Source organism: Ammospiza caudacuta, chromosome 2, assembly GCF_027887145.1.
Source record: "Ammospiza caudacuta isolate bAmmCau1 chromosome 2, bAmmCau1.pri, whole genome shotgun sequence".
NCBI classification, from domain to species: domain Eukaryota; kingdom Metazoa; phylum Chordata; class Aves; order Passeriformes; family Passerellidae; genus Ammospiza; species Ammospiza caudacuta.
Window position 1 is genome coordinate 59,243,550 of NC_080594.1, and position 68,023 is coordinate 59,311,572.

The 68,023-nt window shown below is 43.3% G+C and overlaps 1 protein-coding gene across 2 annotated transcripts; it reads left to right on the plus strand.

Annotated features, from left to right (window-relative positions):
• The first annotated feature begins 937 nt into the window (after window positions 1–937).
• RUBCNL (rubicon like autophagy enhancer) lies at window positions 938–24,195 on the plus strand. 2 transcript variants are annotated; one of them, XM_058825714.1, is made up of 16 exons: window positions 938–1,001; window positions 1,697–1,805; window positions 3,910–4,018; window positions 6,066–6,731; window positions 11,091–11,176; window positions 14,242–14,452; window positions 15,359–15,463; window positions 17,539–17,581; window positions 17,939–18,071; window positions 18,493–18,641; window positions 19,401–19,465; window positions 20,575–20,813; window positions 21,593–21,654; window positions 22,569–22,722; window positions 22,843–22,933; window positions 23,394–24,195. In XM_058825714.1, the coding sequence occupies exons 2-16, from the start codon at window positions 1,734–1,736 to the stop codon at window positions 23,489–23,491; spliced, it is 2,283 nt and encodes a 760-aa protein (XP_058681697.1). In that variant the 5' UTR covers window positions 938–1,001; window positions 1,697–1,733; the 3' UTR covers window positions 23,492–24,195. The 2 variants fall into 2 exon arrangements, with proteins under 2 accessions (XP_058681697.1, XP_058681696.1); XM_058825713.1 differs by lacking the exon at window positions 938–1,001 and adding an exon at window positions 1,115–1,143.
• Window positions 24,196–68,023: the final 43,828 nt, after the last annotated feature.

Consider the following 68,023-nt stretch of genomic DNA (forward strand, 5'->3'; position numbering starts at 1 on the left):
GGCAATTGTGCAGCGTGGCCAGCAGCTCCTCCTAAGTTTCCACAGCCCATTTCCACTGTCCCGTTTACTGGCTCAGGCATCATTTGTGCTTAAAAAGGAGACAATTACTGCAGAACATCTGAAAGCCACATTTTCAGCTGCAGCTCTGTTTTACATTCTATTTACTGCTTCTACTTATTTCTGCACGGTACCATCTGGACTCTCTCTCCTTCCCACTTCCTCATGATTTGCGATTTCCTAAGTTCCTGCACATATTTTTTGCTCTTTATGAACAATCAGCAATTTTTTAGCTTCACAAATACAGCTCAGCATTCCTTCACTTTATTTTTAGCTCAGACTGGCTACTAGGAACTACAGCCTGCTAGTTTTGAGCCTGCTAGGGCAGCTGGCTCCGTAGATCAGCCTGGCAGATGGCTCAATTCTTTTCCAAAAGCTCAGTGAGAATGGACCTGGCACTTCTAATCAGCCAGTTAGCAAGTCCTCGGGTACAGCTGATCCTTGAGTTGCTCTCCATATGTTTCCTGGAAGCTTCACTGTACTCCACCCCAGCTCACACCGACCGAGAGAACACCCTCCATTCATTCCCACTTGACTCCTCTTGGGTTTGTTTGGTTGTGCGATACTAAGGTGATCACCTAGCCCAACTTCCTGAGTAACTGAGCGCTGACCAAGTTAAAGCATATTGATAAGGTCGTTGTCCAAATGCTTCTCAAACACGGACAGCCTTGGGGTACTGACCACCTCCAGGATCGCCGTTCCTCTCCGCAAAGAAACAGTCCCCGTGTCCCGTGTAAACTTAAGGAGCAGCTTTGAGCCATTCCCACGCGTCCTGTCGCTGAGCGAGAAGAGCTCAGCCCCTCCCTCTCCTCAGGAAGATGTACAGAGCAACGAGGTCGCCGGCCCTCAGCCTCATTTTCTCCAACCCAGACAAGCGCAAAGCCACGGCGCTACTCCTCCGCAGCCGCTTTTTTCGCTGTTAAAGATTTGTTCGGCGTTCTTCGGTTTGGGCCCCGCCTCTGGAGGGAGGGTAGTCGGGCCGGGAGGGAGGGAGAGGGAGGGACGTGGAGCGGGCAGGAGGCGGCCTCAGCATCGTCGGCGCGGCGGCGGCCGGGCGGGCGTGAGGCGCTGGAGCCGCGGTCGCAGGTGGGAGCGGGGAGCGCGGCCGGGGGCTGCGGGGAGAGCTGTCCGTGCCTGCTGGGGCGGCGGGAGGTGCCGGGGTGTCCCTCCGGGTTCAGCTTGCCGAGCCGTGATGGCAGCAGAGCCCTGCCCTGAGCAGGGACATCGCCGGCGTTTGCCATCGCCGCTGCCCCCCTGCCCCTGGCCGGCGCCCGGCGTGGGGGTGCAGCCTCTGCTGCAGAGCCGGAGCACGGAGCTCGCTGTGCCCACTCCGCTCCCTCTCTTCCTCCTTTTACTGTGAAAGACCACAGATCAATAATCTTCCTCTTATGCATGTGGAAGGCTTTTCTGTTGTGTTACTTAAAAAGCAAACAGGCAAACAAACGTTCCCCCGTCCCTGAGTTAGGCGCTTTTTTAAAGCACATTTCCATTGTTGCTGAGCTCTGCTTTTCGGTGAGCTTCTCTAAGCGTGCCAAGTCGGGAGGGAAAATAGTTCAGAATATTAACTGTGGAGTCTGCAAAACAGATGGAGAAGCGCGGATAACGTAGTGGTGACTGTAATTCTGTCTATTGCTTCCAGGTACTTAACTACACCGAAAAATGAAAGCTTTCTCATCATGTCTCTCCATGCAGTAGCGCTCGCCAGCTTCAGCAGAACAGAAGTCTTCAAACACCCCTGCTCTGAGAAGGTGAGGCAAGGGAGACCTCGGAATGTTGGCTCAGTGTGCTCTTAGCTCAGGGGGGTTTTGGATCAAAAACCAGCTTTTAGTTTCAGTGGATGTAGTAAGTTATTTTTAAATGCTGGTAGAGTCAACTTGGGAACCACAGTCCCAATACTGAGGTGGGGGAGGAAAAGACAGGCTTCTTTTATAGTAGGAAGATGTCAAATTGTATCTCTTTTTTTTTTTTTTTTTTTTTTTTGTTTGTTTTGTTTTGTTTTGGCAGTGTGTTGTGCTTTCCATGTGCTTCTGTTGTTGTATTTCCTTATCACTGCTCTTTAATCGCTTTTTTTTTTTTTTTTTTTTTTTTTTTTGCTGTTATTGGAGGGGACAGTTATGTGGCTTTTTTTTCCCCTGTGATTTAGTTGAAATCGTAGCATCTGGAGAGTAAATGGAAATTGTACCTGAATTCTCACACCGTTCGGATAAGAGCTGAGAGATGGGAGCATTGTTTAAAAACAAAGATAAAAGTCTTAAAACTCAGCACCCTTAACAGCTATGCTTACTGATAAAGCACTTGTATTTATCTTGCTGGGCAGTTGGGATGTTTGCATCGTAAGAGGTAGAATCTGTTAATTGCTGAGAGTTTGTTAATTGTATTAAAAACAGTTTTGACCATATGATGTTTATGTGTATAAAGCCTGCCTACATGCCAGTTTCTCTAAAGAAGTACGGGGCGGGGGGGAAATAGAAAACACTAGCAGATACTGAAAAGAGTATTTTTCTAAGCACTGGCATAATCAAATGCTAAATATTTTCAATTGAACATACTATTTTTGGTTTGAAACATTATTCTTCAGTTAAAAGGGAAATTCTCTGTGGGTTTTAATTTCTTCTGCTTTCCGTGAGTCTGAAGGAAGGGTATCTGGACAAAGCTGTACTCTGAGTCACCTCACTGCTCCACGTAGGAAGTGTAGATGTCAACAGCCTGGGGTGGCTGAGGACAGCACACCTTAACTCCCTTCTCTTTTTATGGGAACACAGAGTTCAGGGGAGGGTGAGAGGAGTCCTGGTTGTGCTTCAGTGTGCAGACATTCTCACTGATCTGGGGGAAGGCACAACACCTTGGTTAAGTGCGTTTTAATGATGTGCATGTGGGAGCAAGGCATCCCTTTCATTTCCCTGGTTTCTGTGATGTGCTCTGCAGGTCCATCACATACTTGAGGCAGCAGGGAGGTGGGGGACAAATTTCAGATCTTCACAAGGAATTTATGAGCTTAGGGAGGATACCTGTTGCTTTTCTGTCCTGAGTGTATCAGAGTCTCTTGTTGAAATTGGCACTGAATTGTTTCCCTGGTTCAGCTTACGGTGGTTTGACAGTATGGTAAATCCAGCTTTGAGGGTAGAAATACTGAATTGGAAGCATTGTGACTGCAAAAAGTGAAGTGCTGATCTGGTATAAACCTGCTTAGGCAGTTCAGATGCATTGAAAATTTTGGTCAGCTTATACTGGTAGGCTCCTATGCCAGGTCGAGTACTATCTATCTGTGTCACGTCTTGCATTACGCTGGGTCAGTCACATTGCTGACATGAACCACATGTACTGTGTTCTATCAATTTAGGTGACATGACCACACTTGCTCCCAGTTGTTAGAGCTGGGAGATAAAGCAGCACATGGGCCAGATATTTGTAGAGTTGGATCCTCAAAGATTTAGCTTATAATTTGTATACATCTAAAACGGCCAATACTTCCAGATACAGATTGCTGGTTCCTTGAATTCTTTTCCACTCCATTGCCGTTGTTTTGGTAGATACACAGGCATCCTATTCAGCATTTTGTTTCATTTGTGCCTTATGCACATGCTTAATCCTCCTGCTGTGGAGAGTTTCTTTTGGTCACCTGCCTTCTGGAGTGAAATGAGAGATGCAGAGCTGAGATGTGAGTGCTCTTCAGACAGTGTGTGCTTCTAGGGAGATTTCCAGGCAGCCAGAAATGTAGGCAGTGGTTAGGTGACTGTCAGCAGGCTTCAGAAAAGTGTTCTTCCTGCTGGGATGACTGTGACACTGAGGGTATCATTAGCAGAGTGCTGTTATCTTATAACCAAATTGTCTGCCTCTCTGTTCTCGTTATAGTTAAACCACGAAAGCCTAAAGGTGGCGTTCACTGACTCGGCATGTTCTTCAAATCCCTCTGTGAGGATTAGCTGCCTGGCTCCAACACCTCAAATCTCTGTTCTCTCAGGTAATGCCAGTTTGTCCCAAATTGCCTCCCTCAGGAGTTTTGCTGGTGCTTGTAGTGCTAGCAAAAGCTATTGGTGTTTGTGTATACTAAACAAGTTTAGTTTGTTTGAAGAGGTTCCTTGCTTATTGGCTTTGAGGGTGGTACAACATCAAAATACATTATGCAATTTGCAAGTATGGGTGGTTTTTGCCTTTTAATGGTAGTTTGGCTGTTTTAGTTAATGCTGACATTTGCATGTGAAGGTGGATCAGGTTGCCCAGAAAAGCTGTGGATGCCCTCTCGATTTAAGTGTTCAAGGTGAGGTTGGATGGGACCCCGAGCAATTTGGCCTACTGGAAGGTGTCCCCACCTACAGCAGGGGGTTGATCTTTGAGGCCTCTTTCAGCTCATAAAATTTTACAATTTTTTTGTTGTAACACTACATGTTTTGCACAGAGAAGATGATGTTTGCAGCCCAAATTTAGGTATTCCTGTGCAATTGAAATGTCAGTAGTTTCTAAAGTGCCTTTCTTTCCCTGAAAAGTTTGAAATGTATTTGTTTGAAAGTCAGCTAGTTTTAATTTTCCCATTTCTGTCCTTATATTGCCATGGCTGGCTACATTGGCAAGATGTTTGTTTGCAAGTGCAGCCAGTAAAATGTGCAGTTTTGTTCTATTTCTGCAAGAGCTTTGTCCTAGTAAGTGGCAGGTGACTGATCCCTATTACTGACATACTCTAGCTGATTTTGATCTGGCTTTACTAGGTTAGTTTTGCTAGCAGCTCTTGCAGTTTTGGTTATATATGATGATTTTTTTTTTCCAGTTTTTTCTTGATGAGCACTGGTCTTTATATGGACTTGCTGTTCCAAAATACATTGGATTTTTTTGTTTTGGTTTTGATCCCTTCTTTAGTAAACTTATCATGTTGTTTGCGTGCATGTAGGCTTCCAGGTGAGAGACTTATGGAGAAGTTTACTGTTTTCCAATGAGATATGTCCAAGGAGAGCAATCTCTGGGCAAAGTCTGGAGTCTGCAAGACTTTTTCCTTTTCTCACCAGCAGTGTTTAACAATCCTTATGGTCCTAACTAGGAGTTCTTTGTGCTAGAAATGATTCTTCTTGATTGTATCTATTCTTAGAATTTTACAACTGACTTATCTTCCCCAAAGGAGATTGTTATTAACTTCATTGTGTTGCTGTAGTCAATGGTTTCTTCTTGAACATAGACTTTGTGTCTAATCTCTCAATTACTTGGATTATGGCAGTTCCTCTGAGGCTTTTTTTTGTTTATTTTTGGGTTTTTTGTTTGTTTTGTTCAAGGTACAGGACTTCAGTTTATTCTTCAAAAGCTACTGGTTGTGGTGCACGCTTCTGGGTCCTGCTAATGTTGCTATGTCTGCCATAATAGCATTTTTTCCATTTTCTGTTGAACTGAGATATGCAGTAGATCATATAGGACCTTGGCAGTGCTTTTCATTCTTTCAGAGGCATTCTAATGATATTGGTGTGACAGGGCTAAGTTTGTTATGGTTTTGGCGAAGTGTTGCCACGCCATGAGTAATGGGACTGAAGTTTACTTTAGCCATTTCCAGTCTGCCTGAACTGAAACACACAAGCACACTGACCTTGTATTACTGAGTGTAGTTTTTGTTACTCTTTCTGCTCTATTGATCTTCCATGTGACTTTCTATAATGTAATCTTCCCTTCTATTGGCAATAGGATTAGTACCTGTACTAGTAATAGTTTTGTTATCCTGTTTTGTAGAACAGTGATGTTTTTGAGCACAGTGACAATCAGTCACCAATAAAGTCGTAGCTGATTGTGTTTGGATAGCAGCAGAGTACTTTACTGTTGGTTTATTACCTAGCCTTTATCAATGAGAGAATTGCTTCCTGAGTGCAGAAAGCAAAAGGTTTTTTGCAGGAAGAGGCAGCAGCGAGTGGTGAGTGAATTCAGCTGTCCTGTCTTCTCACCTGTGTAAAAAATACTATGCATTTTATTCATATTGTGTATTAATCTTTTCTTAGTATTGTTTCCTAACCTCTTGTTTTATTCTAATTTCTGAACAGATGAATCTTCAAGGCCAGCCGTGATCGGACATGCTGGAAGTTTTGGATCATACCCAGGCAGTGCTGAAGCTATCAAAGACATTCTCATGTCTGTTTTAAATGCATCTGGTTTGAAGCCCTCTTTGGTGTTGAAGCAGAGCACAATGCAGGGAGCTGAGCATCCTGACAGTGATGTGGAGCAGTGGGAAGAAAGCAGCACCGGGGACAGCCATGATGACAGCGACAGCGATTCTGCACATCACAGCACTGCCTGTACACAAACAGATATCCGGTTTACCAGGCCCCGGGTGTGTTGGAACAACTCAGACTGTGATTCCCCCAAACCTTTACTGGATACTTTCCCTTGTCCCCATTATGCTGATGGAGATCCTGCTGCTTCCTCCTTGAATGGTTTCACTCTTTCAAGCGTGTCCCCTCTGAAGCGTGACTGCTTTACCCAGGTGACATTAACAGGAGGCACCGTCACATCCGCTGTTGTGCATTCTGGAAAAGAATCTTGTGTCTCCCCTGAAAGAGACTTGGCTTTCACAAGGTTGCTCTCAGATTCAGCTGTTGGTAAAGCAGATCTAGTGAAATACCCTCGTGCCGTGGAGCCTGTGCCTCTCAGCAGCCACGAGAGCGATTCTCCCAGTGGCCTTTCCCAGTCCGAACCAGTCAATCCAACAGGTAACTTTACGGCTGCATTTTTGGTGTAAGATCTTTGCCAAGAGGTGTAATTGAAGTGGGCCTTATTTATGGGGATTGCAAATAAGACAGATGCTGTCACTCAAAATAGAAGACAGAGGAGAAAGAGCTTAAAAACCAAGGAGAACCTGAGGGGTGGTTGGTAAAATGAGAGATGCTTACGCTTTTGCAGTAGGCGTCTCTCAGGATGCAGAAATGCTTTTGTAATATGCAGCTTAGGTAAAACGTAGAAGTTGCTGAGCTGTGAGAAATGTAGAACATCCACTGGATGAGCTTTCTACCAACTTTGTCTTGTCTTCACTGTTACCCTTTTCCCAACAGCAGATAGCATGGATTGGGTAGTGATTCATTGGTGTGTGTGGTATTGTGTTGTGTTTGGCAGCAGCTGGAGGAGAGGAAGTCCTTGGATTCTGGGGTTTTGGAGGTAGGGCATTGTCATCCAGTTTATTATGACTAAATTGACTTGTTCTGGAGTGGGACTGTTCTTCCTATTCTCCTTTGCAAGTGCCCTGAGGTTTTGGAGACACAAACCCCCATCTGATGTAAAACAGGTTCTTTATACCTTTCACCAGTTTCCAGCTTTATGGAAAATCCCTTGTGTTGTCTGTGAAGAGGACTGGCTGAGGGCTGCTAGCAGAGGGTGCCCTTTGAGCAGGGTGCCTTCTGTCCCTGCAGTGTCAGGGGGTTCTGGGCAGTGTAGGTGAGGAGCTGTTCAGTGGGAAAGTTCAGCACGTGTCCCTGAGATGGCTGGGGGAGCAGCTGGCCTGGCCTTGGGCTGTGGGGCCTCCATGAGGTGTGCCAGCCTTCCTGGGCTGCAGGCTGGGGTCCCTGCCCTTTGGCTGAGGCAGCAGAACACTCCCCTCCTGTTTAACACCTAATATTGACAGGAGCAGCCTTTGGTACAGTGAGATGAAGCATTTTGGGTTTGTTTATAAAGGATGTTAGTGGTATTTAAGGACTCAGCTTAGGGCCACAAAGATGTTCAGGTGGACAGAGCACCTCTCCTATGAAAACAGAGCTTGGGTTGTTCAGCTTGGAGAAGGCTCCAGGGAGACCTTGTAGCAGCTCTCCAGTACTTAGAGGGAGTCTTAAAAAAATTAGGAAAAGTGACCAGATATTTGGAAGAAATCTTTTACTATGAGGGTGCTGAGGCACTGGCACAGGTTGCTCAGGGAAGTTGTGGATGCCCCATCCCTTTCAGTGTTCAAGGCCAGGTTGGATGGGGTCCTGACCAACCTGGTCTAGTGAGTGATCTTTGAGCAACTTGGTGTAGTAGATGTCCCTGCCCATGGCAAGGGGTTTGGAACAAGGTGATGTTCAACTGGTGTTCCAATCCAAACCCCTCTATGATTCCATGATAGATTATGAGCCTCATAAAAATATTGCAGCTCAGGTCAGATTTTTCTGCTGGAATAAAGGCAAAGAGCAGGGAGTGTTCATCCTGCCTTTGTATTATAAAAGAATAATACAGTGTCTAGGTTTTGTTGGTTTGTTTCGATTTGGGTTTTTTCTTCTCCCTTTGGTCAGTAGTAGTCCTAACGGTGACACTCCACTGACCTCCACTTCCAGTTTCTGATCCTTTCTAGCTATTCACCCAGAACTCCTCCAAGGTCTAAGCTGGCAGCAGGGTCTCAAACAGGCACATGCCACGGCAGGACTGTGTGCTCTTAGTAACACCTCTGTCATCTGGGACAGGCTGCTGTCATCAGCTAGTATGTGACGATTGTGGCTGTTTCCTTCTGCTGGGTGTTGCGTTGGCTCCATGCCTTCGAGAAGTGCCCAGCAGGGAGAAGGAAACCGCACCCGGCAGTTGGGGCTGGCTGAGGCCAGTGACACGTGTTTGGAGAGCTGGCTCTGGAAAACACAGCCCAGGCTCTCAGGGTCAGCGAGGCACGTGTAGGAGAACAAATACATCGTGTGTGACTCGGCCTTCTGGCACGAGCGGATGTGTCACAAGCTTGTGTTGAGGTACTAGTGCTGCTGGCTCTCCAAAACAAAGGGAGCAAGGAATGTGGCAGACAGGTGATTGAAGAGCATCCTTGATTTTACTGAAAGATATTCCTCATAGGAGGCAGGATCCTGATAGACACTTCGTGATGTGGTATGTTCTGCCTGCCTTACACTCAGGCCTTTTCTGTACAAAGTGAAAACTTCTGCATTTCTTCATTCCTTGTTGCTTTTAGTCATTGACTCGCTACTAGGTAGCTTGGGTAATGAGATCTCATTCTCTCTTGCACTGTCTGGTACTATGAGGATGTGAAAAGTGAATAGCAAAATGAAAAACAAGAAATATAGTGCCTAATTTGAGTGCAGGAATTACAAAATAGGATTTCCTGACTTGCTGTCTTAGAGATGATGGTTTCTCACAGGAGAATTGCTGAGGGATGCACAAGATACAAGAAAACTATGTAATGTCACTTAAATTAGGAAAATTTCTTCTTCAGTGGAATATAATTTTTGTTTAGTGGGATTTTCTGCTGGTCCCCTGAAATTCCTACTAGGCTGTGTTCATATGTTTGAGGCTACCAGAGAATGGCCCTTATTCAACCTTTTGAAAAGGCTCTGTCACTGTTAGTGAAGAGTTTGTGACTGAGTTTAGTGTTTTCTGGGGGCTTTATTGTGGCCGGCGTGTCACTGAGTTCATAAGCTTGTTCTTGCTTTTAACCTCTATGTACATCAAAGTCACTTCCTTCTCTGGCTCTTAGGGCTCTTTCCCCAGCCCCAGCAGCCTCAGGCAACAGTGCTCAGGAGCAGAAGGGCAACCAGATAACTTTTCTGCATCAGACCCAGAGTTGCATCCCCTTGCTTGAAGTGCTGGGCTCCTTCCCTGTGCTTTTTTTACACTTTTTTTACTTAATGGTGCAAGTGGGATGCAAGAGGTAAGCAAAGGAGAGAGCTCCCATTAGATTTCAAAATTATATTTAAGATGAATTGGGTCCTATGTTTTAAAGAGAAAGGAATAATTTTCCCATTTCCTTATTTCTGCTTATTATTTTTAGTTTAGAGAGTAGTATTTGTTATCTTAACTGACGAGAATGTAGTCTATTATCAAGCTATAGAGCTTACCTAGTAAGATGAATCATCAGGTAGGTATGAAAATAACTTAATTAGGCCATTAAATGTGTTTTGAAAAGTCACATTGTCAGCCTTTCTGTTTTTCCTTCATGGTGTACACAATGGAGGTATTAATAATTCTGTACAAAAACTCTCCATCTGTGTCGCTCTGCTCAAGTGCAGTGTTGACTTTACTGCCTGATGTCATCGATGCTCAGGGCAGCATAATGTGGTTTCTCTAGGTAGAGCAACATAAATAATCCAAACCAGGCCTGAGAGTCAGTGTCCCTCAGTTGGAGAAAAGTTTTACATAAATTATGATCATATTTTGTGGGAACTTTTTAGCCTGTGGCTTTTAAACCAATTTAGGAGGGGCGTTTTTTAAAAAATAAAAAGCCATTGATTAAGTGTGCTATTTGCAAAGTGTGTAAATGGTGTCTGTGTGGTGGCCCTTTTCTAGCACATACGGTCTGTTTTATCCTGTGAACATCATGAGGGTGAAACAGAAACTCTGTGAGTTCAAGGTCCAGGAAGAGGTAATAAGCCCCAGTAAAAACCTGACGTGTTCTCTGCTGTACAGTGAAAAGTTCTTATTGGGGAAAAAGAGATAAAATTTATTTCACATACTCATCAGAGACTACCAGGAGAAAAAAACCTGCAGTTCTGGGGAGAAATACTGTGGCTAATGCCACAGTTGGACATAGTACCATTCAGTATGGGTTGCATTTGGAAGCAGGAGGGACATTTCCTCGGGGTATGGAAACATAATGGCAAAATGTTTTCCAAACTTAGTGTTTGCAAACACAATGCCAGCAGTGGTATGGGGAATTTTTTAAGGTGCATCTCTCTGCATGCGCAGACAGCAGTGGGATTTGTGTTTCTTCCAGGAGCTGGGAAGGAAGGAGCAGAGTGCAGTGTTAGCTGGCTGTGTCACCTACTGCAGAGCATCGCTGCAAATCCAGCCTCAGGTTCTGTTTGTGGTTGTCCCCAGCAGCTCAGGCTGTAGCTTGGAGAGAGCTGGTGTGGGAGTGCAGTGCTGCTGTCACAGCACAGCATTTAAACTGTGTTTCTCTGGTAGTTGATGTTCATGCTTCATGTTGCCAGAATAGGTCAAATGCCAGCGTGTTTCTCACATTTTTCTCTGCCTTAGTAGCTTCTACCATAGCCTCCAGCCCCAGTGGTGTTCAGTTTTGGGGAAAAACCCTTGCTTTGCTTTCTGGAAGTCCCAGCATGCATCGTGGGAGCTGCAGAGAAAGTAACTAATAAAAGTTCTTGTTATACCCTCAGGTTCTACTTCTCCTTTGAATATAAGTGCTGTACCCTTGAATCGTTCACTGCAGGACGTGTGCATGCTTCCAGAGGATGTGGAAAAGGTGAGGACATCAAGTACTATCATCATCATGGTTTTTACGTTTTATTGTGGCAAAACCAAATGATGAGAGGTGTTTCTCAATAAAAGAACTTCCTGATAGATGTACTAATCTTTACAAATACTCTATTTTCCCTCTTCTTGCCCTCTATGGGTGAATCTACAAACATAAAATGCCTATTTCATAATTTGCCTTCTACTCTTGACCCAATTATTAAATATTTTAATTATTTTTAAGTAATGGAAATATATACTGGAACAATGTATGTTTCTGCTTTTCATTCCATCATTTGCCCACACATTCCTTGAAAGCAAACTTTAACATTAGTAACTTTAAAGTTATATTAGAATATGTTACATAGAAGTTCTTGCAGCTGCATGCACGCGTATGTATAAGATTTACCTCATGCTTTTGCTATCAAAAGATGGGGAGAGGATGGGGGTTTTTTTGTGTGTGCTGATGATAAGCATGTTAGATTTTTTTGTGAAAGAATTACAGTATGGATACCAATAACTCTTAAGAGCTGCAGTAATTCAAGCAGTTTCTCATAAGGGCCTCAAACAGTCTTAGGTGTGTTGCCAGATAGGCAGTCCACTCAGGCCTGTAAATAGAGCTAAAGATGAGGAGTTAAAGCTGTCACACATAAGTCTGTGTGCTAAATGTTAATCTTTCCCAACAGTGGAAAAAGAGGGGTTAATGGATTGTAATGAGTAGGATTTAACATAAAAGAGCTTTAAAAATGTGCCTAGAAAAGGGGATTTTTTTGCTGGACTGTGTGCATGTGGTCCCATGTCCTGGGCCCCAGAGGTAATCACCATCTTTGTGCACAGCACTGGTTTTACCAGAGGAGCAAGTTCTGCCTTTGGTTTGAAGCTCTCAACATCCATATGGTACATTTCAAACAACAAAATCCACTCAATCACACACCAAAACTCAATGAACTTGAACTAGCTTTTTGTGTTGCTTTTTATGAAAGGTGTTTCAAAAAGGAGACAATGTTTCTCCATCTTTATTGTGGGACCTAAAACAAAAGTAATTAGTTTTCAGACACCAGGAGACCAGTGAGCTGGTATCTGGATTAGAAACCACAATCTGAGTGTTGAGTGAATAAAGATCTTATCAGCTACTGCTACTGTGCAGAGATTGGGGGCTGATGTGATTACAAGTTAAAAGATAGCAAAAGCTTAATTATGAGCAAGGCTGCCTTTAAAATAAACCCAAAGAACAAAAACCCACTAAATTTCAAATACTTTCAGCTTGTGAAATAATCTCTTTCAACTTTAGGACTGAAAGTTAAGGTACATGTGGTGTCAGTAGGTCCTGCAGTTGCAGTTGTGTGCCAGGAAGGAAATGGGTCAGATAATCTTAAAGGGACTTTCCACTGATGTTAGTGGGAGAGGACAGAAATGAGAAGGTTGGTGTGTCACAGCTGAGTTGGGTCTGCTTTGCAGGGCGAGGGAGCTATCAGTAGAACAGAGCTGAAAGCTGATAGTCATGCTGAGTACAGGTGTGTTCTGCTTCATGTTTTTCAATGCAGCTCTCTCAGATAAACTCATAATTGCTTTTATCAGCAGGGCATGCTGATAGGCTGTGTTCTGCCACTAACTTGAGACGACTCCTATCTTCAAAGTAGGAGATAACTCCCAAAAGGAAAAAAGGCTTTTAAATTATTTCTTTGCTAATGGAAGGATAGCAAACTCCTGGGCTCCTGAAGTTCACTGAAAGTTGTCTCTGGGGAAACTGGGCACCAAGCAAGTCATATTAATTAGCGGTAGGAAAAAGATAAGTCTCTCCAAACACCCACAGAGACTTGGGTGCATTCTGATGCTGAGATTAATGTTGTCTACATGTATTTGTCTGTGAGCAGTAAGAAAGCTGTGCTGTCTGTTGTGCTTATTAAGATTTAGCTATTCCTAAACACTGATGTCTTTCTTCATAATTTCCATGCAAGTTGAGGGGATATCATGAATACTGATATTGAGTGGTACAATTTTCTGAGCATAAGCCACTTTTTTAAAGCTTTAATCATCCTGCACTCAAGGATTTCTAGCCTTGGATACTGCCACAGCTTTTTAGATGTAAGTTTGTTTGCACATGGCAGTTGAGAATATCCTGGGTGTCTCTGGGTTACCACCCTGGTGCCTGAGTACAACTACCTCTCCATGATGTATCCACTTTTGAGCTGAGGCTGGTGTGGGACTTGTGCCCAGACCATCAGCAGTAGCTCAGGTGGGGTGGTGGGATGCTCTGTTAGACTCAGAAAGCAAGGGATACAGCAGTGATTTAGGAAAGCAGCCCCAGGTGTGTGTGTATGTCTCAGTGGTCCCTTTTCCTAGAGGATGGGTGACCAGGGCAGGCAAGATGGCAAGAGACATCACAAGGAAGTGTTGTCTGATTTGGAAATGCTACAGTGAAGCTTTGAAACAGCTGCCTTTTATTTAAGGCAGTGGGAAGCCCAGGGGAACCAGGTTCTCACTTACTCTTATCACAGACTTTCTATGTAGGGTTGAATTTGCCATGTAAGCTATCTCACTGCATATTTCCCACCTCACTGCCCTAACTCCTAACACATGAAAACATTTTACCAACTCCTGTACTTCCCACCACCTGAAGATCTACACTCCATTCAAAACTTCTCACTTCTGGCCCTCTCCAGCTAGCCTGTGTGCAAAATTGCTCATACACATTGACTTGAAATTAAATCATATTAAATAGGTTACTTGCATACTAAATAATGCAGTGTAACTAGAAGACTGCATCTCTGAAATACATACATATACACCAGTTAGTCATGCAACCAGGTTCATTTTTATCTAATACATGGGTAAGATAAAGTAGATTGGATGTTATAATCAAGGGTGAAACAATTATCTAGGCAGTTGCCTTTTGCATATTGTTCCTGAATTGCCCTTGGGGTGGTGTTTTTGAGTTTAAATAAAAGGGCAGACAGGTTTACATTTTTATTTATAGAGTTGAAAAAGTGTGGGAGGAAAATGATACATTTTACTTCATCTTAACTAAATATCAGCTGTGCTGTGTACTAATGAGTGTTCCAATGTCGTGTCCAGGAGAATGCACACTTCTTTGTTGCAGACATGATTATAGCATCACTAGAAAAAATGAAATGTAATATCCTCAGCCAACAACAAGCAGAGTCCTGGGGTGTGGAGGAAACAAGTGGATCAGATGGCAGCTATCACACTGACTCAGAATTATCTTCTTACCCTGGAGTGAAGAAGTCTGATTCTTCTGTTACCTCTTCAGACAGTGGTTATGAAGGCAAGTTACTTAATTTAGAATGTAACCTTGTTTTAAAGCCTTTGCTGTTTGTTTCTGTGCAAGAAAATACTGAACAAATTGGGGCATTGCTTGGAAGCAAATCCTCTGTCACCTTCTTTGAGTCTCTGGAGAGCTGGGTCCATTGAGGATCATTATGCCACAAGTGTTTTCCTGTGGGTCACATATTTCCTTTGGCCACCACATAGGTCGTTCACACCTATGTTTTATGAATTATGATCATATTTTACATTAAAATTAAAACGTAGGGTTAAATGCCACAAGCCAAGCATGACTCTCCATAGAGCATGCCTGTAGCTGGCTGTTTTTCTCTCTGCCTAAATTTTTTTTTTGGTAGTATTTGCCATTTGTGTCTTTCCTTCTGTGTTTGCTTCTGCAGTATGCAGATGAAGAATGCAACCAATGTGCAATTGGTTTGAATGAGACTCCCCAGAGTATTCATTCACATATAGTTTAAGGCAATATAATAAATACTCCAGGCATTATTATGCTTGTGTCAGCACATGCATTTTTAAGTGGATTTTAGTCTCTTGAGTAGTACAGATCTTAGTGATGAATCATGAGTCTGAAGTGACATAAAGTCTAAATTACATAAATTCTGTGGAAGAATGAGTGGTGTTCTTGGACATGAAAAGGGGAGAGACCACTGGCAATATAAAAGGTTTGGGTTTATCTCTGCAAGATTCTGGCTGAGAAACTGAGGGACATACTTGTATGACAGACTCCCAAGAACTGGCCTGCTCTCTGTATGTATAAAAACAATTAAAGTTGCTCTATAAATGCAGTCTATGTGCTAAAGTTTTGGCAAGTGATGAAAAATGTAAACATAATTGCAGCTACTTATAAATGCTGGAAAAGTTTAACTGATCTTATCCTTGTCTTGGGCAGGCTGTGCTTTGCTGCCTCTCAGCTCCCCAGTGCACCTACCATCACATCATGAGGTTACCAGATTTCATTGCCACAGTGACTCAGAGGATGAATATGTAATTATTGGTAAGACTTTAAAATTGTAACTGCAGAAACAGATATATTGCTCAGTTGAATCTATTCCATTGTTTGGGAATTCTCTTGATTTAGTAGATGTTATTGTAGGAGAAATAATATGAGAAAATGGAAACAGTTATGTATGTGTAGGTCCTTATTAGAACACATGCAGAAATATCAGACTGCTGCAGGATTTCATTTCTAGGAAAGAATATCTTTGCTGGTTTGAGAGTATGGTGAGCTGACCCTGGCTGGACACCAAGTGATCACCAAACCACTCTGTCACTTCCTTTCTCCACTGGAAAGGGAGGGAAATCAGAACAAAAGGCTTTGGGGTTGGATAAGGACAGGGAGACATCACTCACCAAAAACTGTCACAGACAAAACAGTCAAGGTAGGGAAATTAATTTATTGCCAATCAAATCAGAGTAGGATAGTGAGAAATTAAATTTTAAAGCACCTTCCACCACACCTCTACTTTCTTCCTGGGCTAAACTTCTCTTATGATTTCTCTACCTCTTGAGGCTTCCCACACATCCTGTCAGGAACCTGCTGCAGCATGGGCTTCTTTCCTCTAGGTCACAGCTTCCTTCAGCATCTTCCAGCCCCAGCCTGGGCTCTTCCACAGGCTGCAGGGGGATCTCTGCTCCCCCATTAACCCCCATGGGCTGCACGGGCACAGCCTCATCACCATGGCCTCCATGAGGAGCTGCCAGGGAATTGCTGGAGCTCAGAGCTCTGGCTCCTGGAGCACCTTCTGCCCCTCCTTCTCCACTGACCTTGGTGTCTGCAGCGGTGTTGCTCACACATACTCTCACACCTCTCTCCAGCTGCAGCTGTGCAGGGCTTTTTCCCTCCCATTTTGGCTCTGTTATCCCACAGGCACTACCACTATGACTATGGGCTCAGCCTTGGCCTGTGGTGTGTCCACTCTGGAGCTGTCTGGCATTGGCTCTCAGATCTGGGAGAAGCTTCTGGCAGCTTCTCACAGAAGCCACTGCCATAGCCCCTCCTGCTACCAAAATCTTGCCATGCAAACCCAACAGATGGACTAAAATTATGTCTAAGAATTAAACCAAAGGAACATGCATGAAGAAGGTGTGAAACTGGCACAACCTCAGTCAGCTATAGCATAGTTTGAGAGAATTTAGGACATGATGATAATTTCCTAATGAAACTGATTGACTCAGTTTTAGGCAGCCTCTCCCTCTGCTTCAGGACTAGAGTACAATATCTCTGTTCTCTTACATGGGCTTTGCTTCTCTTTAGGACACCCTGAGTTTCATTTGGTTTGCTTCTGATTTTTACACATACAGAAATAGAAACCCTGAAAAGTGGCCTGTGCAACTTTTAACCTTTGTTTTATCTTTTCCTGATAACAAATGGATTTTTATTGTTCTCTTTGGCCTTGGAGATTTATTTTTTCCTCTCATCTTTCCTTGATCTACTAATGAAGGACAAGCTCCCAAAAGAACTACATTCCTAGTAGCAAGAGTTACTTTGAGATGTATAAATGGGGAAACATTTGTCTTGAGAGCAATAAGCATGGTCAAGACTAACACTACCAATGTGAACACCTTGTTGGCACAAGCATATTGTGTCTATGTAGACATAATGAAGTGTGTCCTTTAGTTGCATTAATCTCACCTCTTACTAACATGTTTATAGCATTAACTGGAATGTTTATGACTGGGGTCTCTAAACATCTGTTAGTGTCCAAAATAGCTAATGCGTCCTCTCTTGGCTCTGTGCTGTTGAGTTACTTCTGTCTGGACCTTGAATAGCAGGCATTTATTCTCTCCTTACCGTTTCAGCTCTTGAAGGCAGGCTGATGGTGATGATAGGATGCAAAGGTATTAGGGAATATTCTTCATCTTGTCAGGGATATGCAGAGGAGATAAGACTCCTTATGCCTGTTTTGCAACCAGGGCTGAGGTTATTTCCCACATCCAGGAAGGGTGTTGGAAGAATGAATATATTTGAAACTGACACTGTGGTAGCACAGAAAGTATTTTAAAAATAGTGCTAAGTAAGAGATGCTTTGTTTCTTAAATGGTTTGATAAAATTTTCTCCTTTACTGCAGAACTTGAAGACCTTGAAAATCTGTCTGTTGCCCCTGATAAAAGGTGTGTATCTTTACTACAATAGCCCTGTGGCTGTACCTTTTCTGCTGGAGCAGCTTTCTGGTGGTTCTTCTGGCTGGGGCAGGGAAAGTTGTGGGAGTGGTAAATTGGGCCCTCTCAAGGAAGGGGAAGGAATGTTGCTTGACAGCAAATGTCTCTGGTGCTTGGCTTAGCAGTATTTCTCTGGTCCCCTAGTCTTGCTGGAGGGTGGTGTCTGTGCCTCTTCGAGGGCCTGGGTGTATCAAAGAAAAAGAGTAGGAATGAAGGAATGGGAGAAAACTTTTCCTGGGTGCAGAGGAGGCAGTGGAGATACTGATCACATGCTGCCAATTTTCACTGACAGTATTCCTTACCTTTCAGATCATCTTTTGAACCAGGCTGCAATTCTGCTGAAGCAACAGCCCAGGAGTTGTGCAGAGCTTTCAGAAAATACTGGTTGCAGACAGACTCTGCAGTTCAGCTGTCTGGTTGCCTGAGCTCATCTACGCAGAGAGTGAGTCTGATCTGAAAACAACGAGCTCTTTATTCAGTTCCCCAAATAATCATGGTCTCGCTGCAGCTGCTTTGCTGCTAGGGAAAGGAGGAAGCTACATTAAAAAAAAAAAAAAAAAAAAGAAAACAAATAAAACAAATACACATGAGTGCTTACAGTTTATTAGCTCACTTTATCTAAATTTTTAGAAAATGTCTTCTCTCTCCAGCAAAATTCAGCACACGTAAAACATGTGGTTGTGAACAATCAGGATGTGCTTTCTTCTGGGACTGATATGAGGGAATTTGAGTGGGGACTACATGCAGGTGAAAACTGAACTTTAAAATACTGGAGTATAAAGGGAGATAAACATCTCCTATAGCATTTAACATGTGTCCAGTTGATGGGCTAGTTATCTTAATGAGCTTGTCTTTCCCAATAGTCTGGGCTGAAAGAAGAGATTCCAAGAGAACTTGAGTCCAGTGTGAATCTGGCTGAAGAAATAAAGATCATATCCAAGTTGAGAGGATCTTCTGGCGGCTGGTCCCCACCAAGATCACAGATTATATTTAATATTCATCCTTCAGTCAAGTAAGTGACTTCATCCTTCCAATTTTGAGGAATCTGGGCATTGTCATTTAGTATAGCATGGGGAAGGCTGATGGAAGGAGCTTGGGTGATTAACAGATCTAGTGCATGTGCAGATGATCTGTGAACAGGTCTAGAGCTGGTGCATGGCACAGCCTTCTGCAGTGTCTGTCACCAGCCTCACTGGAAAACAGATGGCCTCTTTTTCCCTCTCTTGGCACGTCCTGATTAACACAGCATGTACAGTTTTCCATGTGATAATGCACGTACTCTTTGGTGTTACAGTGGCAGTGTACTTGGCTCCTGAGAATTTCATTTTGTGACACTACCTGGAGAATATTCTTGGCCTTTCCCTGCTGTCCTGCTAGTATTTTATGGATAGCTGGTTTTCAGAAAGTGGGGGGAGGCAGCAGGTCATGTGTGAGGAAATGGCTGTCACACCCTGCATCAAATGCTGTGACATGCAGACAGTAAGCAAACTGGCTGTTCCCTGTATTGCTGCAGGTACAGTTGCTTTTTCAGTTGGAAATGTGAATTCCCCCTCTCCAAATCCTATGATACTGATGCCACATTAAGAAATGGAAAATAATTTAGTTCTTTCAACAAGTGTTAGGGAATCTCTCCATGTGAAGGGTTAGGAGGCAGCTCCTGAGGTGGACGTTCTCCCTGGTGCCAGTGTTAGCTCTTTTGCACTTTGGAATAATGTTAATTAAAACTGTCTTTTGGGTGCTGAATGGTCTAACTCTTTGCCTCTGTGTACAGGAGAGATGCAGTGGTGGCTGCTCAAAACTTCACGTGTGTTGGCTGTGGAACCCCGATAGAAAGCAGTAAGTATTACCAAAACTGGCAAGAAACCCCTAATAAGTACAGTACTTGTACTGTTATCAGTACTCTAACCAGATTATAATCCTCACCAACACAGATGTACTACAATTTTAAAATTATCTGAGCTAGAAGGAAAGTCTCATTGTTGGATGTGCCTGCAATAGTAAAGCAGACAGTGGGATCTTTCCGGTGTCTGGAATTTTTCATACAATACAGAATACAATACTTGATAGATATCCTTCTCATAAACCACAAAAATTCATAACAGTCATAAAACAGAAAAGAAAAAAACTATACAAAAAAAATCAAGCTTCCTGGCTGGAAAGTTCTGGTTTTGCATAGTCCAGTTGTTTCTTTTAATAATTCTTTCCCTGTGCCAATTTAGACATTGCCAAAAGTCTCTTTCTGGGGACTGTAGACAAGCTTATGGAATCTGTGATTTTTTTCTTTTGGAGTGTCTTTTAAAACTTTTTGTTTCTTTAGATCTTGATGACAAAAACTTTCTTGTTTTTTTGTTTAATTCCTGATACTTTGTGAGAACTGCTTGAAAGCACAATGATTTACAGAACTGACAAACAGACCTTACCTAAGAAATCTTTGAAGAGGCTCTTAAGTCTCGCTCTGGGTCAGCTCACAGGAACAGCATTTGTGGGGTCCTGTAAAGTATCAACAATCTATGATGGCATATTAAGTTGAGCAAATAGGAGATGCTGTAATAGCTGGGAAAAACCCCACAAGTCTCTTGATGTGAAAAAGCATTGTACCAACATAACTCCAAAATCGGTGGAAGTATTTTTGTTGTGTATTTTACATAGTGTTTCTTTTGTGGTTAAATTCAACAGGGTTTTTCTAAGATGTTATGTTGATAATTATAATCAGTTGAACAAACATGGAAATGAGGAAAACTTTCTGTTCTTATGCCAAGTACAAGCCTTGTACATGTGTTCACCACAATAATAAAACCCTCCACTGAAAAGAATAAAACAAAAAAAAAATCCCTTTCGCTTCATTCCACTAGATCTGAGTTATTTAGACAGACTAGGCATACAGACAAGAGTTATGTCCCATAAGTTTTTAAAATACTCAGAATTTCATTGCTGTCTGCCTGCAGAATATATCAGGAGACTCCGCTATTGTGACTACCTGGGGAAGTACTTCTGTGACTGCTGCCACAGCTATGCCCAGTCTTCTATTCCTGCACGAATACTTTCAAAGTGGGATTTCAAAAAATACTATGTCTGCAACTTCTCCAAGCACCTACTGGACAGCATATGGCAGCAACCCATTTTCAATGTGTCATCTATTAACAAAACCCTCTACACGAAAAGTAAAGAAATGGACAGGGTCAGGGTAAGTGTGGATTTTTTTAATTAGGAATTTCTTCGTCTGAGACTTTCAAGAAAAAGTCCTCAGGGCAGGATGTCCTGTGTGTGTATGGGGTAAGGAGGAGGGTTATTTTTTTCTGACTTATCCCATCACCACTTCTGGGACTTGCCTTCTTTTCCCTCAGGTGAAGGGAGGAAAGAGGCATTTCCAACCTATGCCAGAGGTCGCCTTAACCCTGTTTTCTTTGGGAGGTGTTTCCTTAGTGTTTTCCAGTTTTAGTGCATATAAGGGAGTTGGTCTCCAGCAGTAAATATTTACATTTTTCTGGCTTTTGGCTATTTGAAAAGTTCTGTAATTTTGGAATGACTCCTTAATTTTGTGGGCCATTTGGGGAAACATCCTTTGCCTTCTGTAAGAGCTGTACCTCCTACAGCTTCAGGAAGAGTGTTCTGCTGAAGATTGCAAGTAGGCAGGTGTTCCCTTCTTGGCTGGGGAGTTTGCCTGGCTTACCTGTTCTTACACAGGTGTGGGTCTAGCATGCATCAAGACCTGCAGCCAGTTTTGGCATTAGGACTTGCTTCACTTGTCAGGGAATAAAAATAGCCTTTGCCTGCTTTTGGCTTTCTTGCATTAGAAAATCCATTTGTTTAATGCTATGCTAGGTGTAAAGTCCCTTTTTTTAGGTGTGGCTTGGTGTACTTGAAAGGGTTGCAGACTCAAATGGTGGTGTTCCTCACTTAGGAATATATAAAAGCAATGCTTTTGACTTAAAAACTGCTTTGTTTTTCTCCTCCATCTTTTAGGAGGCGCAAGAACAGCTTTTTCATTTAAAAAAGCTTTTGAAAACATGCAGGTTTGCTGAAAGGTATGGACTGTGATTATGCATGAAAAATAGCTTAATAAAATGTACATTATGTGCTTATAGAGCCTTCTTCTCTAGAGACATTTGGGTGCAGTTTTCAATAAGTTGATATGATTGTTAGAGAACTCTAATAAAAAAACTGCCTTCTATTGCACTGCAAATTTGAGTGAAGTACAAGTTTTATGTGGTAACTGTTTGTTGTAATATAGTTTGGTTTTAAATGTTGAGTCATTTTAGTTAGGTGTGTATTTTTTCCTGTTCTGTTTCTCCTAGGTTCTTGTTCCTTAAAATGTCCAAGATACTTAGCTCTCTGAGAATACTTGTCTTTAAAAATATGTTGGCTTTTTTAAATTAACAAGAGTTTTCCTTGAGCATTTAAAGATTTCTCCCAGAAATCTGTCATAATGCTCAATTCTATTTATTTTATAAAAATATTAAAATGAAAGTAGTAGTAAGCAGTAGTGATAAACACCAATAGCTCTATTTTCAGTGTTCACTTGCTCAGCACAAGCATAGTGTCACCCAGTAGTCACCTGTGCAGGATAAAACCCCTCAAAGTCCTCTTTGCAAAGCAAATAAATAAGCCTGGCTTATTTTATTAGATACTATTTGGGATTTTGCCTACTGTTCCTGAGGCAGGAGAGAGCCCTTTACACACATTATTTAAGGGTTGCTGGGGTAACTGTGTATGGCAACTCCAAAGCCTGAGGAATGCATGTTTGAAGCAGAGAGTTTATTCTAAATCCCAAACCTTCCGATTTTTATTAATGTGATTTCAAACTGGGAGGGGAGATAGACAGCAGGAACTTGCCTTGTATAATCCCCATGTGACTAGAGAAGTGAAAGATGCTTATTCTGGAAAGACACTTGAAAAACAACTTTTTGTAACTTTATTTTGGTTTTATTTCTCTTTGCAGCGTACTGAAAGAATTTGAACAGGTTCCCAGCCATCTGACAGAGGAGCTGCATCTCTTCTCACTGGATGATCTGGTGAAGATCAAACGAGGGCAGTTACTGCCCCTTCTTAAAGATATTCTGAAGACCTCCAGCTCTCATGTAGATGGCTGTGAGGTAAGGAAAAAACAGGGCTTTTAGTGTCCTTGCAGCTGCTACTGTAAGGAAATGTCCCTGCTGCCATTCCCAAATAATTTTTACTTATATTTAAATTCAACCCTTTTGCTGTTGTTGTAGCTCTGTCAAGCGAAGGGGTTTATCTGTGAATTCTGTCAGAGCGCAGACCTGCTCTTTCCATATCAGACTGCCAAATGTAAAAGGTGCCCAGGTATGTTCCAGACTGAATGTTTTTCTTTCTTCCTTGGGGGAATTTTGGTGCATGAAACCATTTAGACTTACTTGAAACATTGAGAACTAGCTTCACTGAAAACATGCATATTTGAAAACCTGCATGTGCATTTGGAAGCCATGGACAGCATGCATCCTCAAAAATCAGCTTGTGGCAGCTGTTTCATATCCGTGGATTTAGAGAGAAAAACCAGGCATTTGCCTGACCATGGGGGAGGCTGTTTTTTGGGTCTAGGCATGAGAGAGCTGTTTTATCAGATCTTGCCAGCATTCAGTGTAAATTATTACAGTGGTGGTGTTTGTCCCAGCCTTGCACTGCTTCTGTTTACTTTTGTGCTGATATGTACATGATAGAACACGATTCAAGGAACACAGCTGTTGATTCATTTTTTTTTAATTCTAATTTTTTCCTCTAAATGCTACTCTGTATGTATAAACAGAGTGCAAAACATGCTTTCACAAAGCATGCTTCAAGTCTGGAGGCTGCCCCAAATGTCTGCGGATCTCAGCTCGGAGGACTCTTTCAGAAACTCCATGACTGGTGCCCCAGTGAAACTGGGTTCCCCTGACTGCTGGCTTTAGAAGATGCTCAGAGCCAAATCTTCAGGTGCATGATAAAGTGTTAAATAATGTTGTTTTAGACATTACTGTTTTTAATGCATGTCTCCTTTATGGGGGTAAAATAAAAAAAAAAGAAAACAGAAAAACAAAAAACAAATGTCAACTTTCATTATTGTCATTGAAAACTCACCCTGAAGGAGTTTCATCTTAATGGTGACAGACTGGATGTTAATTTTTTGGGCTGCCTTTTGTTGCTACATTTTGTCCTTGGATGTAAGATTTTTAATACTGTATTTTTTCATGTAAAAATGATTCATCTCTGTAATTCTGCAGATAATGTATAGATAGTAAGTAGGCGTTGGAAGTCTTTGCCTGTGTTTGATTTTGGAAATGGGGAAAAAGTGGTGAAGTACAAAATCGTTCTGAAAAGCTCTACAATAAATAGAAAACACTTGTCTGCAAGTTTTAGGCAGATGCTAATCTAAAATTGTTATGGCAAATGCTTATTGTGAACCAGTGAATTTTAAGTTTCTTTTAAACACATCAGTTCAACAGCTTGTGGTGAGTTAACTTGGCCTGCTGCTAGGTGCTCTTCACACTTCACCCAGCTGCTCTCTCACCTCATTCCTCAAGAGGACAGAGGGAGAAAAGAAGATGGAAGAGCTCACAGACTGAGATACAGACAGGGAGATCACTTGCTAGCTACTGTCATGGGTAAATAAAAACACAAACCTGAATTGGAAAAAATTAAATGCATTGTAAATTAGAAATTGAGTAGGGTGGTGAAAAGCAAAGACTAAACCAATAATTTTCCCTTGCCTCGCCCACCCATATTCCAGGCTGAACTTTGCATATTCATTCCTAATTTTTCTACCTTATAGCCTGCCCCAAGTGGTGCAAGGCAGATGGGGAATTGGGGTTGCTGTCAGTCCATAACTGCTCCTTTCTTCTACTCCTGCCTCCTCATGCTTTTCCTTTTCTCCAGTGTGGATCCTTCCCATGGGCTGCAATCTTTCAGGATAAACCGGCTCCTCTACAGGCTCTCCTGGAAGATGTAGTTCCTTCAGGAAATATTCATGTGCTCCAGTGAGGTTCTTTCCATGGACTGCAGGGGAATCTCTGCTCTGGTGCCTAAAGTGCCTCTTCCTTCTCTTTTTTTCACCGACCCTGGTGTTTTTGCTGCTGTTTCTCATGCTCTTTCTTTCTACTTTCTCATGCTCTTTCTGTTGCTAAAAATACAGTGTTTAGCAGTATCACCATCGTGGCTGAGGCGCTCAGCCCTGTTCTGTGGTGTGTCCATTGGGGCTGGCTGGAAGCAGCTCTATCTGGCATGGGGCAGTCCTGCCCTCTGCACACACAGGCCACCATGCAGTCACCCAGCGCCAACATCTTGCCACCTCCACCAGCTGTTCCACTCTGAAAGCTTCTTTCCAGAGCACTTAGAAATGTGAGGAGAGACAGTGAGTGGTGAGAAGAGATGCTCCTGTTTAAATCCACCCTCACACTTGCAGACGGAGTCCTTGCCTGAAGGTGAAGTGCTGGAAATTGAAAGCAGCTTTATTTCCCTGGCTGGTTAGTTACTTCTAATGAGGCTCTTGCCTTCAGAAAGGTAGAACAGCTGCTCAAACCTGTAAAACCATTTTTCTGTTAGTGCTGTGAAGTACCAATGAACAGAGAAATCTCAGCACCTGAAAGTACGAATCAGCGTTCTGATCTCTCCAGTGGGGTGCTGTTGGTATTTTGAATTTTTTGTTCTCATTTTGTGCATTTTTTTCTTGCTCTCCTCATCTGTTTGCTCCACCTTTTAGCAAGGAAAGGGTCTGCTGCGTGGGAGTTCACCTCTACATTCATGTTTACGGTACTACTAAGCTCACTAACACTTCCACTAATCTATTTTTCTGTGATACCTACTTACTGCTCTGAAGCAAGATTAGTGTCTCTTACACAAGCTCACTAATGCAGGGTAAGAAGTGGTGAGAAAGAGCCTGCTTTTGCAGCTGACTGTATTTAATGTTATGCAAGAGTAAATTCTCATTTAAGTTGGGTGCACAGCTAACTGAATCACATGAAAGGCCTTGCTTGCAGGGATTTTGTGCTTACGAAGGAGTAGATGTGAAAGTTCCTTCTGTGGGATAACCTGCAGGGCAGCTGAGTATGTCTTTTTCACTATTCATTAGTTTAGAAGAGCTGATCTGGTTTCTGGCTGTGCTTTTCATGAATGTTGAGGTCTCACTAAGCAGTAGCAGTGCACAGGAGGGGGAGTGTCAGGCAAGAAGTTTTGTGCATCAAGCGTTGATCCCTTGCTTCCGTTCAGTTCACTGCAGGTCTCCACAGAGCCAGTACAGCTTGTCCTCACTAATTATTGCCACCTACCACAACACAGGTTGCAGCAAGAGCAGATCCTTGGTGAGTTGGTAAAGCTGGAAAGCAAAAGGCCTGAGAGTATCAACATGCTTATAGGCCAAGTGAAACTGGCTAAAATGTTCTGCTGCTGAAGCTAAAGTAAGGAGGAGGAAGTTGTGAGATGCCAGTGGCTTGGCCCCAAGTTGGAAGGAATAACTATTTTCTGTGTTTGAAGGAATACTGCATTTGACTGTTGGGTCTGGAGGGAGAACATACTGAATCGACTTTTTTGTGTGCTGGTGTCAGCACAGGATAGCACAGGAACACCTGAGGCTATTCACCCTGAATGTCTTCTCTGGTGAGAAGCAAGCATAGGTGACTAGACCTGTAAACACAAGGTTTTCTCAGCATTGCTGAGAGATGAGTGTTTTTTATCAGCTGCTGTCCTAGGATGCCATAAAGCAACCATCTTGAAACTGAAAGTATGCATTATTTGCTGGGGTGATGAAGTAGCTTGGACAGAAAGGGATGACTTCTGTGTACAAACCTTTTAAATGCTTTTAGGGTGTAGCCAAGTTCTTTGAATCCGGTTTTGAGGCTCATTAAGCTTTCAGCTCAATACCATGCTCTTCTGAGCATATCTATATGGGTAAGTACTGAGTTTGGTAATTTCTGAGGCTAAACCAGATGATAAGGTATATCCAAGAAAAGAATTTAAGAAAAAAAAGCTGTATGGCTACAGTGAACTTCTTTGCAGGAAGTAAAATCCTGCAGTCCTTGTATGTGTAAGCTCTGAATTCTTTGATAGGAGCAGACATAAAAGGGTTAGGAAAACTAAGGAATTGGGCCAGTTCAAAATAAGCTGCCTACTAGCTAGAGAGCTGAACATGTTTCACAGAGGAGAGTTGCAAGAGACTGGGTTGTTCAGCTGTGGAAAGGGAATTGTCACACTTTTCTGTTTGCATGAGCAATGATGACCAAAGCTCATTCTTTTCTCTTGAGTTTTTATGTTGCCATGTGGATTAAACAGGAGCACTGCTGAGGGCCCTGCTGGACAAGCACTCTCAGGGGCTTTGGTGGCAGAGAAACCTACTCCTAGCTAAATTCCCACCTCATTTCAGAGGCAGAGTTTACTTAAAGACAGTATTACTAGTAATTTCCATAGGCACAAGGTTTCAAATGAATACAATACCAACATGCTGCTCTTGCAGTTAGCAATTTTGCCCTCTTCTCCAATAGTTATTTGTTTATACTGATTTGTCATATTTTCCTTCTTAGTTTCAGTTGTGAGTTTTCTGGAGGTGGAAGTGCTTTGCTAAGGCTGTGTGCAGTGCATTGAAGCCAGGATTTTTCATGATGCATCATACAGTTATTAGTGTAAACAGCAGATACTGTTAATACTAATTATCAGGTGTAGTAAAGCCTCACAAATACAGGTCTTGTTGCCACTGTAAGCAAGTATGTCAAATACTTAAGTAGTTTGATGGGTCCGTATAATTCCAGGGATGTCTGTCACACCCATCAATGGCCAGAATCCAATAAAAAGTGCTGAATTCAGTATTACAGAGGAACTGAGTAAGAAAAAAATGCAGTCTTCTGAAGGCCTTATTTCAATGGTCCTTTCCAGTGAAAATTTTTTCATTGTCTGGAGGTCTTTTCCTCAGGCTGAGAATTGTCCTGGTCAGAGCATCTTGATTCCAGTTTCCTGCCAGCATCTGCCTGAGGTCAGCTTAAGTGATAGACAGATGCTTGCTCAAGAGAGCCCAGGGAGCAGGGCAAAATGCTTGTGAAGCATGTTTCAGTGTCAGCTTTTAGCTGGTGACATCATTTTATTCACGTGCCTGTTTTGTCCCAGCACTGTGTTGCTGATGCTGTGAACAGTGCAGTGTCTGGATGACCATGGAGCTGTTTGGACAGTTGCAGGAGTTGAGCTGGACTGATTTTTGACAGCTGCTCTGCTCCCACTGTCCCTATGTCACTTATCTGAAATTGTCTGACTGCTTTACTTCCCCAAGAAGCAGCAGCAGTTCCTCTTGGATTCCTTTCTCTGCTATTTTAGTCAAGGCATTTCCAGTTGTCCATAGAGGCAAAATGAAGGAGAGATAAATCCCCAATGTTACCAGCCCCTCTTCTCCTAGGTCTGCTTGTTTTATTCAGTTTTTAAATCATTTTTTGCCTCTTTACAGCCCAGATGAATATCTTTATGATAAAACAAATAATGTAATAAAATACTTGGCTATTCCATAAGCTTAGGATGTTTGGAGAGGAAAAAAAAAGGGAGATGTTTGGAGAGGAAAAAAAAGGGAGATGTTTGGAGAGGAAAAAAAAAAAGAGCTAGAGTAGAGAAGCAAATCTATTGAGGTGTTGTCAGCTTGAAGAGATGAAAAAGTGCTGGCAGGTCCTTAGGGAGGCCTGCCTACTGCCTTAGGTGACAACTCCAAGAAGCATTTCCTCCAAGAAAGGGATCAGAGTGCCTTGCATAAATCAGCAGTAATGTGGTGCTGTGGTCACTTCAAAGCAAGTCAGTGACTGCCAAAATGCACTGTTGTGCATCGAGGAGCATGATGCGGGAAAGGAGAATTTATGTGCCTCACCTGGGAGCCATTTCACTGCGCTCTCATCTCTGGCCAAGAGTTGCTGTGAATCAAGCTCTCCCTCCCTGAGTTCTCAGAAGGTGAAACTAAAAGCAGGAATGGTTTTACTGGAATGGATATGATTTTAGGCCTCCTACACATTTCATGGATGAGGCAAAAGAATGTGAGTATTACTTTATGTCATAGCACAGAGGATATATCCATGCTTCTAAAACTGGATTTCCTAAAAGCTGATTTCGACCGCAGTAACATCTAGCTGCAATTGCAATCTTCTTTCACAGGAAAATACTTTGGCACAGCATTTCCCTGGGTTAGCACAGCATTAGCATGGCCAGCTTGTTGTGCTGTGTCACACTAGAAAAAATATTTGTAGTCTATGACTGAAACAGAGCCACAGGGCCACTTAGAAGTGTAACAAAAGATTGAGAAGTCACTGAAGAATAAAAATATGATGGGATGAGATCATGTGTAATTAGAGAAAAGTGTGGATAGCAAAATGCAATCCAGCTGAGGCTAAACAGCCCTGAGGAAGGTGTTGGTTCAAATGGAAGCACATCCCAGATAAAGACCAGCAGACTGAGCAGAGGAGCATCTCTAACCCTGAGAGACACAGCAGTGATGGAGACTGACTTTCTCAGAAAGGATGAAATACACAGAGAAGGCTGAAGAGACCCTGCCTCTTCCCTATAGTGAAGAAAAATTGGATTATATTTCATGTTTATATTAGTCAACATGTTAGCAGCACCACTCATCAACTGTCCCTCTCAAGAAAGAGCTCTGGTTGCCCCAGCCTCCCCTCACAGTGCCTTCAAAGACCCCTGACTCACTCTCCTTGCAGAACAGCCCTGCATCCACTATAGGGCTCCTTTTGTGGGTCCCAGCAGTCAGGCACAAGGCCAGTGCCTGAGCTGGACAGGCTGGATTCCCCTAACCCAAATCCCCAGGATTTCTGCATCTGTCAGACTGATGGGAAAGCAGAAATAGCTACCAGCATATCCCACACACTTCCTATTTCAAAATTGCATTCTGGCTACTTAACACGTGTACTTCCTTTTTCACACAGCAAACGTGCACAACTGCTGCTGCAACAGGTGCTGGCTGCTGATGGACAAGATGTTTCCCTGTGTCAGTCTTCCAGTTACTCCAGCCAGGAGATGGGGAAATCCACAAACAGCCCATCTGCTGGATCCTGACTGGGCCTTTGATGCTGGGTCCAGGGCCTGTCTCCATGGCAGTCTTGTCTCAGCACTGTCCTGCAAGCTCACCAAAGGAACTCGATGACATTATTCCCTTATAGTCCCAGAAATTTTCCTTCTATTTTCATCTTTCCAGGCCTCCTTTCCACAGGGAAACTCTCCTGGCCATCCTACCCTATGTTTTCATCTCCAGGTTTCTGTGGACACTCCTACATTTGAGGGGTTCCCAGCTCCCACAGCCATGCCTTTTCTCCCTAGCATTTTCTCCCTCTTCTTCTGGCATCTGCCACCTGTGCTTGTCTGGAGCCTTCAGCAGACCTTCCTTCTCACCTTGCCTACCAAGAAGGTGCACCTTGGTCCCTGCAGCTAATTCCCTCCAGCTGTTGTCTCCTCTGGGCACTTGTCTCAAGCCCAAGTACTCTCCTGCTCTGTCTCCTTGTTCCACCTCCAGAGGAGCAGCCTGAAGAACTTGTAGAACCTGGAAGAACTCTGATTTTCCAGCACATATCACATTAATTAGCCTTTCACTGTTACTAAGAGCCTTCACTTTCTTCAGGACTGAAATCCACACTGCTTTCTCCTGGGTACATTTTCACAATTCATCCTTCCTTCCAGCTTGATCTGCCTGTGAAGCCTGAAATGCACGTCAACAACTAAACCATGACTGTTTCCCAATGATCCATGCTCCACCTACATGACTTCCCAGTCAAATTCAGAATTCAAGCTTAGAGGAAAAAAACCTCTTTCTAATGCTGTAAGATGGAGCTCACACTTTTTTTCCCACTTCATGTTGATGACAGAGCACAAGCACATGCTTTTGTCTGACTAAAAAAAACCTGTTTGTAGATCCTCAGACTTCATAATCCAGGAAATCACGAGTGCTCTAGATTTACAAATGCTGTTTGCCACGCCTCATGAAAAAATAACATTTCTTTTGTCTTCAAAGCTGGGCTATGATCACAGGTACCACAGTATCAGACTGTCCTCAGGGTGCTATTTTCCAAACCAATACATCCATAGGTGTTGTCAGTCTTTTCTGTGCACTGGATCTTACCAGGAAAACAAATACTGAAACCACGCTAGTGCCTAAGGGCAGATTTCTCAAACAAGACCTGCCATCCACATTTGACAGCAGATGGCATAAAACCTACCTGCTGGTGCTGTCCCTTTGCTGTGCTATAGCTCATTTCATGCACTGCCCATGCAGGGGCAGAGAGCAGCTGGTATTTACTGTTTGCTTGTCCTGTCCTGCCTGACCCTGTGTGCAAAACCCTGTCCAAGGAAAAGATGGTGCATGGCTACACAGGACTTGTCTTCAGAGATCTGCCTGAGTCAGAGGAAGGAAGAAGATGGAAGTTGCTGACACTGAATCATTTCTGATTCTACCCCAGTGAAATAAGGGATGACCTAGGATTTTCCTTATTTTTGCAAAAAAAAAAAAAAGTTTCCCCCTCCCTCCTCTCTGCTAAGCAGGCATCAGAATGAAGCAAGGAGAGGGAGTGGATCAACCCCCTGTGTTTGTACTGTGACATTTGACACCTGTGAGTCAGAGTAAGAAAGAGGTCCCAGCATCATGCAGAAAGTCAGGGCTGAGGATCCCACTTGAGCAAGAGGCTCTGGTGTGGCACATCACCCTCTGTGTGGTTGTTCATGCACTGGGGCTGCAGGAAATAGTGGAATTTATACATCATCTTGAGCTTCTAGTTATGTGTGAGGGTTGTAGGTTGCTTGTAAAAGCCCCAGGTGGCCACTCTGGTATTTAATTGTCAGGTCAGCTCTGTGCCTGCAGGTAGGCATGTCCTTGTGCCTGGTTCTGGGCTCCTCAGCCATAGGCAGCTCTACACTGAAAAATAAGATATCACATAAATTTTATACCCTGTGCAGTGCCCTAAGACTGTGCCCTAAGCCAAGATGAGGGCCAAGAAAGGAGTGGTGTGTGTTTCATATGTTGATCAGCAAGATGTGCCTTGACCTCCAAAGGGATTTGGCACAGTTCACAGGCAGGAAGAATGAGGAAAGCAGTGACTTGTATCTGTTCACCTCCCTTGCCACCAGTGTCAATCAATGAAGCAGAAACCTCCACTTTCCTCTCATCATGACAGCTGAAAGATTCTTCCTCAGGTGGGCTCCAAAGGACACTACAGATGGTACAGGAGATAGGGCTCTTGCAGGTGGCAGAAACAGCCAAGTGTGCTGAGCTCAGTGAGAAGACAGAACAGAGCAGGTAAGAGTGAAAAGCAAACAGGCAGAACAGCAGGAGCAAGTCTGTTGGGAGTTTTGTAAATGGGATGGGGCAACAGCCTGGTGCTGTTAAACACAGATGGTTGCAGTTTTTTCTGTTGTAAGCTTCACTTCATTCCCCCAACACAGACATCTTTCCTGTGCTTGCCTAACACACAACTGGGCTGCAGCAAATGATGGTTTTCTGGTAGGAGGACACAGTCCTGCATGCTCCAGCTGGTCCAGTGACCAACCCTGTGTGTTGGCCTAGAAATCTGTCTGTATTTTACAGGTACAAAATACCACGGGTGTAGCCACACAGCCAAGGAATGCAGTATACAGTCCTCAATCACTGGCTTTTCCTCTGAAAGCTATGGGAGAAGACGTGCTGCAGTTTTTAACTGTGGCCCAAAGTCTCCCCACTGGCTGTGCAAAATCAGTGCATGAGTGTATGTCACACACAGCTACCTTGCCCTCAACATGCAGAGGCAGGAGCTCTCGGGGTGTCTTGCTTCACCATCCTTATAACCTGCACACTTAGAGCTCCTTTCAGCTGACCACAACCATGAATTGAGAAAGGATTGGCAATAAAAAGCTTCCCTCCCCTCTTGCCTGCCTGTACAGGTATGTCTGCACACACCTGCTTTTACATGCATGCACACACAGACACATGTTTAAAGGGGTAGGGCCCAGTGCAATCACGAGATGCCAATTTTAGCTTTGACTAAATTACATATTGTCTCAAATCAAGCCACATCTGAGAAGCATGAATGCTGTGTATTTATCACCCAGTAGTCAGTAATTTCTGCACTATCTAAACATGATGTGAAAGTCAGAATTATATTTTTAGCGATCTCCGGATAAAACAAAAAAGAAAAAACTTTTAACCTCACATAACCTTGGTCCTCTGCCTCCATAGTACACAATTTCAAAAATCTGAGTTAGTGGAAAGATCAAACTGAGGTCCCCAGCACAAACTGGCTGTAATTTTAATCTTTTCCAATCTTCTGTTTGAGCTACTGTGTAAGCATGAGTTCTGTGTGTAGGCTATCACATACAAAATATGATGCCTATGGTGCAGCATGTGGGTCAGATGCCTGAAGTTACACTGCAGTAAATGCTGCCAGTAAAGTGCTCAAGTGTAATTTCAGGGGATGGATCCCATCTAACACCAGCTTTACATTTAAAGGTGTAAATGGGGGGTTGCGGAGTGGCCTGGGTGAGGAGGAAGGCAAATGAGGTTTGAAGGCTTTCACAGAGGAGATGAGAGGAGCCTCAGTGGTGAGCTGAAGAGCTGTGTATTCCCGAGCAGCAGCAGCTTTGACCATGGCATTTATTTCCCTCCACCACAGAAACTTCGGAAGGTGACTTGCTCATAGCCAGGTAAGAGAGACTGCAGGCGAGTCAAAAAGCTCAAATCTCTCCGAACCTGCCATTCTACGTCACCATCTCGTCTCACCATGCTATATAACGTAGTATAAAATTTAAAAATTTCAAACACCGAGTCCAGTCTCCTTGGGCATCGGGCCCTGCGGGGACGAGTGCCACTAGAGGGGGCTGGCTGTACACAGCTGCCGTGCGTGTACCACCGGCCCGGGGGCGGGACAGGGCGCTCGGACGGCGGGGACAGACGGACGGACAAACGAGGCCCCGCAAACACGCCGCGGTGTAGCTGGAGCCGCACAAAGTGCAAATCCTGCCCAGAACCAGGGGCAGAACCAGACTGCGGGCCTCAGCAGCGCCGTGCTGCTCTCAGCTCCTACGGTGGGTGTGCGGAGCCGCTCCGGGCTGGAGCGGAGCGAGGGCGCATCCCAAGGAAGGGATGCCCGATGCCCTCCCTCCCAGCATCTCCAGCGGCTGCAGGACAGTGTGTCACAGCCAGCTTGGCACCCTCTCGCTTCTCCAAGCTTGCCCACTTCTATTCCTATATTCCCTTAACTCCTTGCATTATTCACGTTTTGTGAAAGGCACCCTGAGTGCCAGCTCTCTGTGCTGCTGCCACGTTAGCAATGCAGAGTACATCCCTACTGCCCCTGGAGCCTGGCACAGAGGCTGGGAGTCTGGGCCAGGAATCCTGAATGCATTTGGAGCTCTTTCAGTCTGGAGACTCTTCCTATTAATTAATCCTGGAAAGCTTTAACAGCCATTCCTAAAATAAAGGAATAAAATTTTTAAAGTTATCCCTAGAGCAGCTCAGTGTTAGCAAATGGGTTTTTTCCCTTTGGAAGACACAGGACTACTGTTCCTTAAAGGCATATCTGCTCAGGCAGGGTCAGACACACTCCCTGTGCCTGGCACAGCCCAAACTCTCACTTAGAAGCCAGAGACAGAGCATCTGAGAGAGTGCTGCACTTGAGATACTCTTACTAGTACTATTGCTACTACCACTACTACTGCTACTACTACTACAGTAGCATGGAAGACGATGTCACTGCAGCTCACAGCTCCTTTTTTGCCCGCCAGCTCTAAGCCCAGAGCACAGAAGGTCACACATGTCTGTGTTTATCTATGCCTTCATGCCCCTTTGTAGAAGCACCTGCTGTACTCTGTGCTCTGTACTGTACAGTGCAGAGCTCACTTTACTCACCATAAACAACAGGTGAGACAAAGCCAAAGGTCCCTGTTAATTTTACTGGGTATCTTGCTAGTTTTTGGGTTATTTTGATTTTCAGCCACACGTTCCTCAGCATGCACAAATCTTCTGGAATTACATAAATCCCAAAAAAATTTAAAGGAAAAGAAAAGTCTCTCTTATTTCTGTGCCACAGAGTTTTCCTTTGCTGTTCCTCTCAAAATGATGGAGTAGTTGTTCAGACTACCTGTTCCATGGTAGGCATTAAAACTGCTGTGGAGTTTCAATATTAGCCATTCCCCTCTGTATGTGAAGCTTTAACACTTAGCCAATGGCAATCTTCTTGCAAGTGACACATTTCCCTGTTTTCTGTGTTTGAATAATCCTTATTATCATTTGCAAAATCTCCTTCAGATTTTGTCTCCTCTGCAATGCTCATGAGTTTTATTAAAACTCTGAATTCCCTCTTGCAGTTCTCTTTCTGCTACATCATTTTCTGCTTCTGCATTTAAATGTCTCCAGTTTCACTCCCAGTCCCCACTGCTGTCTATCCCTATTTCCCTATTTCTGGCAGCATGTGGCTGGGTACATGTAACTGAGATTAATGACTCCAGTGAAAATCCCAGCAGAAACGAGTAGTTGAGGTTTTTACTATGATTAGTCCAGCAAGTGGAGAAAGAGTCACAAAATTACTTCCATCCTTCAGCTCCACAGAAACAAGATTTTGGGTGTGTTAACAGAGTGAAGCCTCACTGTGTCCTTGGCTTGGCCTTTGTCCACAGGCAGCTAAATTCTCCTTGCAGCTCCTCAATGCACTTGCAGCCTCCCTGCTGCACACACAGGTGGGTGACTGTTCTGTGGGAACCACACAAGGACAACACTGAAGTGGAGGAGGAGGAGGAGGGGAGAAGGGAAACTGAATCTGCCCAGCTGAGCAGAGGTTGGAGCACTCACCAGGAAGGGAAAAGCATTCCTTCTTTGGCTGAGGCCGAGGTGCTTTCACTCCCTGTGACCCTACTGGAGCAGAGCTCACCAGCCACAGGTCAGTGAGAATAAAGTGATACATGCTGGAAAGCAGAAAGGGTGCTGGGGACAGAAATGAGGGCTACTAGGCTGTTGAGTTTGTGACGTCCCCAGGATGAGGTGAGAGATGAGGAATCTGACTCCATGTTCTCAGAGGGCTGATTTATTATTTTATTATATTATATTAAAGAATACTATACTAAAACTATGCTAAAGGAAGAGAAAGGATACAGACAGAAGGCTTAACAAGAATGATAATAAAAACTTGTGACTGACTTCTCAGAGTCCGACACAGCTGACAGTGATTGGTCATTAAGTAAAAACAATTCACATAGAAGCACACAAACATTAACAGTTGGTAAACAATGTCCAAACCACATTCCAAAGCAGCAAACACAGGAAAAGCAAATCAGATAATTATTATTCACCTTTTTCTCTGAGGCTTCTCAGCTTCTCAGGAGAAGAAATCCTGGCCAAGGGATTTTTCAGAAAATATGACAGTGACACTAGGCTACACAGCCATCATCAGGCCTGCAAGATTTGTGGGGCCAGAGAGAGAGGTCAGCAGAAGGCACCTGCCTTTTGTGGCCCAATTTTTAGACAAGCAGGAGGCCTATATGTAGGGCTCTGCCCTTGATGCAATTTATCCAGCAACTCTTTTGGGATAAATACTGTGTTATTTAATTACTGATGCAATTGATCTAGCGACTATTTTGGGATAAATACTGTGTTCCCATTACTGGGGCAGGGAATTACATCTGTGCATAGGAGTGCTTGGATACAAAGAAGACCTGTGTCACCAGTTTTTCATCTCTCCCTTAGCATTTCCCTCTTCTGTCTCAGGGTCCCACCTGCTGCGTATCCAGCATCTGTGAAAAGCCATTTCCAGACTTTCCAGCCTCAAGTCAAACAATATTGACTGTTGAGACAATTTACATTATTGACAATCAAGACACATAACAAAACCAAGGCACTTCCAGCTGAAGGTTATGAAAACACCAGGTTTGGACAAGTCCCATAGGGCCATTCTGGGAAATCCCTTTCTCCTGTTCAGTCCAGGTTGTAGCTGCAGGTGTTCCACAGCCAGAGAAGACTCAGGCACTGGATTCAGTGCGTCAGGGCCCAAAGTCTGTCACAGACCTATGGTATAAATCCTTCAATACAGAAAATGTTTGCTTTGGAGTAGGCAAAAGTACAATGTTTATTACAGAGATCAGAACAAACCCCTTCAACTGTAGTTGTGAAATAATGCTGGGTCTTGAAATTTAACCAAAGATATGAAAATCTGTCACGCTTAATAATAATGTCTTGTTAAGTGCATTGTAGTAAGATCAGAGGGTTTTGATTTCTTTAAATTAAAAAATCATTAGAGTTTCACTATGTTTGTGTGTTGTACCACTGGTACAGATGCCATGTAGGAAACAACAGGGAGAACCAATAAACCCTTACTGAGCAGTAGAGTAGCAGATCAGAAGCTGGAGCTCTGATCCCTGTTCTGTTGCAGGCCATCTTCATCATCAAGGCACTTAGGCAAAGTGCTTTTGTTTGTTTGAGGTCTTAGAATGTAGAAAAGCATCAGACATTTTGGATTTGGGGACTGCAACTCATGAAAAATTCAAGTTTTCTTCCTATAATAAACCAAATGTATTTACTAGAAATGCCAAGATTTATTTACAAGGCCTTCTAAAGTTTGCAAAAATGTTGCAGTTTTGACAAATACATCCTATGTGTAATTTGTGGTGCAGGAATAAAGTAATCAGTTGTCGCAGACATTTCTCCACAGAAATCCTTCCTTTCATATTTCTGTGTCTTCGGGAGCCAGAGGCCCCCGAAGAGAAGGTAAACAATTATTATCAGCTGCTGTGGAATGCAATAGGATTCACCTTGATTGGCTCATTTTCTGTGTTTATAATTAAGAGCCAATCACCAGTTCAAGCCAGGGGACTGAGTCCTTGGCCACAACTTTGTTGTGGGTTCTTTTCTATCTCTTCTCAGCTTAGCTAGCTGCTCTGCAAACCTCTCTCTATATTCTTTTTAGTATAATTATAATGTATTATATCATATATTAATAAATTCAGCCTTCTGATCAAGATACAAGATTCACCATCTCTCTCTCACCAACTGCGACCCACACAGGTCGCGGTAATAATCAGTTTTGTTATGGAGGTGTTTTTTTGTTTTTTTGTTTTTTTTTTTTTGGTATTGTTGTTGGTTTGGAGGTTTTTGTTTGTTTTTGTTCTTGTTGTTTTGTTGTTTTGTTCTTCTTTTGTACAAGTCTTATGATGTAAAATGACATAGTGCTAGTAGAAAAAATCTGATCCCTCTCCAAGTATCACTGGAAGAAACACAAGGTCAGCATATAACTTCATTGATTTTACATAGGGCTGAGTCTGCCTTTCCTTTTGATTCAACTATGAATACACTGATAAAAGAGACCTTTCAGAGCTGAAAGCACTGATACCATCACTGCTCCAGCTGAGTCCCAGGTTGTACAACAGAATAACATGAGATCTTGTATTTTTAAACTATTTTATTCCATTCACAGTTCCTCTGCTGCAATCCAGATCACTTTTCACAAGGTACACGAGACAAGACTCAGTCTGAGACGTGAGGTTTCTGCAGTATGATCATGAGCAAGTGTGGAAACAAAAGCGAAGTCTTCCAAATCTAAGCATGTTCCTGAAATTATGAGCCCAAGCCCTTTGCCATTCCAAGGTCCACTGCAGCAATCACAGACAGTAAAACTCTGCTGGAGAAGAAACTGGGTCAAAACCTTGGCATCATCCTTCTAAAATTATGTACACACACCCACAGCAGCTCAACCTCCTCACTCATAAATGCAGATTAAAGAAATCATCTGGCCTCAAAATGGCTGTGGTTCATCACTAGAGAAGGTGCTCAAACTTTCCAGCTCCACTTCAGTGTGGGCCCACACCAGTGCAGAGGAGTAATTACTGTGGCCTTAATGCACAGTCTGCAGGGCTCCCGTGGGGAAGGAGGCAGGCATGCCAAAAATAGAAAGATGTGCTCTACAGTGCTGTGAGGTGAGGAGAGAGGGGAGAAAATGATTCTGCAGTTCCCAGAAATGGAGCTGACATAATTTTGTCTCAGCTGTGAGCCTCAGGTCCATCCCCCTCTGAGCAGACTGCTTGGCACACGGCCACAATGTGAAGCTGCAAGGCACATTTGTCTGGAGGACAGGTGGCAGTGTAAAATCCTAGGAAACCTCAGACACACAGAAATATTTGCATGCCTGATAAATCTCCCTTAAAAGTGATTTCACATTCATTCAGTTACACTTGATACCTGAATTTGAGCAAACCATGACATGCCCCATACACGATACCCCTCATCAATGTTAATTTCATGTGAAAGAGTGGACCACTTGTGAACTTCCACTCTCCTAGTACTTGTACAATTACTGATTGGGGGTCATCTCTGCATATTTCTTGCTCAAAATACTCCTTGGAGGAGGCAAGAAAATGGGACATATTTCTGTATTGCTCATCTATTTTTTTTGTTTTATTTCTGTCTTTAATGTCTAGGCATTTTTCCTTTGGGTTCTTTCTGGAGAAGCAAATGGCAGCCACATGACCAAGCATCTCTGAATGTTCTGAATATTATTATTCCAGAACACGGGGTGCAAAAAGTCATTTTTTGTTTGGAGGAATTCAAACAAATTGGAAGATTCAAAATCCCAAGTAGCAAAGCAGAGAGCCGGTTCTCTTCAGTGTTCAAGCGCTTGATTTTTAAGTAGCTTGAGGAATCACTAGGCATTTATAGGTTCTTCACACCGTATCCAACCTTGACCACATTATTGTTCTCCTAATTCCTATTTGGTGAATCAATAAACCAAGCTGGTATGTACATTAAAAATGCTATGTGTTTCTCATAGTGCACTTTACATTCTAGACACAATTGTATGTACAGTACTTTTCTAATGATACTTTAAGTACCTGGATTACCTGGAAAAACAGGAATGTGAGCATCTGAATGTATTAGACATGTATATACAGATAACATCAACATTAAGGTCAGCAAAGAACAAGTTTCATATTAATATTTTTTTTCCTACATATTCTCCCACCAGGTGGGTCTCCATTTCAATTTTTATCTCACCAACACTTCACACTGCTTGAAAACAACCATACATGGTTTAGAAATACATCTTCTCTTTCCTTGTCATATAAAGCAACAGTATGTAAATGTGTATGGTCAGTTAAGAGAATGGTTATATTTTGCACAGGAATATTTGACTTATGGCTATCATCAAGGTTCTTGCAAATAGTCGTTGTTTCTGGTATGCAGTTATCATCCACTGGTTTTGTTTCAATGAGACTTTCCCATAGGACAGGAGTAAGAAGAGGGAGAAGGGGGCAGTGAATCTTTCCAATGTATTCAGTGGCATAATTAATTTCCAGATATGGTACAGAGCATTATGATGTACATATCTATTTTAATTTTCTTTTATTTAGGTACCTGAGGTTCTTGATGCCATCAGGAATAAAGTTAATATCATTATAGGCAACATCCAAATACTAGAGGTCTTCCAATAAAAACAGCCTACAAGGAAATAAAATAGAAAGATTAATTAGAAATTAAAAATAGAAATTACAGAGAACCATGGAGTCAGAAAAATATAGGCTGAAGGGGACCTCTGAAGTCATCTAGTTGTGCTCTGCTCCACAAAAAGAGAAGTGAAACTTTTCAAAAGAGATGTCTGACTGCTAGTAATACCTTCATTTAAGTCACTTATCTGACATTTTGTGGCCTCATGTAATTGGCTGCATACACATGATGAGTCAGAAAACTAGGGAGGGTGAGGATCACATTTTTAAAAAGTCTGGGAAAATACTGGATTATTTCTTTAGGTCAAGAGTCCCGTGCTCCTGAGGGAGATATCTGAAGGTCTAAGCTGCTCTGAGTAGGGCTTGGCCAGAACTCCATTCCAGCCTGCATCTACAACTCTGTTGTCCAAAAACAGTCTTTGCCCAGGCAAAAGCCTTAAAACTAAGTATATAACTAAACTGGGAAATTTCAGCTTCACATCCCTTCAGTGAAGTTATGGCAAATAAGCAGCACGGACCTCTATAGGAAAGAAGAGTAAGTTACTGGCAGACGAAGGTAACTATTAAAGGGGTGGAGTCTGGAAGGTGACACAGAAAGGAGCTCCAAATGAGACATATAAATTGAATCAGCTTCATAAAGTAACACTCTCTCATGTTGTTCAGCTGTGCCAGACTTCCCTCTGCCACCTTCCAAAGGCATACTGGGTATATTCACTCAAGAAGCCTAGTCAGGTTCTGCACTATACTCGTCCTCTAGAGAAGATCCAAGCCATTCAAACGTGCAATCCAAAACATCTCCAGAAACCAGGCAGGGAAACTCTTTTGTTGCTCTTTTATGAAATTCTTTCTTTCATTTCTAACCTAGGAAGCTTTATACAAACTCCAATAGGAGAACACCAATTCTGCATTCTTATTATTGTTACACACAGTCTCACACTACATGGGTCCTGAGATAATATTTAACTCTTGCCTTATATAATTTCAAACACACTTTAATATATAATCTGCCATCCAGTTCCATATAAACCAGAACTTAATAATTTTCACAACAGATACACACTAAAGTGTATCTATGCAATGTACACCACCTATTAATCCCTGTAATATTATCAAATATGAATCCAATAAATATTACAATATTAAGGGTTATAATAAATACATAGATGAGTGTAAATAATGAAGAGGACTATCATGAAAGAGAAGTTACATACTGCATTGGAATTCAGAATTTTCTTAGATCCCTGGCATCTGCTTTGCAAGGAAAACAATCCTTCAGTGTTGAAAATTTCCCAGGGTAGTAACTATAACTATAGTCAAAGTAAGAAAGCATTGTCTGTATTTTGTTAAAATTAAAAACACTAATGCAAATCCTTTTATGCGAAAACAAAAATCTACAACGTGATTGTAAAGATGAAAAACATTTCCAGCAAAAATGAAAATCCAATTCAGACATTCTCATAGGTAGCTGTGAAACATTCAAGACATGTAGTATGAACAAGACAGTCTGAGGAAAAAGTGATGTCTAGGCCCCTAGTGGAAGCTCTGTGTTGCTTCTTGTAGCAGAAAACTGCTTTTAGCCTTCAGGGTACATTCCTTAAAGATGCAATGCTCATGTTGCTGTGTTCAAGAGTCAACAGCAGCTTTTATTTAACGTATATTTTGGAATTGTAACCTCATTGACAGTAAAGTGATCTTGTGTTTCTTACCCTGCCACTGCATGAAAACAAAGTGCTTAGAATGATTTAAAACTAAATATTAATTACTTAAAATTTAGTATTAGAGTAGCTGTGGGGATAACTGATTTGCATGGGGTTTTTTCTGTAGTATCCTTGCCTTAAATTTTCTATTGTTTATTTCTTCTTTCTTTTGTCTCACCTCCTTTTGCCATTTCCTCTGTAGCTTTACTGTCTCGTGTTCTTTCAGATGCACCCTGAATAATTTTCATGGCACTTGCCCAGCATTTCACCTATTGTGAAATTGTAATTCAACCCAAGTTATGTCAGCGCCATTCGAAGTAGTTGGTTTGGCATTTTGCTGCCTGAGTAGACCGGAAGGCTTGCAGCTATGCCTGGCAAATACCAACATCCAGGATTGTTATTCTTATGAACTAGATCTGGGAAGTATCCATCATCTTTCTGCTCTGTTGGGAAATTTGCTTTGGAAGAATCAGACCTCTCATTAATTCATGCAAACCTGTAGTTTTTGGGCTGCAAGTGTATTTGCCCATGGATATCATCTTGGCTAAGGAGGTATAGGCTTATCTCTGTTGGAAGCACATAAGGCAAGAACAAATGTGGTCAAACAGACTGTGAATTGCCAGGGTCCAGCTGGGTCTGAAGAAGGGTCCTTTGAGCTGGATTTGCACTTGACCATGGCAAATCTGGTGAACGGTCTGGGTTGTATCTTTGCATTGGACTTTGAAGGGACTAAATGCTCATTGCTGAGGAAAGTGTCTGTTTGCCTGACTAACCCTTGAGCACTGCCAGACCCTTCTTTTCCATTTTTATTATTTGCACTCTTTACTGCTCTAGCTGGATATTTGTCCAAAAAGCCTTCCTGCTGAAGACAAGGGAAAGAAATGTACTTATAATGAGGGATCCTCAGGCATCCTTTTTGATTAAAAGATCATGTCACAAATTCTTCATGCCCTATATGCATTTTTCTTGTTCAGAGAAAATTCACCAACAATTGAGACCAAGCATTTCAGTGTTGGCAATCACAAAATGTGTTAGGATTTTTTTCAATACAAGTGCAGTTCTCCTGCACACTGTTCTGATTGATGTGCTATTTCCAGTAGAGGAGCTGGCTCAGAAGCAGGACAGAAAGGACAGGTTTTCAGAGGTACCTTGTGAGTTTAATGAAGAATGAATGAGCAGTGTTTGTTCTCCTGTGTGCAAAATATGGCCACTTGTATAACTGACAAGTCCCTCTTTAGGGGTCCTGAATCCATTTGCAAGGTGCCATGTGCCAATGCAATGAAATCTTTCACCTGAGAAGTAGATGGGGCTCCTTTGGTGAGTGCTCCCTCCCCTTATGCTCCACAGTGTTCCATGTATCACCTAAGCCTCATCCTACATGGATCTCCTAATCCTACTGAATAGGAAAGGCAAATCAGACAAATACCACATGAGAAAAGCACCACGGAAGGGACATGTTGAAGTGTGATGGCAGAAGTGAAGTCAGTCGTGGTCAAGGAACAGGAAATTGTGAAAGGAACAAAGGAATAATCTTCTAGAAATTGTCTCAACAGTGTCTGCAGGATGGGACACTTCACAGAACTTCAGCCACAGGCAGCTTCACAGAATTTCCTGTGCTTTTTATAGGTATTGTTTGCATGTTTGTGGTCATGAGGTGGATGATGCCTTAAATAGTCATACATGACTTAAGTCTATGAAGAACTGATGAAGATGATTGGGACAAACTTGAGCTGAGCCTCTTGCTTACCTAGAGCCTGGCTCAAGCAAGGGCTGACAATGAAACAATGCCTGCCTGGAGTGACCTCTGACTGAGATCACACAGCCTCTACAGCTGCCTCAGCAGGCAGAGGATCATCAAAGTGTTCTTTCTGCCTCTGGTGGCAACTACAAATTCTGGCAGGAAGTAACAAACATCCTCATAAAGCTCTATTTGCATACAAACTTCTGCTCCCATAAGAATGCAAATGAAGAGAAAAGTGACCATATATTTGAGACCACAGTCACCAAAACCCCACCTATAACATGCGATTCTTCCACCTAATTGGGAAGGGCCAAAAGTTATAGTACAGGCAAGAGGAGTTCCAGGACCAGAAAAAAAAGAAAAAAAATGGGGGACAGGGGCAAAAACCTCTGGCTGCTTCAGATTGGTCAAGACTGTGTCTCTCCTCTGCCCCTGAAGGGATGCTTAGGTGAGCTTTGCACCTTCCACTACATTGGAGTGGATATGTTATACAGGAATTATATATATATGTCACTGATAGATCTGTTACTGTGCCTTGGGTAGCAACACCCACTAATATTCTGTGGTTAGTGCATTTATCACTGACAATTCTGAACCTGCTTTCCTGTTGCTCCAATAAACTGCACTGGTTTTGAACCTGGATTGTACAAGTTCTTACTGAATTTGACGAGGCCATAATCAGAAATTAAATTGGCTATAATCAGAAATTAAACCCAGCCACACCCAGCCCCTCTGATCTCTGGGGACCAGTGGAGTGCAAGAGGCTTCATTTTCTGCTAAACTTCTATATTCTTAATGCAACAGTTGGCACTGAGCCCTGGTGTCCCACACCACTGGGGGGGTTGACCCTGGCTGGATGCCAGGTACCCACCAAAGCCAGTCTGTCATTCCCCTCAGCTGGGCAGGGGGAGAAAATATAACAAAAGGCTTGTGGGTCAAGGTAAGGACAGGGAGACATGGCTCACCAGCTACCATCACTGGGAAAATTTGACTTGGGGAAATGAACTGAACTTATTACCAACTGAACCAGGGCAGAGTAATAAGAAAGATCTCAAAATCTTAAAGCATCTTCTCCCCATCCCTCCCTTCTTCCTGGGCTTAACTTCACTCCTGATTTTTCTACCTTCTTCCCCTTAGTGGTGCAGGAGGACAGGGAATGGGGACTGTGGCCAGGAGCTACCACAATCACTGAAGGGCTTGGCCTTGGCCAGCACTGGGTCCGTCCTAGAGCTGGTTGGCATTGCATCTGTCAGAAGCAACGGGAGAAGCTTCTGACAGCTTCTCATGGAAGACACCCCTTTATCCCACCCTCACAACCAAAACTGTGCCATGGATGCCAAATGAAAACACTAAATCAAAACTTCATTTCATACACCTCTCACTGGAACTGGGCTCAGGGCTTTGCCACCAGGGCTATCTCCAAAGGCCTCATTTTAGAGGACCATTGGGTCCTGAGCTACTCCCTGGTTTCTGAACAGCACTGCAGACAGCAGCCATTTAATTGTGAACATTTTTATTAACAAAGAAATACTTAGTAAATTATCCTTCACTCAGTCTCTTTAGCTCCACAGTGTTGATGCTCTGTTTCCTTAATGAGGGATGCTAATTTCTTGGGACCTGCTGAGGGAAAAGTCTTTACACATCTCTGCCACAGCTTAGCTCTCAAAGAAAGCTGGGACCATTGGCTTATCTCCCTGACTTTCCTGCCCTTAGCCTCAGTGGATCATCATCATCAGCCTGATGGCTTCCAGCTCTCAGGTGGGCACAGTCCACCTTCCATGACATTTCTGCTGCCTTTTTAATCAACAACCTCATTTTGGTACAGCCCCACTTTCTACACTCCTCTGTGAGGGAAAAGATAGTGACAACACAAAATATTGTCTTTTTTCCAGCCCAGGGCTTCTGCTCTTCAGTCTCAGTCTCACACTTTGTGAAGCACAAAACAATTCCATCCACCAAGATGATGGAAGTACCACTACTGAAGAGTTGCCTGCTGATCAATGGGCATGCTGCTGTATAAATATCTTTCAAGTGTGATAGTTCCATTTGGAGAAATGATCCTTGAACAAACTTTACTGCCAGCTCTTAGATTCCTGTCATGTTTACTATATAAATACACAATCTCTAAATAGCATTCATCAGTAATATGTACTACTAGAATGAGAGCCAGCACAGCAGAACTTTGATTCCTGATAAAAGTTCTTTCTATAATTTTTTAATTGGCTTAAATCATTGAATCACAGCTCTGGTAGTGAGCCAGAAATATTTACATCTGTTTGGGCAGCTTCAGACTGGAACTGTATTGCACCTAAACAGATTTTACCAGACTTTCAAAATAATATTAATCAGGGATTAATAATATTAAGGGATATTATATTATCTGACTTTTCATCCTTTCTTCTTTAACTGAGTTTTCTTTACTGTTTTTCATGCTGTTAGAAAGGTATTACTTTTAATATATAACTGTCACTCCTTTTAATTTAATATTACATAATGAGGATCAGTACAGTATGACAGTATTCTAACAAAATGAATATTCAAATTGCTTACCATTTCTCTCAGACACCAAAAAAACCCTTTCGATGTATTTTCTTTCTCTTTGCCTGCTTCATAGACTATGTGAAGATTGAGGAGTTTTACCAGATTACAGAAGCTGGATGGAAAAAAACCTAAACTTGATTTGGTCTCTTTATCTCAGTCATAGGGACATCATTGTTTTTCCATGCTACAACTTATTCTACTGAGCTAATCTGTAAAAAAACACTGTAAAATTTCTGCATTCTATTTTTTTACAGCAGCTCCTGGGGCCTGAAGTTGTTGACAGAAGTCAGTGAACCTGCACAGATGCCAGGGTTCTTCTCCACAGATCTGTTTTCAGGAGTGGTGCCTAGTTTCCATCTCATTCATATATTACTTAGGTTAAAAATGTTATAATTAGAGATCATGTTATTGTTTTTCACATTTATTTTTAAAGGTTGTTCCTTAAATATTTAATCAATAGCTACTTTATAGAAACTGGAAAGAGCTTTTCATTCACACATATAAACAGCACACAAAATGCCTGGCTATTTCTAAAGCATACTGCACAGAATGTTCTTTGTTTTAATAGAAATCCCTGATCCCTGTAAAATAATATAAGTCAAGATACTTCTTTTCACAGGATTGCGTATTCTGAGAAGAGCACGCCCATCCTCCAAAATGTCATTTTTTCCATTTTTTCTGAATCCAAGCTGCATCTCACTTCCCCTATGGTCCGACTCCATGTCATCCAATTTTATTTTTCTTGACACCAGCAGTTTTTCCTGCTATGTCTCATATTTTCTGATGAGCTAAGGAGAATGCCTCTATTATCCAGTGGGTAGCATTCAAATCTGATAGGTGGAAGGCTCAACTCCCAGGACCTGCCAAGAGGGCTCTTCCCCAGTTTACATGAGGAGCCTCCCAAAGAGCTGCAGGTCATATGGGTCATACTGCACTCTCCTTCACACTGCTTTGCACTAGGAGCTGAATTGCCAATCTATCTTCCTCTGTGTTAATTTTAGAGACACATGGCATTTGTAACTATGAGCCACAGAAACTGTCTGTGCAGTTTACCTTGGTCAACCTTCTCCCTTGGTGCAGACAATTTAGACAGCAGCTTAGGAGGCTATGGATCTGTGGAGCAGCTTTGGCTGCTCAGCAATTTCCTGCTTGGCCTTTGTTCCTGACAGATAAATGAAGATATTTCAAAAACCAGAACAAATCTCACAACACAAAACAAAAGAAACAATCACCTCTAGTTTAAGGTGCTGAGCTATGAACGTCTGCTAAGATAAAGCAGGTGATAAAAGATGAGAAGTGGCCAAAAAGGGCATTTGTTCTCTTAGTGATAGATTTAACAGGTTTTCTAGTTGTCATTAGTGTTTCAGGAAATAAATCAGTGACACTAATTAAAAAAAACCCCAAACCCAAACCTGTTCTATTAACTCCAAATTCTGGCATTAAACAATGTAATTCAGCACTTAGGGTGATCCTGTGCAGGGCCATGAGTTGGACTTTGATGATCCATGTGTGTCCCTTCCAACTCAGGACATTCTATAATTCTATGATTTATAATTCTATAGTTCTATGACCTCTGTCACAAAAGGTGAGGATGCAATCAGAGTTTTTAATCTCTGAGCCAAAGGAGGAACAGTAAAATAGAGAAATGCCCCATGACAGACATTGCAAAAGCTCCCAGAAACAGTTTTCTGCTGGATCAACAGATTTTATAAGAGCAACTATTAACCCTGGGAAAAGGCCGAATCTGCTTCTTTCTAGTTTCCTATTAGTTTATGAATGCATACAATGACACTAATTTCAATCAAAGAATCTCTGATTTGGTTTCAGAAATTCTCTTATTAGTAGCCAATTTTAGCAAATCTCTGAGTCACTGTAATTTTCAAGATTATCTATATCCTAAATTGCAGAATGTGTTGGTTATATATTTTTTTCTTTCCTGTGGGGCTGAAAACATCTTAGAAATCATACAGTATAAAGACTCAGTCCTAAAGAACTAGAAATGAGAAGGAAAACACAGAGGAGAGAGCACTGATGAAGGTGACTTTGAAGAGAAACTGAAAGAGCCATCAGGAAGCCAATGGCTTACAGAAATATTTAGAAAGATTAAGAAAACTCTCACATACACCTAGAAGCAAGGACACCTCTAGGCAATTTTTCCCCCCAGTAATTTGATTTGAAAATAGATAAACTTGAGACTTCAGTACAATTTTGCACGTGGACAACATTAATTTAAATCAAATGCAGCATTATATAAAACTGTGGTGGAAAGAAAAACAAATACTGTGATGAAAAGAAAAAAGATAGTCCCAAAGCGAATAACAGGTTCAGACCTGACATTTAGCTATTGGGCTTGGATGGCACTTAAACAAGGAGCTGGGGAAGGGAAGAAACAGGGGAAGTTTAAAAAGGAAGCCTGGAGTTCAATTATAGCCCTGCTGAGTTTGAATAAATGGACAAACATTGCAACAAGATGAGGCACAATGACACAAAAATGGTTCCTGATGTTAACCAGAGGTTGGGGACAGTACCCTTTCAATAGACAGGAGGCACAAGAGGAAGAATATATATTTTTAAAATAGATATAATATTAAAATATAGATAATATTTGTCTTTTAATATATAATATTAAAAGACAAAACCCAAACCAATTGGGTTTTGTCTCTTCTACCAATTTTCCCAATGCAAGACGTCTTAGAGACCCAAAGAAGTTGAATTTGAGGATCAGGAACAAAACACTCTATAATTATGTTTGTACTTGATAGAGCTTAGCATTCCAGTCTTTTCCTCTTTAGGGTAGCATTCCTGGCACCTGCCACATGGTTATGGCACAGGGAGTAATTCAGCTGGGAAGGTACCTCAGGAGCTCTCTAGTCCAAGCTCCTGCTCACAGCAGGGTTGAACTATCCGCTCTGAGCAGATTACTCAGATCTGTAAGCAAGGATGGAGACCCCACAACCTCCTGGGCAACCTCTGGGCCTCCTTCCAACCCTGATAAAAGCCAAAACATAGAGTGCACACCTGACTAGGGCACACATCTAAAGATAAATGAACTTGTTTTCTCTCATTTATAGGTAACCTCTGTGGAAACTGGCTGACAGATCAAGGATGGTGAGAAATTATCAATGCCCTGAGGAGCACTGCCTGCAAAATTCCAGGAGGAAGAACAGACTGGAAAAGAATTGAGGGCTTAGGATGGAAGTGGAGTGGAAGAATTCCTGGAGTGAATGTACTCAGCACAGCTCAGAGATGGGGAAGGAGGTGAAAACACAAGAGGAAATCTGAAGTTACAGAGGTTGATGACAAGAAAACAGGAGGCTAAGTGGGGAGAGTGGAGGAAATGCAATGTAGAGAAGAAACCCTAGTGCTTCTGGCAGAGAAGTAGAGGTGTTCAAGCTAGTAGAGACGGAAAGGATAAAAGCACATCAGAGGGAGAGGGAACATGATTTTCTCATGAGATGAAACTGACCATTATATATTTAGTGAGATTTTAGGTAAAAATCAAAATCACATAATATTCTGACTTGGAAGGGGCCCATACAGGAATTGAACCTAGTGCCGTGGTGCCACACAAGCATGTCTGTAGTTGCTGCTGTATGCGCAGGGCAGTTCAAGGCACCAGGCAGCTGAGCCACCAGAACTCTTAACTGCTGCAGGCATGAGAACAGAAAACTGCTACTGAGGAAATAGCGTGGTGAAGGATGCAGGAGCAAAGGAAGGATGTGTCTGGCATGGACCCTGCCAGTTTGCTCCTTACTCTGGGAAAACAGCAAAGTCAGGGTCTGAAGAAAGGGGAAAACTAATTCCCAGCAAACATATGTGGATCAAGAGGAACCTGGATACAGCTGTATCCTACTCTAACCATGCACAAGCACCAGGAACTTTCTGCTGCACAGTACCAAACCCGGGCTAACACGGATGAGGAGAAAGCGCCTGCTGTGTGCACCAGCTTGGAGCAGAACCCCCCAGAAGTACCCTTGGCAGCTTATTCCACCGAGCAGCGCACTGACGGCCACCGCCGCACAGCAGGCTGCCCCGGGGGACGCTCCAGTGCCGGGGCGTGTCCGGGGCGTGTCCGGGGCGTGTCCGGGGCGTGTCCGGGGCGTATCCGGGGCGTGTCCGGGGGGCCTGGGCGGGGCACGGGCGGCGGCGCCGGCGGGAGCGGGCGGAGGGGCTGCGGCTGCGGGAGCGCGCCCGGCCCCCGGCCCGGCATCGCCTGTTGCTGCGCCGCTCCTCGCTGGTAACTATCCCCTGTAATCGTGGTTCTGCATGGAGCAGGTGGTGATGGTGGTCCTTGTTGTTATTATTTTTATCGTTATTATTGCTGCTATTATTATTATTTTTATGTCCCCACGAAGAAAAGATTAAAATTAAAGTTGCTATGACGCGGGCTCCTCCGGGAGCAGTCACCGCTCTCTCGGGGGGAGCGGCAGGCGGAGGGGCGCGGTGGGAACCGGGGGGCGGTGCGGGAATCCCGGGATAACCCTGCGGGGAGCGGTGCGGAATTCCCGGGATAACCCTGTCTGCTGTGGGGAGCGGTGCAGGAGTCCCGGGATGACCCTGCCGGCTGCGGGGAGCGGTGCGGGATGCCGAGATAACCCTGTCTGCTGCGGGGAGCGGTGCGGGATGCCGAGATAACCCTGTCTGCTGCGGGGAGCGGTGCAGGAGTCCCGGGATGACCCTGCCGGCTGCGGGGAGCGGTGCGGGATGCCGAGATAACCCTGTCTGCTGCGGGGAGCGGTGCGGGATGCCGAGATAACCCTGTCTGCTGCGGGGAGCGGTGCAGGAGTCCCGGGATGACCCTGCCGGCTGCGGGGAGGGTGCGGGCAGCAGGTGTAAAGCTGATGCTGCTTCGTGGGAACCACGTCGAGCTGAGCCAAACCTTTTCAAATTCATCTCGGCTATATAATTACTTTGAGAAATAGGCCCGGCACCGCAGTCCTGATTCAGGCAAGTCCCTTTTGATAGAAATTTTAGCTGGGTACAAAGTCTTTTGAGAATGAGTGACACATGCGGGATAGGGCAAAGAGAGAGACAGGAGAGGGCAGGGATGAGGGTGGGATGCTGAAGTGGAGGCAGTTTTAGCACCTCTGATAACTGAAAATATTCTCTTAGGGACTGCTGGGTAGTCTGCGTCCGTATTCTGTGAACACTGACCACCCACTACAGTTTTCTCTCTCAAAGAATGCTTGGCTCATACATTTAATTTTAGTATTTATTTTTTAAATTCACTTGTGTCCACAGGGTCCCACTAAAGACAACTCCTTTATAGCTGTAATAGTTTTGAAAATTTCTGAAGGGCACTTGCTGTGCCTTGCTATGGAGATGAAGAAGCTGGTTTGCATGTTGCAGATGACTCTGCTGTTTGGCTCCTGCCTGCAAGGTTAGCGTTTCCCTACCAGGCTGGCAGCAATCAATTTCCCTCTTTCCTCTGCTTCTCTCCTTCCTTTGCACGTTTTCCACTGCATAAAGTGAGTGGAATAGGCTGAGGGGAAAATTTGGATGTCTTTCCTCCAAAGAAGCTGCGTAAATGAAATTAAAGGCATGGCTGCAACATGCATAATAGGTAGCAGAGAGGAATTATTTAATACACCAAAGCATTTACATTTTTCTTTATGTAATTGTCATTCCAGGATCAATACAGTGCCCGAGTGATTTATTTCATCATTGGCTTTTGTGCTTAGCGGTGCGAGGTGGAAAGGAAAACGTCACCACAAACAAATCCAGCCCATTATCTGTGTGCCATGTGGAACCGGGGCTCTCCCCTGCTGGGCTGTGAGCCCTTTTGGGCAGGAGTTGCAATGCTTGTGTCTGCACCATGGAGCTGCCCTCCCTGTGTGGTGCTTGGGGCTGGGGTGCACCTCACGTGTCCCCACCCTGACACCCCTGTCTGTGAGGAGGAATAGGGGCATTCATGTCTGCCTTGGGGTGAGCATCCAAACCTGGGAGCCCAGGCACACTTCTGAGTGTGCTGGTCAGATGTAGGTACATGCACTGAAAATAGCAGCCTCAGGAAGGCCAGGAGGACACCCAAAGGGTGCCAGAATTATCCTAATGAAACATTTCACATGTGTTCCTGCCATTGACAGTGAAATACTGGGTTGCAGACTTCCTTTGCAGGTAAATGTAGAATTGAATACAGGAGAATGACTTAGGCTTCCCTCCCTGAGGAACTTTTGCGTCCTGTATTTTACAAGGAGGATGAAATTTTGCTCTTATATGGATTTCCAGCCAAACATTTCCAGGCTGCTGTGGGATTGTTTTATTTCTCCTTTCAGATGAGAGGAATAAGGTGGCCTTTGTGTCTGCAGGATCAAAACCTGTCTTTTTTTGTTTCAGCATAAAAGACAATTACAAGAGCTGTGCTTAAACGACCATCTCACTCAAAGGCTTGTGTGAGTTTTCTGTGGTGGGAAAGGAGCCCTTTTCCACTTTCTCTTGCAGAGCCTTCCCACAGTGATGGCAGGGGCCATGACAGCAGGTGGATGATGGCACTGCCATCTCAGCAGGAGTCTGGTGTGACAGGACACATGGGAGGATCTGTGGCCTGGCCCCCAGCAGTCTCTGCCATTGATCTCCACTGGAGCTCTCTCTTGGCTGGCTGGTGGGATGCTGCTGCTGCCATCAGCTGCTTCCAAAGTGTTCCTGTAACAATTGGTAAATGGGAATGAGAAGATCAGCAATAGTAGCAGTCCAGCAAGAGAGTTTGCTGTACACATTATTCCTGAGTTAGACAACAAGAGGAAACTCAGATGAGACTTCCTTCACCACACTACTGTGGCATGCAGGGTTTCCTGGCCATTAATGCTTTCTGCCTCACAGCCCATCCCCATCTCCATGATGGACCTGCAATTCCTGAATTTTCCCATGTGCAATGCACACTTCAGGTAGCCCTTGATAAAAAATAAGTCCTCAGAAAACACTTGCCCTCTGATCATCCATTCAAATTCAGAGAAAGAAGCAGTGACAGGGAACATGGACAGGGTTTTGTGGGAGCACATGCTTGGAGACCAAAGGGAGAAGCTCAGAGCAAAATGTATTTTGTTTCTTCACAGGTACATGTGTAACCTGTACTGCTGCTAAATAATCAGATTTATTTATTTATTTATTTATTTATTTATTTATTTGATAAACAGCAGGTTTTTCTGAGGAAAATACAAAAATTCATCTGAAATGGTAGTCTCTTCCTCGTTATTAGAGAATCCACATTTCAGTTTTGAGGGGATGGATGAAATAAATACCAATTGTAACAGTGTGAGTTACCAAAATGGAATGAATTTCCCCCAGAAGCTAGGACCATGCTTCTGGTCTTCCTGCTGACCTTTAGCACTGGCAACATAGGGAGCACTTGACTGGAAGATTCACAAATAGATAACAGCATTACAAGTTGGACTCAAAGGATGGATTTCTAAATTGATCGTGGACTCTGCAAAGAAAACATTCTTCTTTTCTCTCAGCATTTTGCTTTTATCAGGCTCTCCCTGTGCTGCTGTAGGCAGAGCCCCTGACCCAGCCAGGAGCCCTGATGTTGGTCCCACTGCATGCAGACCTGGAAGCCTGAGTGGAATGTACACATCCGCAGCCTTCCTCTTTTCCTTTCTCCCTTACTTTGCAACCTGTGACTGAGTATTTGCAGTGCATTCATTTCCTTCTCACTTACAAGAACACCTCTAGTCTATTTAGTTCTTATGGGAAGAAAGCAGCCCACTTAATCAGCATTTTAAATAAACCCCATTTTGTATTTTATTCTGCTTTAGTCATATTTAATCAGTTTCTATTGTGAACATCCTTATACTTTTTTTTCCCCCTAGGGTTTTACTCTGAATCAATATTTAACGTAGTTGCCTGGTTTAAAATTGATGTCTCTTTGTTGGTTTTCATTATTGAACCTTCAATATTTACTCTTCCTTTCCTGTTGTGACATTTTAGCACTAGTGGTCCTTTATTAGATTGTGACTATGTGCCCTTGACTACTGCTGTTTCAGGAAGCCACTGAGGTGGTTTGCAGGGCTTTTTCTTTAAAGAAAGTCTCAGAAGAAGGTCAACACATCCCATTTTGCTCTTGCAAGCCCTTTCCTGCAGAAAGTGGACCATTTTAACTGGGAACACTCATAGGAATGAGCTAAGTAAGCATGCATTTACATCAGAAAAGTTTCCTTCCTCGTAGCATTGAATTTTAATGTGACTCACTGCGTATGAGGTTTGGGTAGATGAACTCCAAAGTTTCCACCCCACCTACATATACACAGTCTTTTCTTCTCAGCATATTTAAACTGTACCACAAGATGGAAAAGTATGGTTAAAACTCAAGTGTCAAAATATTCGGGGAGAATTATGTGGCAGCACATTTAATATTTACGTCACATTTTAATCAGCAAGTCCAAAAGCTTTTGGAAAAGGAGGTCACTGTCATTCTGGAATTGATTTTCCCAAAGATAAAGCACTATAAAATCAGTGGTAAAAATATTTGTTTCCAAGACCTGAGTACTTTACAAAATGTGTTTGTTCCTCTAGACAGAAATAGCCATATTTTTTATAATAGTGGAATTTCTTTCCTCATTATAGTTCCTGTCACCATGCTGTTATGTTGCCTAACCTTGAAATGAAAGCAGTTCTGTTAACTTTTTACAAATGCTCCTTGCCTTGTTGGGATTGAATTGCCTATCCCTCTCAGGGCCGATAAAAAAACCCCAAAAAGTTTCATTTTCTTGTGTGTAGTAGTAAAAGGGAGCCAGTGTTCTGGGTAAAAGAGGAATTGAGCAGGAAAAAAACTGAAAAAGAAGCCAGTTACTGCCTTTGCCTTTTTTTTTGTTTTGTTTTAATAGTTTTATATGGTCATCGTTTTAGGTAGCAAGGAAACAAAACCCAGTGTCTGCTCTTAAGCAGAAGTTTCATGTTGAATCACTGAAAACATACCTTAAAATAGTATCTTATGAGCAACTTCTGTGTTTCATGATTTTGTGAAGAAACATGAGAACATTCTCTGATTTTTATAAAGAAAAGGTCCTGAATGATTGACTTTAGGAAGTTGTCAATGTAATTTTTCTTTTGGTAATTGGAAGAATTCCAAGGACGAGATTTCAATGTATATCACAGACAAATTCTTCTTTGCATTTACAAAAAACTAAACAATTTATGTCATAAGTCAAAATCTCTCAATAAACTAAACATCTTTTACCCAGCTTTTAAATTCAGAAGCATCTGTATTAAGCATCAGCAAACTCTTCTAGCATTTTTGCCCTGTTGTTTTCTATACAGTCCTTGTTTGCATGACATTTTGTAAAGGGATGATTTGATGATTTTCTTCTCTCCTTGCCCTCCCCATACATTTACTGTCTTTTTGTACAGGTGGGTGTCATGAGTTCACTCTTCCACTTCTTCACCTTTATCCAGGTCAGAGGTTTTAAAGGAGAACTTAGGTTTCAGATTACCTGGTTTAAGACATCCAGGCATCCTAGAATCTCAGTTCAGCCAGGGTTAGAGAAAACAGCAAAGGAGCACAGCATAAGTGGAAATAGCCTGGGTTGCATTTTGCAGTCACAGTGAGGTCTTTTGCATGTTAGTGACTAGGTCAGCTTGGCTCTAATGAGCAAAGTCAGAACTGTGATTAACACAGGAAGTGTGAGCAGGGACATGCAATGAGCAGCAGCATCAGTTCATTTTTTTACCCTAAGAATTAAAATGAAGTAGTTTATGTATTCTTTAAAAAAACCAAAAGAACTAGTTTCCCCTAATAGCTCATCAGGAGGAGTCCTCACTGAGTGCTCTGCTGTGAGGTTAGGCAGAAAAGCTCCTGGCTCCTCTTGCCAAAAAAAGCAAGAATCAGAGGAAAGTGTCCCACTCAGCAGGTACCCAAAGCCAAATGCCCTGTCCAGGTGTCTGGTGGGGTTGTCCCTCCAAAGAAGCCATCTCTGACTGTGGGAACAGGCTCCCCTGTACCTGTGGGGATAGGGGGGATACCTGAGGTGCCATCAGTTGATAATCCTGGGGGCATCTGCTGCCTAGGAGTGTTGCAGTAATAACATGGACCTGCATGGACAGATGATGCCAGGGGGAAATGAGGCAGAAAAAGAATCACCATGCTGCTCCCTTCCTGATGAGGAGACGGTGATGCCCACTGAAGGTCTCCCACGCTTGTGAAAGAATGTGTCTCATAACCATCATCAGCCTTTAAAAAGCTTTAATTTTTAAAAAGAAATTGTCTTAGTATATGTGTGTTGGTAGGAAGCCTGGGTTTTGGGTAGTACTGAGGTGTCAGTATGCACAGGGCATTTGGGACAAATAATTTAAAAATTCCCGCAAGAGAAAAATACTATTTTGCACAGTTTGCTTCTTGATAATGGAAGTGCTTTACACAATGAGGCAGTTATCAGTTTCTTTATTCTTATATTGCAAACACAGTTCTTACATTGCCTGTTTGCCTCAGAGAGATTGCTAGGTCATAAAAGAGATACCAAAGGAGAGATACTTCCCAGAAAATGAGGAAGAGATTTATAGTTAATTAGAGAGAGAAAATATCCTTACCAGAGATCCCTTAGACCTACCTTCAGTCTCCTGTAAGTTACAGGACAGATGACACTTTTTACTTCTGGTTTCTACTATCAGAAGGAATCAAAATATTTGTTAATATGAATCACACTTTTAAAAACAAATAGCATCCTTCTCCTTCCTTCTTTTCATTTTGGGTATTCATTCAGTTAAAAAGGCAGTGCAGTCTCAATATTGTGATATGCCAATGAGCCCCAGTAATTTTGTGTGAATGCTACACACTTAGATGAGCAATCAACTTTTCAAGCAAATTCAAAAGCAGCCCTTAGATGAAGGCTGTCATTTTACACTGGTTGTCAGATAACCCTTGCTTGCTGCAAAGTTGTGAGTGCCCGAGTATTTGCCTGGGTATGCAGTTCTTACTTAAATCCCAGTGTCCAGACTTTGTCAACATCCCTTTTCAGAATTACGTGCCCAAGATAGACAGGCAGAAGGTCAGAAGAGGAACAACAACCAATACTTAGAGTTAGGCCTCTATTTCAAACAGTGAAAGGTCTCTTTTGGACAAATATTGTAGAAATATGTCTCCTTTTTTAAATTTTTTTTTATGGAAAAAGTGGAATAGATAAGTTAGCAGCAGTTGAGCTAGCTTCTTAAAGCAAACTCAGATTTTTCTCAGAATCTCAGAATTTCTGCACTACTGTGCCTTCTTTGTCTACATGCACATATTTAAATGGACCTTTACAGCCAATGGTAACCAGAAATCCTGGTAGCTGACCACCATGTATCTGCCTTGTATTTATCCTCTTATCCTTCCTCAGAGACTTTCTTGTGGTGGGATGTGTGGGCTCACTTGTATAGAGAGAATCTATGCAGTGGCATTGTCCCGGAAATTTTAGACAGAATTATGGAATAGTTTGGGTTGGAACAAACATTTAAACATCATCGAGTTCCTACCTCCCGGCCATGGGCAGTGACACCTTCCACGAGACCAGGTTGCTCCAAGCCCCATCCAACCTGGCCTTGAAAACTTCCAGGGATGGGGCATCCACAGCTTCTCTGGGCACCTTGTGCCAGTGCCACACCACCTTCACAGTAAATAATCTCTTCCTAAGATCTACTCTAAACCCATCCTCTTTGATCTTAAAGCATGCCCTTGTGAAAATTTCTTCCCCAGCTGTCTTGTAAGCCCCTTTAAGTGCTGGGAGGCTGCTAGAAAATCTCCCTGGAGCTGCTAGAAAATCTCCCTGGAGCTTTCTCTTCTCCAGGCTGAACAATCCCAATTCTTTCAGCCTGTCTTCATGGGAGAGGTGATCCAGCCCTCTCATCTTCTGTGTGGCCCTCCTCTGGATTTGTCCCTGCAGGTTCATGTCCTAATGTAGGGGTCCCAGCTCCAGAGCTGAAGCAGCAGCAGGTAGGGGTCTCATAACAGTGGAGTAGAGGGAGAGTGTCACCTCCCTTGGTGCTTCTTTTGATGCAAACCACAAGCACACGCACCTTTCCTTAAATGCTGACTTATTTTGCAAGGGCTGGTAGGAAGACCTGAAAATATGTCCTTTGGTAAAAGCTGGGTTTGAGAATGTAGGCACATTCTGTGTGCTGGGAAGGGAGGCCATGAAGTGTGGGAACCCATGGCATTGGGAATGTTTCTCTGTCTGCTCTGGGGTGCCCTGACCCCCAGGGGAGCACTGACTTTAACCCTCATTCATAGAGAAAGTTTCCTAGACTTCAAGATAGACTAGAATCCACAAAAGTGTGACTGTAGAGAGTAGTGTAGGTGTACCATTTGGTGAGAAATTTAGGTTTTGGGATTTTTAGTGTGTTGTAGATGGAAGCAAGATGGAGGGCACAGGGGGTCACCCTGGGTTTCTTCTTCATGCTTCTTCCTCCTTCTTTATGGGTTTGGGTGGCATTTTGTAATTGGGCAGAAAAGTCTGCACTGTGGGCTCTTTGGGATCAGTTATTGGGTTAAAAGGGAAAATAATCTAGGTGTCAGTTCTTAATTGGATAGTTTAGTCTTAAAGGACTTTGTAACAAGAGATTGTTAGCCATTTTGTGCCTTCCTATGAAAAGCTGCTGAACTCATGGTTGTGAGACTGTTTTACTGATAAGAAATAATAAACACCTGAGTCCAAACATGAACTACCATCTCAAGTGCCTTCAATCCAGACCCAGAGAAGCTGATAATGGAGTTTTGATGCAAGGCTGCAGAGCAGCTGCTGCAGGGATGTAAATGGACAATAATTTCTTTCTCATTCATGAGTCTCCATCTCTTGCACTCACTGGAGGAACACACCCTTGGGCATAGGGCAGCTGTAGCATCATGGTTCTCATGCCTGCTGTTCCCACAGTGCTGTGTCCAGAAATTAACTTGGCAAAGGCATCCCTGGGCTGTAAGCAGAGAATGCCCACGGTGCTGAAATCCCACTGGGATATGGAAGTACACTTCCTTTTACAATCAAAAACCACAGCTCCTCAGCAATGGAGGAAACAGAGCTTGCAACATACAGCTGAGACTACTGTGGAAATGTAAACAAAACCAAAATCTAGTCTTTGCAAAGGCACCTGCAAACCCTCTTGTTTAAGTGGGATTTGCAAGCCAGAGTGTGCCCCGTGCAGCTGGGGATGCATTACAGGGTCAGTGTAATGCAGGAGTGTGATGGGTCTCACTTCTCTGTGAAGGAGTCAGGAAGAGATGGGTGTGTGGGGATTGTTGCAAGCCATCAGAGGCAGACCCCAGTTTTTCTTCCTCTTCCTGTTGCAACTGCAGGAACAGCTCACACGCATAGGAGAGAAAGGAACCAGGCATATTGGAGGGATCTTCTTCAGTGTGAGATTTTCGGTGGCTCTGCTATAGTTCGGTGTTTCTGTCCAGTGCTTCTGACAGCTAAAATGGATGTTTCATTGCACAGCTACTCAGTCATGTAATATGTAATGCTGTGAAGAGCTGAAGAACACACCTAGTTAAACCTAAACCTTAGATACTTTCCAGAGTAATCTTAGAAAAGGATTTAGAGTTCCTGTCCTGTCAGAAACTCATTGCTGCTCACGTGAAGCTCATAACTCACCAGGTGGCCAAGGACACAGAAATGCCTGAAGGAGCATTAAACAAGAAAAAGCAAGTTTAACCATCAGGCAGACTGCTCTTGCCACTCTTGACACTGAACCCTCTTTCCCTTGAGCTATTTGATGATTTGTGCTACTCTTTTATCTCAATTCACCCCTTCTGTGTGTCTGACCTTTAGCCCTGGCTAGCAAAGTGGACTGAAATAAAAAGTAAGCATGCTCCTTCCTTTTCTCCCATGCTTTGCAACTCTCTGAATGATGGCAGAGCCATCTTCTGTCTGTCTGTTATGTCTGGTTTCTTTTACCTGCTTCTGTCTGTCATCTGGCAGAGTGCAAGACCTTTGGGAAATGTATCTTTCTTCTCTGTCTTTCTTCAGTTCCTGGAACCACAGTGCCTGGAGTCTCCAGGATCTTTTGTAAAAATTTGCTATAGGAAAAGAGAAGACAGAAAGATGTGAAGGCAAAAGTGAGCACCCAGGAGCATTCTGGAAAAAAATTCTCAGCTGCATTACACATTCCTCCATGCTTGATGTGCCAGGGAGAATGGCCAGCACTTCACCATGGCTGAGGCCATTTTCACCCTCAAGCAGCAGTGTGGCTTCCTGTGCCTGGTCCCAGGTTTTGGGGTGGACTCCTCAGCCAGTCTGTGCATATTTCCCATGGCAGGGCTGGTGCTTCAGTGGGAATGTAGCCAGCAGAATGGGACTGGGGCAATCCCAGCCCCAGGCTCCCCGCATGCCCATGCCCTGTCCTTGGCACAGCTCCAGCTGCCTGGCCAGGGGCAGGGATGGTGGCCATGCCTCAGTTGGCCTTACAGGCCAGTTGTCCCCTTACAGGTCACAATGTACAGGTCACATTGGCCAGTGGTATCATCTGCAGAGATTTCCTTCATCTTCAATGTGTCCAGGAGTCTGAATCTCTGCTGTTTGGGAACAGCTGAGCTCAGAGTTGATGGAGTTTGCCATTCATTGCATGAGGCAATAAAGATAAATATCCAGGAAGGGGCTAAACAGATCTGCCTGAGCTCATCTCCAGAGCCATACTGCTCACTCGCTCAGCTGTACAATGAGGAATGGAAACTGGGCAGCAAAGCCAAGTGGGGGCAGTGACACTGGCCCTTTTGGGGTTTTGGTTTAGGAGATGGGTTGTGTGCACCTGTTCCCTTCTGGTCAGTGAGTGCCTGGGACAGTGGACTTCACTGATGGCTTGGTGGTGGCCTGCAGAGATGCCATGGTCTGGGCATTTATTTAGTGGGATGCAGAGATGGATTGGGCCAAACACTTGCTCCTTGTGCCTTGCTTCTTGAGTTGTTTATACAGGGGATTTTTGGGGCAGCTGTCTGGAACAGTTTGGGGTTTTTTCCATGCTTTGTGACAGCAAAGAGGGGGAAAGTGACCACTGTGTGTGTCGCTTGGATAGCACAGGGCTTTTCTCCTGGAAGGCCTTGGTTTCTAAGTTTCTGACACCACACACACACCCAAAAAAAAAAAAAAAATAAAAGATCAGCTGTGGAGTTTTTGTTTGCTACTGAATTGTTTAATATTTCCGTTTCCCTCGTGCCTCTTGAACACTTTGTCAAAAGAGCAATTAATGCTTGTTTCAAGTTTGTCTTTTAGATAATGCTTCAGCTAAAGTTTTGTTCTCTTTTTCAACAACAGTCCTTTAGTCTTCTGACATTTGAAAACACACCTGATGTCTTTGCCTCATTAGCTTCCAGTTGCATTGTCCAGAGCAGCACAGAAAATGGAGCAGCTAAGCAAGGATGCAGAAATAAGGAACTCCTCTGCTTGTTTGTGGATTTGCTCTGGATGCTCTGCCCAGGCAGCTCCTGGATGATCCCCACAGGGAGCAGCACAAGCAGCATCTCTGGGATCAAACTCATGCACCTGACATGTGTCTGACACCTCACTGTGGTACTTGGTTTCGAGTGGTAGATCTCCCATCTCTCTGTGCTCCCTCAAAAATCTTTCACTTCTGCAGTGAGCAAAATTCAGGCCTGGTCTTCTCTTTTGTAACATGTGACTTCTGTAGAATTTCTAACTTAACAACTATCCCAGTATCAAGGGTCTTCCTGACTATATTCTTAGTCAGGTGCTAAATATATTGTTTTTTAAAACTTGTTCAGGCTGCCTCAAATTTTTGCTCAGGTGTGTCTTGGCCACCATTACTGTCAAAGCCTGGCTGCTGCTCTAGAGAGACACTTAGAGAATAGGAGCATGCCTTTGGGTGGATACCCTTCAGTTGCCTTGCAGGGATTTTGTATTCACATTTCTTCCAGCCTTATCTCAGTGGATCTTCCAAGAAATATCAATGCTGACCAGTAGGAGAGGAAGGTGTTTGACCGATAAGATGACTTTTAAAAGAACAAACCAAAAAATCAAGGAAAAGCTTCTTTTTGCTTACTTGAGGTAATCAATGCTGATACTAAGAATATAAAGGACTCATAACTGTGTTTTTTTGGTGCCAGCTATAATCAGTGTTTCTCATTGCTAGAGGAGGCCACATTTTCCCCTTCCAAAGCCTTTTTCTTTTTTTTTTTTTTTTTAATCTATATGTGTCATGGAAGAGATTAATCCCAAATACGAGCTCTGACTCAAAAGTCTAGTTAATCACTAAGTAAAAACATTATGAGGACTAGATTTGTTTGTATTCCTTTACAAAAATAGACATGCAACAGGTAAGAGTTTGTTGGATTCAGGGCCTTTGTGAAAAGCCTGACCTCAGATCACAGAATAACAGAATCACAGATTGGAAAAGATTCTTAAGATATGTTCAGTGGTAAACCAAGCACTGTCAAGTCCACAATTAAACCATGTCCCTGAGTGCCACAACTACGCATCTTTTAAATATCTCCAGGGATGGAGATTCAGCCACTTCCTTTAGGTGGTCTGTTCCTGCCTAGAGAAGAAATTTTTCCTAATAACAAAATAAACCAGAGGCCACTTAGTCTTGTCCTGTCACTTGTTACTTGGGAGAAGAGACTGACCCCAGCCTGGCTACAGCCTCCTTTCAGATAGTTGTAGACAGATCCCTCCTGTGATTTCCATATGATGCCTCCACTACAGAAAACCCTCTTTTTTCTTTTTCTTTTTTTTTTTTTCAAAAAATGCAATCTTTTTTTTGTCATCCTGCAGCTTCAGTAGATGCAGGGCACATTCCTTCTGAACAAAAGGCTGACACCCAGCACAGGGCATGGATAACTTAGTGCTGGCTTTCACCCTTCACCTGCAGAAGGATGGCAGGTGCCTCTGGTGCAGCTCCAGAAGCAGGACTGGCTCTGCAAACACAACCATGGCGAGGCTGGAAACAAAACTCCTTCAGTTTGGCAGTGCAGGGGGAAATATTTTTTTTCGGATGTGCTGTAGAAACCCAGCAAGTTCCTTCTGTGTTATGCAAAATTTCCCCTCCTGACAGGGAACTAATAACTGCTTGTAAGTGTTTCTGGGCAGCAGTTTCAGGGCAAAATTTGGGTGCCAGGCTTGCATGTGAGAGGTTGCGAACAAGAAATGGAGATTCTGAGCAATTACAAATTTTATGAGGAATGCTTGCTTTAAAGCTTGACACCAAGCAAGCAGAAAATGCCAGGGTAGGAGTGAGGAAATGACCAGAGGTAGATGGAAAAACAGGGGAAAAGAAGAGAAAATGTGCAAGAATATAGCTTTTAAAAAAGCTGAGAAGAAAAAGAAGAAAACGAAGGTAAACACAGAGCAGACAGACTAGGATGTAAAATTTCTAACATTTAAAATCCTATAAAGTCAGAACATAATGATAGAGTGTTCAAGGAGACACATATGCAAGTGAACCCATGTGCATATGACATTTTGTTCAGTCCTACAGGAATTTTGTGCAAATTTTCATCTGGATCCAAAGGAAATTGAATTATTGTTTTCTTGGCAAAAAGCTGCCTGCTGTTCAGGAGAGCAGTGTAATTTATAATACTGGGGTTTTTTTCTCCTGCCATGGTTTGCAGCAGAAGACTGGTACTTGAAATTCTGGCAGTGGGCTGGCAGTGCCTGAGTTTGCAGCAGAGCAGCTTTGTCTTGGCTGTGACAGCCACCCTGTGCAGGGCAGGGGCCCTGGGAAAGCCCATCCTGCTGCTGTGTCAAAACTGACGGTGGCTCACTCACCAAAAACTGAGTGCGATTGAGGCTGAAAGTACATGAGAAGGTTGGTTAACCATGAGTCAGCTTCTGCCAAATCAGATTGTCAAAAATCATTACTTTGCTTCCTCACAGTTTTGCAAAAATAACTGGTATAACAAGTTTAATTAAAAATAATTTTTTTTTTTTTTGTCCCATCTGTTTCTCACGCTTTTTTACTCCTGTACGCCTCTGGCCAGCTGACCCACCAAAAAATCGCATTTTATGTATTTCCTTCCATCACAAAGTCAAATTATTTCCTGAAAAAAAACCCAGGAAGACTAGAAAACACATTGAACTGTGTTAGGATCTAATCAAGGCACTGGTTTTCTTTCTTTGTAGGACTACCAAAACAGGATAGAGAGTATTGTTGCAACAGCCTCCATGAATGACACTTCTAGACCCATCTCCATCTGGGAATGGGTTTATCAGCTGGAAGAGTCACTGCCAGTTTCTGCTGGAAATGTGGGACTTGCAGCTTTCCCGGGGGAGCCCTGGAGGTGTGCCCTTCTCCCACTGCATCCAAACCTGGGAGCTGACAGGGGCCAGGCTTCTCCAGCCTCTTCTTGTCACTCTCTCACCAAGTAAAACCTAAGATTAGCTCATGCACTGTTATTAATATTTCACTGCTAGTCCCCTTTGCCGCAAATGGATGGTTTTGATCAATAATTCATGGCTGGGCGTAGCCTATGAAATTTGAAGTGAGGTGTATGCTTTCCTGTTATTTATTTATCATTGCTTTTATTTTACAGGGTGTTTTTTCCCCTGCTATTTCATTTTTCACTTGCTTAAATGCCTCTCCTTCAAAGTTCAGACTGCTTGCAGGAAATTAATCTTATGCCTTATGACTTTTAAGTAAGAATAAGTTCTCTGCAAGGGCCCGAGACTGAGCCACAAGGAAAACTTTCAGACCCACTCAGCCACTTCAGTGCCAAAGATCTCTTTGAAACAAATGACTTGGGGAATTTGATAACAAATCCAACTGCTCAAAGCTCATCCCTGGCCTCAAGAGCTGCCTGCTCTTTGTTTCACAGGGATATTTGGCTACTTCTGCTGAGGGAACGACCTGCTCCAAGACCAGCAATCAGGTGTTGCCCTGTCCCCTCCTTTGCCACTGGGGGCTGTTCTATTGGAACCCTCCTGAACACAGGTTTTGGGGAGTGTAAATCTTCCTGGGCTGGAAGGTTGTAGGTTGTATCCCCTAGATACAAGTGGCCTTCTTTGTGAAAACAGTCTACTCATGTCTCATTTGATTTTTGTGGCTCATCTTGATTCCCAAATAAGACAAATTGTAGTGAAACTGAGATAAAGATTTCCTTAGAAGATTCTAAGACAGATTACTGAGTAAAGGGCTTGGAAATTGAAAGCTGCACAAGCATGTGAAATCATAAACCAATCTCCTGGCCATTATCCTCCTGGTCATTCCTGTGCCCAGGTCCAGGGGAAAGGGTGAGGTTTGGAGAGCTGCTGATCTGAGAATTACCCTACCAAAATCATGCTTTTCAGTATGACTGAACTTCTTTCTACATTCCTCTTTCTCCAGCCTTGCCAGTATGCAAGCCTGGGTGTCTCTCCCTGACTGAGCATAAATGTCCTGTTGCTGATGGGCACTTGGGGTTGCCATATTTGCTGTGTGGCACAGGCTTCTTGCCTTCATTCCCACCTGTGTGCATGGCATGGGCCATCACTTTCCCTCTCCTCTCTACTGGGAATGCCCACACCAGAGGCCCGCGGGGATTGGTGACTCCTGCTATGGGCTGTGGTTGTTGAATGGGGGTTGAGATCAGGTTTCTCAGGGAAGGAGGACATGGTGGTAGACTCCAGCTGGAGGCAAAGCTCTGGCAGGGGTAGATCCACCCTACTCCTTCCTGCATGGACAGATTCAGACAAAGAATGAGAAGCTCTTGTTGCACCAAGAGATATTTCACAATATCATGATTCCACTCTCAACAGACCCCAGCATCCATGTTGGGACAGGTTCAATGGGATCACCCAGCATTGCTTTGCATTCTCAGAGCTTTTTCTGGCATATATAATGCAGGAGGAACACAGTGTAAAAGGTCTGAGTTTCACATGCATTCTGCAAAGCCCCATCTGTAGTATTCTCTCTCCTGCAGAGATCACAGGTGGCATTTCAGGGTACACTGCTAACACAGATCCAGCAGTGGGTCAGATTACCAACTGAGCACATGCCATCAGAATAATGACTCCTGCCTCACAAAGCCTCATTTACCTTTCAACAGCTTTGAGGTTCTCAGGGTCCATATTCAGAGGCAGTTCAGTGCCTAAATCACTAGTTAGTGGTTACAGGAAGTGTCACTGACTTTCATAGAAACAAGGACAGAGTCACACAATAAAGGCACAACTCAGCATCAAGCTGTAGTGGGAATTAGACCAGGTCCTCTGTACTTATATGTGAGCAAGGTACTATTTGTTAAAAGGAGATAATTTTAAAATTATTTCCATTATTTTGATTTGCCGTAGTTTTTCATGGACCAGGATGTTCCTCTCAAAGGGTTAATTTAAAATTGTGCTGGCATTTAGTCAGATGCTTTGCAAGGTCCACAAGAAGCTTTCATTCAGCTTGGAAGATCTGCACTGCAGTCCCCACTCTGCTCCCTACCATACACTCCCCACCCCAGAGCGTGGCCTACAACCTGTGACCAAATCAGCTGGGCCGAGGAGCACATGGCATTATATCCGTGTGATTTTGCAAAGTAATGGCTTTTGGAGAAAGGCATTTCCTGAAGCAGAAGCAGCCTGCAGGAAGGCAAAGTTCTCGGGAGATTGCAGTGGGCAGTTAAAAATGAGAGCACCAAGAGGGGGATGTGCCAGGAAAGGCCCACCCAGGAATACACAGCCCGAGTGCCCATAAGGAAACGACTGAGCTACAGCAGAGCCCAGCTCCCTCCTCAGCTGGGCATCCCTGCAAACCCGCTCCTGGCTGCCAGAACACAGCACTGCCAAAGCTGCTGGACCTCTTCTTAGGCAGATGCCCCAGATCCTTCAAATATAATTCCCATTCTTTGGTGGAAGTGGGATTACTGGTTCCTACCTGCTTTTTGGGTTGTCACTTTGCCAGGAAATGTCCAGGCCTTGTGGCAGGAGAGCACAGGCAGTTTCTTGTAGTGGGATAGAAGATAAGAAAACAAAGATAGTGTATAAAGCAATCTTACCCCTAAGGAGTTGCAGCTGGGCCAATCACCAAGGGTTAGGAACAGGCCTGACTGTAACAGGCCACAGCTGTGACCAATGAGAAGAAGAGTGCTATAAAAGAGTGGGGTGGTTGGGTGAGAAGGGAACTGGAGTCAGTGTTCTGAGGAGCTGACCACAAGGAGCACCAAGAAGATGTGAAACTTTTGTGATAAGGAACACCTGTGATAAGATGACAACAGTTTCTGCCCTCCCCAAGGCAGCTAGTGTGAAGGGGAGGGAGGTGAGAGGCCTTTGGCAGGCGAGGAGGCTGAAGTGAAAGTGCTCTGTCACTCAGCTGTGGCCCTGGCTCAGGGCTGGAAGCAAGGAGCAGGTAACTCATGGAAGGCTTTGGAGCCTGTGGTAACACAGTCTGGCCGATCTGCAGTGAAGTGTGACTGCATTGCACAGGCAGCAGGATGGGAGTGTCAGCACTGCCAAGAGCGCTTGGAAAGAAAGGCCCTTCAGGCACAGGCACAATAAGGGGCAAGACTTGTGAAGTGGTGTAGTGGTGACAGCAGCAGGGAAAATATTGGTTTTGACCTTTTCAGCTGTGTCTCAGGGGCATAGTCTGTTAACAGCTATAGTCCTCTCTCTGCAAGTGATTGAACACAGTGCATGCGAATTTATGGTACTTAATTTATAGACAATCATCTTTGATATTTCCTAGTGTCTTTTCCTGTAATTGGAGGACCACCTCTCCTTTACTTTTTTTTTTTACCTTTAATACACATAAATCTCAAAGCAGTTGCATTGATATTTTGGCCCTAAGACTGAAGCTGTAGGTCAAGTGTATTGTTTTTCTGAGGTGGGACAGTAATGGACATTTAAGTCAGTCCCACAGCACAGCCTGTCCTAACACCAGCTGGCCTGTTCCTAGCCATAAGCATTCTTTATGGCAAAATGCAAGCTATTTTATATTGTAGAGTTACAATTCAACACCCTTCTAGGAAACCAGGACTATAGTAATATCATGCCCTGTATAAGAAATTACTTTAGAGACATGATTCTCATGGAATCCTACATTGTCAGCAACAACACATCATGGAATCCTACATTGTCAGCAACAACACAGAGGTCCACACATAGGTACAAGTTAACCAGGTACAGGTAGGAGATAACTATTGCACTG

Excerpts from the sequence above, each read along its gene's own strand:
- RUBCNL (XM_058825714.1), top strand. The coding sequence starts at position 1,734 with ATGTCTCTCCATGCAGTAGCGCTCGCCAGCTTCAGCAGAACAGAAGTC. Across the intron at positions 6,732-11,090 it reads CGAACCAGTCAATCCAACAG|GTTCTACTTCTCCTTTGAAT; the intron begins GTAACTTTACGG and ends TTATACCCTCAG. Across the intron at positions 18,072-18,492 it reads TGAGCTCATCTACGCAGAGA|TCTGGGCTGAAAGAAGAGAT; the intron begins GTGAGTCTGATC and ends CTTTCCCAATAG.